This window comes from Macaca nemestrina, chromosome 2, assembly GCF_043159975.1.
Source record: "Macaca nemestrina isolate mMacNem1 chromosome 2, mMacNem.hap1, whole genome shotgun sequence".
In the NCBI taxonomy this organism is placed as follows: Eukaryota; Metazoa; Chordata; class Mammalia; order Primates; family Cercopithecidae; genus Macaca; species Macaca nemestrina.
Genome location: NC_092126.1, coordinates 51,939,685 through 52,011,773, shown reverse-complemented (window position 1 = coordinate 52,011,773; position 72,089 = coordinate 51,939,685). Strand labels below are relative to the sequence as shown.

Sequence of the window (72,089 nt, the reverse complement as noted above, 5' to 3'; positions counted from 1 at the left end):
CCCTCACCCCACTCCATGCACACTTTAAAATAAACAATACTCAAGCAACCCTGTAGGACTAAGCCTTTGAGAATCTGCACACTCTTCTTTCTCTATTTTCAGCTGAAGATTGTATTTAAGTCTGAATTTAGAGCTTCTTCCTTGTGTTACTTATTCTCTGAGTTTCTCATATATATATATATATATATATATGATATGAATGTACAAAAACATCCATATTTCTCTTTTGTTAGTATGTTTTTTACAAGGGACTCAGTTGAGAACCCAGAAGGGTAGAAGGGTACAAGAGTTTTCCTTCCCTACAAACCAGATGGTGGCTTTTTAGTCTTTTATATTCTGACCAGGCCAGACACTCAAAGGTTTTGTTTATTTCTGAATAAACAAAAATCTGGGCTCATCATTGAGTTGGCTTTTTCAATTAACTTCCATAAACTTTGGATTTAGACCTTGGACATGCTCACCATAAAGACCCCAAGGTACTTTCAAAGACCTTCCTAAACAGAGAGAGTATCATTTGTTATGAAGAATTGCCCAAGTGTTGCACATAGGGAAACATGATGCAAGGAAAGAAAAATACATAAACAAATAGACATTCTCAATACTGAGCAGCTTTCTTGTTTAGCAGAGTGATGTTATTGCTTTCATTCATTCATTCATTCATTCATTCATTCATTCATTCAAACAAGTGGTTATTGAGCCAAGCACTGTACCTGTGAACTAAACTAACAAACCATCATTTTCTTCCTACTATAACAAAAAGATTTGTCTCTTTTTTAAAAAGTAAATATTTGTGGCAGATTAAAAGATGTTTCCTCCTGAAAATGCATCCTTGCTATTTCTGTACTTATGGAGATAAGTACTTAGAAAATTACTCTTGAGAGGCTAAGACAGGAAGTTGATGCTGGTTATCTGTTTTCCATGGGAAGCCAGTGCTTTCAATGTTTCTACTTGTGTGACTGGCATTTTTCTCCGTTTTCCATGTGTTACCATGTTTTTATGTAACCATAAACTTCTATTCATTTTGCTACCTGAGAAATGAATATCCTGGCTCTTAAGAGCTCTGCTGTCGGTGAGGTTTCCAACCGCTCAGGTGCACCCATCCTGAGTGCTGTGGAGGAAAGGAAAGCTCCGGCATTCACGGGGGCAGCAGAACAAGAGTCGGCTTGTTTTTTTATTTTTATTTTTATTTAAAATATCTTTAGCTTTATCTCTATTGAACAACTGAAGGCTTGAAGATACCCTACTTTAGTTACAAATTTACTTATTTTCTGAGCAAATTCTAGAAGCCGTAAGGAGAGAGAGTGTAACTATGTTACTCCCTGGAGTTCCATTTAGCCTCCCTGGGACCCCATGGGAAAGAGTCAATAGAGACAAAAGGAGAAGTAATAAGGGGCTGAGCTGAGCATGTCTGGAGAAATTTCAAGTATGCGTCCCCATCGGATACAAAGGGGTGTCAGCATGAAAAGAGAAGAGTCAGTCTGGAGATCATTTATTTACACTGTTATCTGATCTTTGAAGATATCTCATTCAACAAGTGTGCACAGAGGAGCCACATCGAGCCCCTGCACTGTGCCTGCTCCGGTGTACTGTGCTGAGGCACGTGCCCTGCTCTAACCGACACTTGCATTCCAGTAAAGGAGAGCCAGCCAGGGAGCAGTTTCTTTTTGTCTGGAAATTTCAAAAGTTGAAAAGAGGGAGAATAAATATTGTTCTAACCTACAACTACTTGGGTTTTTTTTTTTTTTTTTTTTTTTTTGGCAGGATCTCACTCTGTCACCCAGAGTGGAGTGCAGTGGCACAATCAAAGCAATCCTCCCACCTCAGCCTCCAAAGTAGTTGGAACTACAGGTGCACCCACCACACCCAGCTAATGTATTTTTGTTTTTTGTAGAGATGGAGTCTCCCTGTGTCACCAGGCTGGTCTTGAAGTCCTAGGCTCATGCAATCATCCCCCCTTGGCCTCCCACAGTGCTGCGATTAAGGCGTGAGCCACTTCGCCCAGCTGAATTATTAAATAGTACCATTTTAACTCATTGAAATAATTTAAACCAAACCACTAATCAAAAGCTGGCTACTATTTTTTTTTTTAATTTTTATTTTTTTGCATTTTAGGCAACTACAACTTGCCATGAGACTTCTAATGTTGGGTTCCTACATAAGAACAAATGCTTCCCCATCCATCAGCCATGAGAATCTCAGACTTATTTCTTCTCTTTTATGGACAGATGAAAGCAGCTCTCCTGTTTTATTTTTACTTTCCCATGCTCACCAACACCCAAGTTCCCTGGATATCTTTGAATATTTGGAAGTTTCTCATGCATGTGCTAACTTATTTGATCACATAGTATTTTTTTTTTTTCATGTTGTTAAGTGGGTAACTAATCAATATATCCAGATCCCTTATCAGAAAAACTACCACTGAGCTGATGACCAGGAAATAAATAGTTAGGTTCTACTTGTATTACTATATCATAACACTATAAAAGAATCAAAGTTAGACCTATACGTAGAATGGAACTTAAGAGGGCTGTTGGTTGTAGGGATTTTTAAAAGATGCTTGAAAAGCAGAATCACCTTAAAAACAGCACATCATAGCATGAGGGGATCCTCTCTGCAATGGTATTGCATCAAATCAAACCAAGAATGGCACCACTCACAGGGCACTTGCCATGTGTCAGGCCTAGCACTAAACACTGTCTAGGCATCCTTTCTGTGAACTCACAAAAATCCTGCTTAGCATTCCCATTTCACACAGGAAGAAACTGAAACTCAGAGAGGAAGCACGGCCCATGGATACGTTGATGTTGGTAAATGGGGAGTAAGGGCTTTCTGGCTCTAAAGCCTGTAGCCACTCCTAGTCGCTATGAAATGTTGGGGTTATTTTCATTTTCATTCATTGAAGGAATTAGACCTTTTACAGAAAAGCAGTACAGCTCATCCTTGCCCACTTCTCAACCCTGGGTATGAAGAAACTTACTTTTTATTGGCATTAGTGAAATGCCACACAGCAATAATAGTTGAAAATCTTTATTTCAAGTAAAAATTAAATAAAAGAATACCTGAAGTAAATAAGCATGATAATGATGAGGATGATAATAATGCCTACTGGTACTTAAAACATATAGTCAACAAAGGAAAACATACACAGGTATTTGTAAATAGTGTATTCATCACATTATAATAGCTACAATAAGATATTTAGATTTTGGCTATGCCTGGAAAATTTTTCTGTTAAAAACATGTGATCAAGATGGCAAGTTTTAATGTTTTTGCTGTTAAAAAGTTATTTCACATTAATAAAAAGCATAATTATCTCAATAGAAGGGCAAAGGACATGAACATTGTAAAGCAGAAATAATACATAGCTAATATACCCATGAAAGTGGCTAACCTTGAAGATAATCAAATAAATGCAAATTAAAATCTACAATTCTACACCCTATTTTCCCTGTCAAATTGGCAATGATGGAAAAAAATGGTAACAGCTTGTGAGAGTGTGGTGAAGTGAGACTGATATATTTCTGGTGGGAAAGAAATGGTTATGCTTTTTCTAGAGAGTAATCTGAAAACATGTTTTGCTAGCCCTAAAAAAGTAGCATCTACGTAAGGGATCATTAGACGCTGAGATATGATTTTAAAATAATATTTAACAACGTGATAAAACATAATACTAAGTAAAAAATTTACGTTGCAAAATGATGATCAGTTGTGTAATGAAAACACTTTACATAAATACGTGGAAAACAGATTAGAAGTAGAGACCGAAAATGTTAGAGGGATTGTCCACAGGTGATGGGATGATAATTCCTAAGGTCTGGCTTTCTCTCTCTCCCAGGCTCCAGTTTTCCCAGCCTGACTGCACCTTTAACATCCTGATCTAAGGAACCGTTGCTTTTCCACCCTCTTTTTCCTCCATCTGTCAGTAGGCATAAGTAGTCCCAACTTGAAAAACTTCACTACAAAGCCCCTCTGGTCATGGTTTTATGTCCTTTTTGCCCTTGAGTCTCAAATTTGTTCTTAAATAAGTTTCCTATTAAAAAACTTTATAATCAATACATGGTTACTTTTTAAAGTTGAAATTACATGTTTTAAAAAAGATATTGCATGTTCTTTTTAGTTTCCTTAGCTTGTCGGCCTCCAGGTGAAGTTAGGACCACAGTTTATCTCCTCACATCCACCACAGGCTACATAAGGGAAACCTTGCTTTCCACAAATTGCCCCTTCTCCAGCCCTGCCTCTTCTCTATCAAAACAATGGTTCCCAAGGCGAAAGGCATCCTTTCAGCCTCAGGGAGAATAAAAGAAGTCAGGAAGTTAAGTAATAATCATATTACTTAGAGATGAGTGCAGTTAACAAATATATAACTTACATTATAAGATTATTCTGTTACAGCTGAGCCCCTTGGAAAACTGGTGTTCAGTCACTGTCCTGAAGATTCTCTGCTTAACCCAACCTTAATCAAACTCCTGAAGCTTCTAGGCCCATCTATGTACTTCCAAGTAAAACCCAGTTTTAGCAAAGAGCCCTGCTAAGTCAGTTTAGCAAGGCCCGCCCCCCCACCAACTCCCCTGCACCACCCAATATCTGATCACCCTTGATATCTGATGGGTTCCTCATCCTCCACCATCCCCCAGGTGATGTTTGGTCACTCTGGCTTGACTTCTGCAAAAATCCTTTTAAGTTGGTTTAGTCAGAATCCCCCTGATGTTTCTTCTTAGTAATTTCCCATCCACTGACCCCCACCCTGTTCTTTGGCTATAAATTCCCACTTGCCCATGCTGTACTTGGAGTTGAGACCAATGTCTCTCCCTCCCTGCGAGACTCCATGTAGAGGTGCTTGAATAAAGTCTATCAAAATGGTCCTGAGTAAAGTCTTCCCTACCATCTTTAATAAGTATCATTGAGTTACTTTTTATTTAACAATCCCTTTCCTCATCTCTTCACTCCTTAATCTTCAGAGACTGGGCTTCTCCCCACACCTTCCTGGGGAAGATAAAAAATTACACCCTGGGCCTGGTACGGTGGCTCATGCCTACAATCCCAGCACTTTGGGAGGCTAAAGTGGATGAATCACATGAGGTCAGTAGTTCAAGGCCGGCCTGACCAACATAGCCAGCCCCATCTCTCTACTAAAAATACAAAAATTAGCCAGACATGGTGGCACACGCCTGTAATCCCAGCTATTCGGGAGGCTAAGGCATGAGGATCACTTGAGCCCAGAAAGTGAAGGTTGCAGTGAGCCAAGATCGTGCCACAGAACTTACACCCTGTCACCAAAGTCAGTGGATAATTCATTTTACTGGAATTCTCTGATGAGTTTAAATTCACTCTTTCTGGCAAATCAGCTTGGTTAGTTTATAAGACACTTCTCTCCTGGTTCTCCTTGAATCTCTATGAACCTTAAGGCCTTTCATCCTCTGCCTGTTCCTTTTCCAACAGAAACAAAGCTCCACCATTGGCTCAATACTCCCCTCTCTCTGCAGGCTCCCTTGGGCAATCTGAAACAAATTTTTGCTTTCAACATTATCTTCAGCCCTAACCTGTAATTTGACTCAGGTAATACTACCTAAGGGTATACCGAGTAAAGCATAGTTAAAAAAGCTAAAGCCTTCGGGATAAGATGTGCCTAGGTTTAAAACCCAAATCTGCCCTTTAATAGCTATCTAAATAATGAAAAACTGTTTAATGTCTCTAGAGTTCAGTTTCGTTGTTTGCAAAGTGAGTACAATAATAGTACTGTAATTTCCTCAGAAGAATGGTACATGAATTAAATTCAATAGTGCATTTAAGGTAAATGCTCAACAGATTTAGTCACCATTATTCTGATGCTCCAAAGGCATTTTAAACTTAATATCTCTAAAAATGAAGTCAGTTAATTATGTTGCTGCTTTCCAGTTACCTAAGCCAGAGATCCGGAAGTCATTCTTCCCACAATAAGAATGACATACAGATTCCTGGGCCCTGCCTCAGACTTATTAAATTAGAATATCCAGGGAAGGCATTGGGAATTCTGTAGGTCTACAAGCCTTCCAGATGATTCTTGGCAGAGAAGGTTGGGAAACTTCTTTGTACTCCTGCCTTTGCTTCCCCACCAATTGTTAGACCAATTTTATCTACAGATTATTTCTGGAATCCACCCCATCCTCTCCATCCCTACCACTACTTTCCTAATCCATCCTAGACTAAGTCTAGGCTTAACCTTAATCAGGATGTTGATGGGTGCGACTGGAGGTGGTATCCAGGAGTTTCTTTGTTTCTGTCTGTCTGTCTCTGCCGCTTTATCTTTCATCTCTCCCTTTTGCTCCTTCTTTCTCCTTATTTCTTTTCTCACAGCCACCTTACCCATAAATAAGCATTCTTAGGGCCTGGGATAGGTACCCCTACCTAGCTGTTGCCACTCTTCCTTCCTGAATTTGGACCCAGCCCCTGAACTCTACAGTTTACCAACAAGGATCTTGCAAAGTGAGGATGGATGTGCTGGTATCAGACCAACTCCCCGCTGAATTCCAAGTGTGTAACTGTCCCTAGATTCGGAACAGCTTGCTCAGAGCTGCCTGCCTATTTTGGACAACTACAGATCCAGCCCAGACCCTGGGTCACCTTCAAGATCCGTCTCCAAAGCTTTGTGACCTCCTCTCCTCCCTACCAACTGGTGGATCCAATTCCTCCCCATCATGGGGAAAATGCTTTAGATACACTTTAGTGAAAAAAATAAGGATACAAAATTATATAAAGTAAGATCACTGTTGAGAAAATAAAATATTGTATCTATGCATATAAAAATATTAAATACAATTTAAAAATGTCCCATTCCCTTCAGTGATATATCAATGCATTAAGTAGTTATCTATGAGTGGTGAGGTTTCACAAGTTTGATATATTATAAATTTATATGTTTTATAGTTTCAAGTAGTAAATGAGTAATACATGAGCTGGGATGACCAACTGAAATGTCATCTGGGTTTTCTCCCTTCATTTGTCCCTTGTCTCCCATGCCTCATAATCATTTCTAGTTCAGAACCAGGCTTTGTAATTCCTGCCTTGGGAATTTTGGACAAAGATGTCCACCTTTCACAACTGATAACACCCAAAAAGATACAACTATGTTAGGTCAGGGTATTAGTCTGCGTGCGCTGTCATAACAGAACACTGCAGATTGGGTGGCTTAAATAATTGGAACTTATTTCCTCACAGTTCTGGAGGCTGGAAATTCAAGATCAAGGTACCAGGGGACGGTTGGTCTCTCCTGAGGCCTTTCCTCCTGGCTTGTAGACATCACCTTCTCACTGTGGTCTCACATGGCCTTCCCTCATGTGGAAAGAGAGAAATCTCTGGTATCGCTTCCTCTTCCTACTTTTTTTTTTTTTTGACAGAGTTTTGCTTTTGTTCCCCAGGCTGGAGCGCAGTGGTGCGATCTTGGCTCACTGCAACCTCGGCTCCCCAGGTTCAAGCGATTCTCCTGCCTCAGCCTCCTGAACTCAGCTGGGATTACAGGCATGCGCCACCACGCGCGGCTAATTTTGTATTTAGTAGAGACAGGGTTTCTCCATGTTGGTCGGGCTGGTCTCGAACTCCGGACCTCAGGTGATCCACCTGCCTCAGCCTCCCAAAGTGCTGGGATTACAGGCGTGAGCCACTGCGCCCTGCCTCTCTTCTTGTTTTATTTTAGTTTTTATCTTTTGTAGAAAGAGTCTCCCTATGTTGCCCAGGCTGGTCTCAAACTCCTGGCCTCAAGCCATTCTCCCACCTCAGCCTCCCAAGTGCTGGGATTACAGACATGAGCCACCTCGCCTGGCCTCTTCTTTCTTCTTAAGGACACTAGTCCTATGGGGTTAGGGCCCCACCTTATGACCTCATTTAACCTTAATGCCTCTGTAATAATCCCTATCTCCAATTACAGTCACATTGGGGGTTAGGGCTTCGACAAGGAATTTGGTGGGGGACATAATTCAGTCTATAAATGTCAGTGGTTCTCAAACTTCAGTGTGCATCAGGATTACACGGAAGGCTTGTTAAAACACAGATTGCTGTTTTTTTTTTTTTTTTTTAAATGGGGAAGGAGAGGAATATACAAATGCATAATTCCATGTATATCTAGAAAGGTAGTAAAAACCTCTTAACGTTGCTCACCTTTAGGAAATGGCCAGAAATGGCAGGGGTGTGTGACTCAGGTTTTTCCCACATACTGTTTTATATGTAAATATGTAGCATGTTTATATATCCCTGAAAAAATATAAAATTATCTCATCTATCTATCTACCTATCTCTATTGAACCTTTAATAGAAACACTGACTACAGCCAATTTTGTCATTTAAGCTAGTCGTATTTGTTTTTAACCTTTTCCCAGAAACTGGGTCTGTATTTTGGCAAGTAACAGTTTGCAAAACTGCTAAACTTGTGTAAAGGTGGACACCTCTGTGAAAAGAGAAGAGCTCATAGTATGTAGTCACGAACTGAAGCAATGAACACACGCTACACTTTCGTGTAAGTCTTCGAGTGTCTGAAACATGATAGCTTATGATCCTTTGCCTGTGAATCGGTCTCACGGGACATGATAAGACCACAAACCATTTGAAAACTTTGCATTCCCTTCACAGTGAGAAAGCATTGCTAAGAAAAACAGATTCATAACTCTTAATGGCTTCTTAAATGACAAGATTCACTATGAACTCAAAATCACGGAGTAAAAAACTGCTTTTTGGTTTCTCCTACCTTTTATAGCTTACTGAAGTATAACTGACATACAATAACCTGCAGTATTTAAAAAATACACCTTGATAAATTTTGACACATGGAACCAACAACACAATCAAAATAACAAACATTTCATTACCTCCCAAAGTCTCCTTGTATTCCTTTGTCATCCTTCTTTCCCATTCCTCCCTGTAGGCAACTATGTATTTGCTTTCTGTTGCCATACATTTGTTTGCATTTTCTAGAATTTTATAGAAATGATTCACACAGTATGTACAGTTTTTTGGATCTGGCTTCTTCTTCTTCTTTTTCTTTTTTTTTTTTTCTTTTTGAGATGGAGTCTTGCTCTGTCACTGAGGCTGGAGTGCAGTAGCGTGATCTCAGCTCACTGCAACCTCCACCTCCGGGGTTCAAGCATTCTCCTGCCTCAGCCTCCCAAGTAGCTGGGATTACAGGCACACGCCACAACGCCCGGCTAATTTTTGTATTTTTAGTAGAGACAGGGTTTCACCATGTTGGTAAGGCTAGTCTTAAACTCCTGACATCGTGATCCGCCCACCTTGGCCTCCCAAAGTGCTGGGATTACAGGTGTGAACCACCACGCCCGGCCTGAGTCTGGCTTCTTTAACTCACTCAAGTTAAAGGAGTGTGCTATTCATCCATGTGGTGTGTATCCAGAGTCCATTCATCTTTGTTGCTGGATAAAAGTCCCTCATATGGTAAATCACAATTTGTTTATTCATTCAACTGCTAATGGGCATTGGTTTGTTTCTGATGAACCACCAGTATCATGTTTTTCCCTCGCAATCATCTCATTTCTCCCCATTTTACAGATGAAGAAATAAAAAGACTCTCAGAGGACAAGTAACTTGTCTAAGGTACAAAGACAGTACTTGGAATAGAGCCTTAAATTATTACAATGTTTGAGCTGAAAGGAACACTAAGGCATCTCTCTCTTCTCTTTCTCTTTTTCTTTCTGGCCTTCTTTTTCAACTGCTTGGTGTTGAGATTTGATTTGTGATCAACAAGAATTATTAAGTATTTATCTTTATTCAGGGTAAAGTCAGCAGGTTCTTCTTTGTCAGCTAAATGCTGATACCCTTTTATTTAAATTCATTCCTAATATGCTCCTACCATAGGAAAATATTCTGGAATGTTCTATCAGCCAAGGTGACCTTCTCTCCCACAGGAGCAGGAGTGTGTTGGAGCTTGCTTGTGCAGGCTTTTAAGAGCTGCTTGTTAGATTTTTAAAAGCTAAACACAGTTATTATGCAATTTAAATAATATACACTTTCTTTTTTTTTTTTTTTTTTTTTTTTTTTTTGAGACGGAGTCACGCTCTGTCGCCCAGGCTGGAGTGCAGTGGCCGGATCTCAGCTCACTGTAAGCTCCGCCTCCCGGGTTCACGCCATTCTCCTGCCTCAGCCTCCCAAGTAGCTGGGACTACAGGCGCCCGCCACTTCGCCCGGCTAGTTTTTTGTATTTTTTAGTAGAGACGGGGTTTCACCGTGTTAGCCAGGATGGTCTCGATCTCCTGACCTCGTGATCCGCCCGTCTCGGCCTCCCAAAGTGCTGGGATTACAGGCTTGAGCCACCGCGCCCGGCCTAATATACACTTTCAATTAAATATATGATATTAAAAACAAAGTTGAAAACATTCTAAAAACTCATTGTTTTTGAATTATTTTATTACATTTTACTAACACCTAGGCTTTTAAAGTTATTTTGTTTCTTCTTAATCCTACTTTCAGTGATGTAACATTGGTAGCTCAAAATCAGCCTTGGTGGGACTATTTACGTGATGGAAATTGGCAAAAGACAAAACTCAAAGTGAAATTTATTTTTTTTTGATTGACTAGACTTAAGAACATGATAGTGAAAATGGTAATAATTTAAAATCTGTAATCTCCAACTATTACATTGTGACTAGCATAAAAACCAAGAATTTTTTTTTTTTTTTTTTTGGGTATTTGGGAACCATTAAACAATTTAGCAAATAAACTGCTCACATCACTGATGAATGAAGTTCTGATATATATCTTCCTCGTTTTACTTTCATCTTATTCATTAACATAAACAAAAATACCAACCAATATTCAAAGCGAAACTACTTAGGGAGCCAGCTGTTAAACATTTACCAGCAAACCACCGCCTCTGAAATTAAACCCTATGCAAAAACCAAAACCAAACCAAACCTAGCCTACAAGACTAGTTTCTGTTTAGATCTCATAGGAAGTCAAAGCCTCTAAGAGAAAAACCAAGAGCACAGTGAAATCAGAGCTTCCAATAGAAAATATTTAAAGTTTGTTATAATTTAAAAACTGGATAATATAATAAAATGACTCACAAAGGTATACAATAAAATTCTCTCTTACCAGTATCCCTCCGCCATGTAGTTCTCCTCCTCAGGGGCAATGTCTATTACCAGTTTTGAGTTTTCTTTAAGAGACGGTCTATATATAAACAAGTAATATAATCTATTCTTCTTCTGTCACACCATTTGGTATACATATATACAATATTAAAATACACTATTTTGTACTTTTCTCTCCCCCCATTTAATATATCATAAAGCTCTATTCACATCAGTGTCATGGCTGCATAATATAATAGCATATGGATGTAGCATCATTTATTTATCTATTACTTAGCTACAATGCAGAGACATTGTAATGGTTTCCAACAGTACTTAATTTTAACCCATGTATGTTAGTATCCATATATCTGCTTTTACCTGGTTATGATTTGTTGTGTCTCTCCTCATTAAGTTATAGAAAGTGAGTCAATTCATGCAAACATCAGCACACATTTACCGAACACCTACTAGGTGACTTGCACTGTGAGGGATGCAAAAATAAAATTTTAAAACATGATTGGTCTTAACACGCTTGTCACAGCTTGAAATTTAAAAAATAAGAGTATAATAATGATCCAGATAGCAGCCTAGCAACTGTCAACTGTCACAAGACTTCACCTTTAATTCACTTTTGAGCTTGGATTAGTCATTTAATTCTTGTAAACTTTTGTTTGCACATCTTTAAAATGAAGATGGCTATTCCTGCCTTGACCACCTCTTTGGGTTGTTTTGAGGATCAGAGTGGACCATGTTTGCAAACACTAAAAGACCACACATATCTATGAGTACATGACCTCTCCTGCCTCATCTTGTCCACATTGTGTCCAGCTATGTTGAACTTACATATGTCCGCACCCTCCACATGTAGGCCTCTGCATGTGCAGTGTGCCTCTCCTAGAATGCACAATCACAATAGCCCCCCTTTCCAGTCACACCAATTCCTACCCTTCTTCAGCTTCCAGATTCCCTGACCTCCCAAGTTTAGATCAGGTGCCCTTCCTATACACTTCCTGAGAGTCCCCATCAGGACACTGCCATTGCTATGTCATGGAAGGGGAAACTGTTTATGTCTTGTTTACAGCTGTATCCTAAGCTCTCAATAAATGTTCAGTAAATGAGTAAATGAATCAATTGCCTTTAATGAAATGGAGCAGGGGACAACATTGAGTGTACTAGGGCCAGGAAGACCTTTATCTACATTCTCTTCTTTGATCTTCACCATACTCTGTGTGATAAAAATTATTATTTGCATTTTGTAAACTCAGGGGGTTAAGTGATGATGGAACCCAATGCTGGCAGACCCAAAGGACTTTCTCCATAATTTCACTCTGTCCCTGCAGATTATAATATCACTCTATCCCCAAATGCAATGGCAAACAGTGATTGATAATTACTATGGCCAACCACAGGGTTATTTGTGTCACTCATTCAGTCCTCCCAAACCACATGAAGTGGATGACGTCACCATTTGCAGATAAGGAAATGAGAATGCCCAAAGGTGAAGTGACTTGTCAAAAAGTGCTGTAAATTCTCCAAAATGAAAAATCATTGTGAACTGGAGTGGACTGAGAAGATTCCATAGCAGAAGAAAGATTGGAGTTGATACTTGAAGAAAGGGTAGTGTTTAGATTCTAGAAGCAAAGTTGTTGGAGGGGTTTCTAGTTGGGGACAGAGAAAAGGGCACGAGTATTTGAGAAACAGAGGACCAGGTGACAAGAGAGAAAGATCATGTCTAAGAGTTAAGGAAACATAAGATGCAGAGGTTGATTGGTTTATATTATGAAAAGCCTAGAAAAATTGTATCTCAGAAGTTGTATTTTAAGGGAAATGGGAATAATTTTATGGAAATGATGAAGGGTGTATTTGAGTTTCCTTTCCTTTAAAATGGGAATTATATGTGATTTATCTAATTTTCTTGTGGATTTAGCTTTAGCTAAAATGTTTGATTTTTTTCCTTAATAGGAATTATAACTGATCTTATCCCAGAGTTTCCAATTCTGAGAGACAGAAACCATGAGAAATGGAAAGTGCTAAGAACCCTTGAACTCCGCTATTTCAGGGTGGAGCAGGACATGCCATTCCATTCAGTGAAAGACCTTCTGACTTTTTGTAGTTGAGAAAACATTGGAGTCATATGTGATTTGCGTAGCAAGACCTTTGAAGTCAAATGGCTTCTGAGCAAAATTGTGAATTTCCCCTTCCCCTCCTCAATCGCTTTCAAACTAAACTCAAAAACCATCCGCAAAGATCAACTTCCCATGGTTTTTTTTTTCCCCTGTATTTGGCCCTCATGCTCTTTCTTTTTGGTCCAAGTTTTCAAAGCAGGGTTTTTGAGGGACTCTTGCCTGTTTTTCATTGGCCTACTTCCTCCCATTCTCCTTGCCTTCCACTGAAGCACCCACACAGGAAGGGCAAACCTGTCTAATACCTGCTCTTCAGTTGATGAGGTGCTCAGTGTTGTGTGACCTACATAAATTGTAGATTGAGAATCAAGTCTGGGGGAGCATGAGATGAGTATTTATGCACCTCTTCTCATGACAGAGCTGTGCACCAACAAAAACTTTCGTCAGCAAATGTTTTAAATGCAGATGACCTCAGCACGGGTAGGAGCTGAGCATTTGTGCTCCTGAGGCTTAATTTCTTTAGAGGGGCTCCGAGCTGGCTTGGGCACCCAGAAATTTCAGGCCCTGTGCCTTAGCTTTGTTTCTTCAATTTCAGGCCCTGTGCCTTAGCTTTGTTTCTTTGACACTGCCCTAACTAAGGTGACTATATAGTTTATCATACAGACCAGGACATGTCTAAAAATAAAAGGGATTGTGAAAAATAATTAAAACTATATAGTTTTAAAAATACTTGTTGAATGAAAAATTATTTTCATTATTATTGAACTTATAAGATATAATAGTTCTATTCGAAAACTATTTTTAAAAATAAAATTGCTTCCAAAAATAAAAATAACATGTTCATATTTACTAAGGAAAAATTTAAAAAGACTTATTCATATTGATCCTTTGAAACTTAATAACATAAGAATAATTATTCTTGGTATACAGTAACATACTTCACTATATTTCCTAGATATACCCTGTCTCTAACACCATATCACAGTGTATGTTTTTTCTGAAGACTGTATGTATTCTTTTTCAATAAGGTCTTTTTATTTTTAATTTTTCATAAAATTATGTGAAATAGCCTTCAAATTTATATCTTCTGATTAATTAATTTGAAACCATTAGCACCTTTTTTTTCCTGTAGTTATATATCAAATTTTTAAAATTTACAGCTGGGAGCGGTGGTTCATGCCTGTAATCCCAGCACTTTGGAAGGTCAAGGCAGGAGGACCGTTGAGGTCAGGAGTTCAAGACCAGCCTGGCCGACATGATGAACCCCCGTCTCTACTAAAAATACAAAAAATTAGCTGGGTATGGTAGGGAGTGCCTGTAATCTCAGTTACTCAGGAGGTTGAGGTAGAACTGCTTGAACTTGGGAGACAGAGGCTGCAGTAAGCCAAGATGGTGCCATTGCACTCCAGCCTGGGTGACAGAGTGAGACTCCATCTCAATAATAGTAATAATAATAATAATAATAAAAAAATGTAAGGTCTGCATAATACTTGGTAAGTGCAGAGAAAATTATAAGCAGAAGAGTTTTTTTTTTTTTTTTTTTTTTTTTTTTGAGACGGAGTCTCGCTCTGTGGCCCAGGCTGGAGTGCAGTGGCGCGATCTCGGCTCACTGCAAGCTCCGCCTCCCGGGTTCACGCCATTCTCCTGCCTCAGCCTCCCGAGTAGCTGGGACTACAGGCGCCCACAACCGCGCCCGGCTAATTTTTTGTATTTTTAGTAGAGACGGGGTTTCACCGTGGTCTCGATCTCCTGACCTTGTGATCCGCCCGCCTCGGCCTCCCAAAGTGCTGGGATTACAGGCGTGAGCCACCGCGCCCGGCAAGCAGAAGAGTTTTAACCCTAATTTTATTTTTTGTATTGAAATATATATAAATATTTAAGTCTAAATGTTTTTATAAATACCTTCATTTTTGCATCTTTTGACTATCAGTTTGGTACCTTTGACAAACATTTTTAAAAAGGCAAAAATTATTTAAAAGTTGTCTATAATATGATTCTTTGAGTGTTTGAACAAATATAGATACTGCAGAAATACAGGTCCTTTCCATTTCATTTTATTCTAATATAGAATACAAACTTATGCAACTAAAAATGAGATGTCTAGCAAACATTTTTTATATAAGTTAAAATAACCCAGAGCACAATCATGAAGCTTTAAAACTAAATCTTATAAACCATTTAAACTCTCATTTCTTGTTTTGTTCAGTTCCTGCCATGCTTTTGTATGGCTTAATTTTAATATCTTCTTGTTTATAAGCTTTGCCTTCAATAATTTCAGTTTGCCAAAATTTAAAAGCTGAAGTTTTGGGGTGCTCTACTCATTTTATACCTTGATTAAAGATTTCCAGCTGATTTTGAATGAAATGCAACCAAATTTTACAGGACACATTTAAAATGTCAGTGGCAATATAGGATACTTATGTTGTGTTACAAATTTGTTCTTCAAAGACTCAAATGTTTCTGAAATCTAATTAATGATGAACAGCAAAGAGTGGATTCACATGTTGCTATACCCAAGTATTTTCTTTCTTCAATATCAGTATCACCATGAAAATTATGTAGTTCAGTTATTTTATCTGTGTATATGTAAAAATATTTGTGAGTTTTGGCAATACAGCTTCTATGTCAATTGGCAAAATATCATAGCTTGTTTAACCCAATTATGAGTCATGTGCATGGCAATCAATTCCAAGTACATTTTTGCTCTGCAAGTTTAATTTAGTAGAAGCATTATTTTTTCCACAATGCTGTACATTGCCAGAATTTGTAAGCATATTATGGATGCAAAAACAAATCATTTAATCCTCAATGCTGTACTCTGTAATCGAATTTACAATAGCATTCGCAATAATTTCAGATGTTTCACTTTCAACAAAAGAAAATCCTGCAAGTTTTACTTTGATTCCGTGAATTGGATGAGAGCCTTCAACTGTCATCAGAGTTAACTAGATTTTTACTTGAATCACCAGATGACATTGATATAAAATTGAGGACATGCAGTTGTTTGGCAAGTTCTTCTTATGCTAATTATCCACTATCATTATACACTATCACTTTACAAGTGTATGTACATGAGGAAACGGGATTTAAAAAGAAGAAAATTAAAATAGATAAAGGATCATTTATTTAACCTAAATGAAAAGTTATGATTTAAAAGAGGTTGTATAAATGCACCTTCTGAAGCTGCACCTGCTCAACTGATGTCATATTCAATATGAATCTTCTTAAATTTACTATCAACTTTCGAAGTAGACCCTGATGATTTTTCAGCAGATTTGTGTTTCCTTGTTTTCAAGTGGTCCATGATATCACAATGGGTCCCACAGTGGATGGCAAATGTCTACATTTTATGCAAGTTTCACTATAATCATTTATTTTCTTGAGAAATGGCAATTTTGTACTTGATTTTGTACTAAACTCATGTTTTCATTTCCTTGAGGTCATTGCTATTGAAAGAGTTTATTGTAAAATAAAAAAAACATTGCCCAAAAACAAAATAGTCATGGATTTATTTGGATTTATGCCATTCAGTTCAATAACTGGCAAAACAATTGCAGCATTCAGACTACACAGTAAGTTCTGTGGCAGGACTGCTTGTCTTCTGCCTTCTGTACATATTTTATATGTACGTAACCAATAATTTCCCACTAACTTAGTGACTTGCTGACTTTGTGCATTTATAGAGAGTGGCACAAGCTAATAGACTGTCTGGCAGGACAAGCAGCATAGAATATTTCTTTTACCACCACCTGAGACCAGGAGTTATCTGTCCCTAACTGCTCATGACTGAGTACAGGCGTACCTTGTTTCATTGTGCTTTACTTTACTGAGCTGTGTATTATGATTTTTACAAATTAAAGGTTTGTGGCAACCCTGCATTGGTCTATTGCTGCCATTTTTCCAACAGCATGTGTTCACATCATGTCTTTGCGCCATGTTTCAGTAATTCTAACTTTTTCCTTATTATTAGTATTTCAAACTTTTTCCTTATTATTGTATCTGTCATGGTGATCTGTGATCAGTGATCTTTGAGGTTCCTATTGTAATTGTTTTGAGGTGCCATAAACCATGCCCATATAAGACATTGAACTTAATAAATGCTATGTGTTTTCTGATAGCTCCACCAACCAGCCTTTCCCCATCTCTCTCCTTTTCCTTGGGCCACCCTATTTTCTGGGACACAACAATATTGAAATTGGACCAGTTAATAACCCTACAATGACTTCTAAATATTCAAGTGAAAGGAAGAGTCGCACATCTCACTTTAAATCAAAAGCTAGAAATTAAGCTTAGTGAGGAAGGCATGTGGAAAGCCAAGACAGGCCAGAAGCTAGGGCTCTTGAGCCAAAAACTTAGCCACATTGTGAATGCAAAGGAGAAGTTCTTGAAGAAAATTACTTCCAGTGAACACACGAATGATAAGAAAGTGAAACAGCCTTCTTGCTGATATGGAGAAAGTTGGAGTGGTATGGATAGAAGATCAAACCAGCCACAACATTCCCTTAAGCCGAAGCTTAATCAAGAGAAAGGCCCCAACTCTCTTCAATTCTATGAAGGCTGAAAGAGGTGATGAAGCTCCACGAGATAAGTTTGAAGCTAGCAGAGGTTGGTTCATCAGGTTTAAGGAAAGAAGTTGTCTCTCCATAACTTAAAAGTACAGGGTGAAGCAGAAAGTGCTGATGTAGAAGCTGCAGTTAGTTAGCCAGAAGATCTAGCTATGATCATTGATGATGGTGGCTACACTGAACAGATTTTCAATGTAAGTAAAACATATCTTCTTCCATTGGAAGAAGATATCTCCTAAGGCTTTTGTAGCTAGAGAGGAAGAAAAGTCTATGCCTGACTTCAAAGCTTCAAAGGACAGGCTGACTCCCTTGCTAAGGGCTAATACAACTGGTGACTTTAAGTTGAAACCAATTCTCATTCACCGCCTGAAAATCTAACATTTATTCTGCAGCATATGGATCAAGTAATAATTTTTTGACTTTCAAGTCTTACTATACAAAAACAAATTTCATAAACTGTCATATATAGTGATTCCCCTGATGGATCTGGGCAAAGTAAATTGAAAACCTTCTGGAAAAGATTCATTATTCTACATGTCATCAAGAAAATTTGTAATCCATGGGAGGGTGTCAAAATATCAACATTAACAGGAGTTTGGAAGAAGTTAATTCCTGTCTTCGTGGATGACGTTCAGGGGTTCATGATTTCAGGCAGGAAGTAACTGCAGAGGTGGTGGAAATAGCAAGAAAACTAGAACTAGAAGTAGAGCCTGAAGATGGAACTAAGTTGTTGCAATCTCATGATCAAACTTGAACAGATGAGGAGTTGCTTCTTGTGGGTAGGAAGACCCTCCTCCAGCAAAAGGATTATGACTCAATGAAGGTTCAGATGATTGTTAGCATTTTTTTTTTTTTTTTTTTTTTTAGCAATAAAGTATTTTATTTTTGGAGACAGGGTCTCATGATGTCATCCAGGCTGGAGTTCAGTAGCATGATCATGGCTCACTGTAGCCTTGACCTCCTGGGCCCAGAAATCCTCCCGTCTCAGCCTATAGCTGAGACTACTGGAATGCATCACCGTGCCTGGAAAATAATTTTTAAAATATTTGTAGAGACAGGGTCTCACTATGTTTCCAAGGCTGGTCTCAAACTCCTGGGCTCAAGTGGTACCCCCAATTTAGCCTCCCAAGTAGCTGGTGCATGCCACTATGCCTGGCATGTAACATAACTTTTATATACACTAGAAAGCCAGAAAACTTATGTGACTTGCTTGTCACAATATTCGCTTTATTGTGGTGGTCTGGAACTGAACCTGCAGTATCTCCAAGGAATGACTGCCAACTTCATTTTATCAGCAGCAGTCCTCTATGGTTCTTCTGAAAAGAAAATACTAGCTACATTGCTTCTTGAAAGAGTTGAAAAAAGAGAAATGGGTTATTGTTAGTGTCTGCCAGATTTTACCATATGTCAAAGTGAAAAGTCAACATTATACATACATCTCACACACTATTCCATTACACCATGAAAGGAGAGAAGCTGGAAGTATAAAGTAGCTGTCTGCCTAATCCATTCTGGCTTGTTTTAATGCAACTACTAACAAGTACACTCCATTAAAAAGTGAAGTATTGGGGACAAATGGTACACACTAAGAGGATGCTGGAAATTCAGGTGTAAACTGGGACTCTTTTGAGCAAACTGGGATATATGATCACCCTAGCCCCAACCCACTTTGACTGGTTGAATTTAGCTACATGATGCTGTCAGTCTCCTGAGTTGGCATTAAAATAACTCTTGTCTTTATTCTTCAAATAGAGCAATTCATTGACTTTGAGTTTGTTTAACTTCTTGAGTAGGACCTTTAGGAAAGCATCATTACAAACGTGATGATTGACTTCGCATTCTGAAAAACAGCCAGGTTCCTACTCAGCCTCCAAGGCCTTGTTTAACAGGGTCCCAACCATCTCTTCTGCCTCATCTTGTCCCACTCCTACATCAGCACACTTTGCCATGCTTGTCTTCTTTCAGTTCTTCAGATATGCCAGGTATGATCTATCGTCAGAGGCCTGGGAGGCTGTTCCCTCTACTTGGAATGTCCCTCCTCCCACACTCCCAAGCTTAGATCTCTCTCTTCTTGGAGACGGATCTCAGGTTAAACTTCATCTCCTTTAAGAGTTCCTCCCTGGGTGCCTACCTAAAGGACATCTCGCTTCATTTTTCTCAATCTCAGCCCATGTTTATTCTCTTCATAGCACTTATTGATAGTCATTGCAATTATTTTGTTAATTTGTTGGCTTGTTTATTTTATTGACAGCCCCTAACATGAGAATGTAAGATCCATGGCAGAACGGCTTTTTCTCCTCTTTTTACCCTCATATCCCCAGAGTTGGGAAGGGTGTCTGGCAACAAGCACCAAATAAATATTTATTGAATGAATGAATAGCATATATTAACATTATGTTTAAGGTACAAGACATATATCAAAAGATTTTCTAACAGTTGGGTCAAATTTAATATATATGACAATGTTGATTGTAACATCAAGTTATCTAAAACTGTTATTTTCATAATGATTTTTATCATACATTTAGCCAGTTAGCTCCCAAGGGTACTACTCTGCTATAGAAGCACTTCTCAGAGCCTTCAAGTCTTCAAACAACAGGGCAGGGTCCGAGCTGCTCAAGTCCCACTTTCTGAGACGGTGCAGTAGACAGCAGCATCCCTCCAAGCCCCTAGGGTGCAGACACTGTGGGAAACTGATAATTCAAGCCTATAAAGTTCCTTTCAGCTTTGTACCTTTAGAAGCCTGACCTTATATGGAATCGTGGTTTTTGAACAGATGGTTGAAATGACTTTGTTAAATACAAGAGTCTGTTGTTTTCAGAAGCTATCATACCACCGATAACTTTATTTACATTATTTGATAAACATGCTCCATTTTCTCTCTGCATTTCTGCTCTGCAAATGTTCTGGTTCCTGGGCAAGTTTGCTCAAACCCTGTGATACTTTCTGTAAAATAAAATGAGCACCTCCTTGTATCTTGACATTTAAAAGATAATTCCACAGTTACCAATTAGTGTCATAATCATGAGTGAATGATTTGTGAAATATTTTTTAATGTACTGTGTTTTTTTTTTTTTTCAGTTTCCCAATATTAACAAAAGGCTTCTTTATAAATAAAACACTTTATATATGATTTTGGCTAAGGGGTGGGGGGTGCCTCAGTTGTGAGAAAGTAGAGGGAGCTGTGCTGACTTTACATGAATGAGGTGACACTATCAAGGAAAAAGCTGGTACCTCAAGTCACACACAAGAACCAGTCTCATAACTATAGTCTTTATGTTTTCATCTCTCAACAATAACTCTGCATGCCTAAACATCTAACATTAAGGGATTAGTCAGATAGATTATAGTACATTATGCTCTAGAGTACAATACAACATTAAACATCATGTGGAAGACTAACAATGTGAAAACCTGTGCTATATTAAGTGAACAAAGCAGGAGATGTAGGCATATGTACAATATAATATCATTTTAAAATTTTCTTTAAAAAAGCATATTTGTGTAGAGAAAAAAAGGACTGGAAGGTTATGTAATACCAAACATTGTATGTCTGGAATATAGTTGACTATTATTATCAGACTGCAAGGTAATACCAATATACCAAAATATTAACTCAAAATGTTAATGATGAATTTCCCTGAGTGATGGAAATAGGAGTGGTTCTTTCTGCTTTTCTTTGTATCTCCCTCCCTTCTTCCCTTTCTTCCTTCTTTCCTGTCTCTTTTCTTTCTTTTTAAACCTCTGTTCTTTAAACCTAAAGTGGGCATTGATTTATTGCTTTTGTGATTATAAAACATTTTTTCATTGATATGAAATTAACATAACATAAAATTAATCATTTAAAGTGAACAATTTACTGGCATTTAGTACATTCACAGTATTTTGCAACCACCACCTCTAAGTCTAAAACATTTTCATCATCCCCAAATGAAACTTCTTATCTATTAAGCAGTAATTCCCCATTCTCCCCTAATCCCAGTCCCTAGCAACTACAAATCTGCTTTTGATCTCTGTGGATTACCTCTTCTGGATATTTTCTACAAATGGAATCATAAGATAAGTGAATTTTGTGTCTGATATCTTCTACTTAGCAAATTTTTGAGGTTCATCCACATTGTACTGTGTGTCAGTACTCCATTTCTTTTTATGGCCAAATAACATTCCCTCATGTAAGTCCCTCATATCATGACTTATTCATACATCCCTTGATGGACATTTGAGTTGTTTCCCATATGGAACTTTTCCTTCTTTCCTTCCTTCCTTCCTTCCTTCCTTCCTTCCTTCCTTCCTTCCTTCCTTCCTTCCTTCCTTCCTTCTTTCCTTCCTTCCTTCCTTCCTTCTTTCCTTCCTTCCTTCTTTCCTTCATTCCTTCCTTCTTTCCTTCCTTCCTTCCTTCTTTCCTTCCTTCCTTCCTTCTTTCCTTCTTGCCTTCCTTCCTTTTTTTTTTTTTTTTTTTTTTTTTTTTGAGACGGAGTTTCACGCTGTTGCCCAGGCTGGAGTGCAGTGGCGCGATCTCGGCTCACTGCAAGCTCCGCCTCCCGGGTTCCCGCCATTCTCCTGCCTCAGCCTCCTGAGTAGCTGGGACTACAGGCGCCCGCCACCGCGCCCGGCTAATTTTTTGTATTTTTAGTAGAGACGGGTTTCACTGTGGTCTCGATCTCCTGACCTTGTGATCCGCCCACCTCGGCCTCCCAAAGTGCTGGGATTACAGGCTTGAGCCACCGCGCCTGGCCCCTTCCTTCTTTCCTTCTTTCCTTCCTTCTTGCCTTCCTTCCTTCTTTCCTCCATTCCTTCCTTCCTTCTTTCCTTCCTTCTTTCCTTCCTTCCTTCCTTCTTTCCTTCCTTCCTTCCTTCTTTCCTTCATTCCTTCCTTCCTTCTTTCCTTCCTTCCTTCTTTCCTTCCTTCCTTCCTTCCTTCTTTCCTTCATTCCTTCCTTCTTTCCTTCCTTCCTTCCTTCTTTCCTTCCTTCTTTCCTTCTTTCCTTCCTTCTTTCCTTCCTTCCTTCCTTCTTTCCTTCCTTCTTGCCTTCCTTCTTTCTTGCCTTCTTTCCTTCCTTCCTTCTTTCCTTCCTTCCTTCCTTCTTTCCTTCCTTCTTTCTTTCCTTCCTTCCTTCCTTCCTTCCTTCTTTCCTTCCTTCCTTCTTTCCTTCCTTCCTTCCTTCTTTCCTTCCTTCCTTCTTTCCTTCCTTCCTTCTTTCCTTCATTCCTTCCTTCTTTCCTTCCTTCCTTCTTTCCTTCATTCCTTCCTTCTTTCCTTCCTTCCTTCTTTCCTTCCTTCCTTCTTTCCTTCATTCCTTCCTTCTTTCCTTCCTTCCTTCTTTCCTTCCTTCCTTCTTTCCTTCCTTCCTTCTTTCCTTCCTTCCTTCTTTCCTTCATTCCTTCCTTCTTTCCTTCCTTCCTTCCTTCCTTCCTCCCTCTCTCTTCTCTCTCTCTTTCTTTCTCTTTCTTTGTTTCTCTCTTTCTTCTTTCTTTCTTCCTTCCTTTCTTCCTTTCTTTCTTCTTCTCTCTCTTTCTTTCTTTCTTTTTTTTAAAATAGAGATGGGCTCTTACATGTTGCCCAGGTTGGCCTCAAACTCCTAGCTTCAAGCAGTTTTGCCTCAGCCTCCCGAGTGGCTGGGATTACAGGATGCAAGCCACTAGGCCCAGCTGCGCATTTAAAACTTTTAAAAATTATTCTGTAACATTGAGTTTGTCAGGTAATGAGCCTCAGGATTAAAAAAGAAAAGGGAGTGGGCTAGGGAATAATCAGTATTAGCAAACTTTCTCAATTTTCTTCATTCAAAAGTATACACAAGCATGGAAAATTTGAGGTATGGGAGGTGATATGAGCAAATTTAAGTATGCCTCTTACTCATGTTTCCTTGTCCTCCAATTTTCTTCCCCAGAGGCAACCTCTCTAACACCTTTTTTTGTGTTGAAGTATATTTTTTGCATGAACAAATATACATGTGTATTTGTATGTATGCATATATATTTTCTGACTTTTTTCCTTCTTTCAAAGAATTGTTAGTGATATTCTAAGCTCCAGTAACACACAAGGAAAGGTGGCTTGCTAATAGTGTTTTTGTGTAATTTTTTGAGACGGAGCTTGCTCTGTTGCCCAGGCTGGAGTGCAGTGGCATGATCATAGCTCACTGCAGCCTCTAGCTTCCACGCTACAGTCTGCCTCCCACCTTAGTCTACCTAGTAGCTGGGACTACAGGCATGCACCACAACACCTGGCTAATTGTTTGATTTTTTGTTTTTTTGTTAAGACGAGGTTTCACTATGTTGCCCAGGCTCGGCTAATGCTCCTTTGAAGAGTTCCTTCCTTTCCTTTATCTTAGCTCCCACTCCTCTTTGAGAGTTCCCTTCACCTTCCAAATAAACTACTTGCACTCAGGTCCTAGTTTCAGGTCTCTTCTGGGAACCCAAGCCGAGACGCAAACTTTATCTTATTAAACTTTTATAATGCTCCGGGAGGTAGGTGTTTAAAAAACTCCATCCTACAGGTGAGGAAACGGAGACTCAGCCAAGTAACTGAGTCAAGTTAGAGAACGGCAGCCAAGATTCTAACTCAGGTGGATGTGTGCTTTTCTTTTCTTCCTTTTTCTTTTCTTTTTTCTTTTTTGTTTATATCCCTTGTTTTGCTTGGGGAAATAATACCAGCGTCTAACTTGAGAGAGTGCAAACCTGTGGTAGTGGTAGCACTGGCGGAAAGCAAGGCCTGGTGCTGGCTGTTGGGGGAGCAAACACACAAAGGTGTCTTTCTTCGTAATGTCAGGCTCCTACTTTCACACTGTTTTCTGTTTTGTCTTTTCATCATGGCCTTCACAATTGTCATATCAAAGTTGTTCCCTAAAAACCTTATAAGATGTGCCACATTTGTTTATAAAATATACAACTTTTGGAAACTCCATGCAGGGGGTAGACACCAGACCTCCCCCTGGCCCCTGTGCACGTGTTTAATCTCTCTTCAAATCAAATGCCCACAACATTTCCTGCTAAAATTGATTGGCTATGGCTCATCAGCTCCTCGGGGTGATCTGCTATCTTCCTTCTCTTATGACTAAGGCTATCGACAGCTGGGAAAAGGCACACACCTCTGACTGATGGCGACCCAAAAAGAAATCATAGAGAAGCAACTTTGGCTCCACTGGTTTGATTTTTCCTTCCTTCCTCCTTACACATCCAAGGAAGTTTTGGTCTGGACATCTCTTGCTATGGGTAAGTGCATGGGTTTATGAGGCAGGTTCTCATGGAGATGCCTCACCAGGGCCTCTCCCACCATTTCCTCAGAAGCCCACCTAACAGCCACATTACCCTTAGCATTAACTCTTTCAGACACAGACAATAGATGTTATAAAAGTATTTTATTAATTCTCTTCACAGTGGTAAGTTTTACGACTTTTATAATCTTCCTAAGAACAATCAGAACATTGGATGCCTCTGAATATGGAGATAACAAGACTTGTTTCACAGCCTTGCTTCACAATCAAAGTACACTGGAATCAATACTCATGGAAAAAGTTCCCAAGACACTGGGAAATTAAAAAATTTCCGAAGTGCTAAATGATTCAAATAGTTCAGGATGATAAATTAATTTGAGGATAATTATTTACTAATATTAAATATTAAATTATTTTAAAGAATCTAAACATACATTGTATTTCCATTTAGGCCTTTGTTATCCAATATTATTTCACTATGTCTCAAAATACTATATATATATAGGCAATCCTATATATGCATATATATATTTGTGTGTGTGTATACATATACATACATACATATATATACACACACACACATATATATAAAAAATCATTTCTCAGCCTTTTGGCTAAAATCAAGTGCAGTATATGTTACCAGTTTTATAAACATACATCTATAGTCCTAGAGGAACTCCTGTACCTGTGACAGATCAAAGAATTACAGACATGACTGTTGTGTACTATACTAGAGATAGATCTTCAACAGGTTCTTAAATTTTAACTTTCATGGAAAAATGAAAGGAAAAAGGCAAAATTATTATCATATTGAAAAACATCAAAGGGAGAACAGCCATCAGGTAAGCCATTCAGTCTCCAGAGGACTTGAACTTGTCAGTGGGGCCTCAGCATCAGCCCACTTAGGAACAAAGTATTTCTCAACAGTTTGTTTGCATCTTCAAAATATCCAGTAATTTTTTTCATGTTACCTGGGAGAAAGACTCTGATGGAAGTGGCTTATGCTAATTAAATTCACAAGAGCCTTATTGACAAATCAAATCGCCAATTAACCAATTTGGAATGGAAAAGAAAAGAGTGCTATTAAGGAGTCTGAAATATCCATACTGTCAGGTCAGAATTTTCTCTCACTTGTGGAAAAGTCTGCCTAGGAAGTCAATTTACTTTTGAAAAGTTCCTTGTCAAAAACCGAGTGAGCCTAAAGGGAACTGGATCAGAATAATGGGATAAATGGCATTATAAAGAATTAACTGAAGTTGAAATGATTTAGAAAACATATCTATGTCTTTTTCAGAAGGTCGGACTGTGTATTTTCAGTGGAATTTTAAATTTTTTTTTTTTTTAATTTGTTCTGGTAATAATGCTCAAGTCCCCATAGAAAAACTCACCTCTAACCAAACACTGCATGTTCTCACTCATAAGTGGGAGTTGAACAATGAGAACACATGGACACAGAGAGAGGAACATCACACACCAGGGCCTGTTGGGGGGGCGGGGGTGGGGGTGGGGGGTGAGGGGAGGGAACTTACAGGACAGGTCAATAGGTGTAGCAAACCACCATGGCACACGTATACCTAGGTAACAAACTTGCACGTTCTGCACATGTATCCCATTTTGTTGTTGTTGTTGTTGTTTGTTTGCTTGTTTTTAAGAAAAAAAAGAAAAACTCACCTCTAAATTGTATTCTAAAGGCATTTGTAACTCATGCATTTGCTAGAGTCAGCTGTTTTGGTCTGAATTTTGGTGTGGCTTAATTCTAATTTCTTTTATAGCAAAGTCCTACCAGTACAATTAAGAAAGGTTTCCTTGATAATATTTTTTTTCTATCAGCTTTCACTTTTTTCTTATCTACTTCCCCTGCCGTGACCTTTGCCTTTATGTCATCTTGATCATTACGCCACAGACTGAACACTTTGAAAAGTGCTGAGATATTGCACTCTAAAGTAATTGTAATGCGTTAGTTCCATTTTGCCAACACGTAGCACTTTTAACACTTCACTGGCAAACAAGCTGGTGATGAAAAGCCAGGCTTTCTGCCTTGTGAATCCTTCACCAATTTTCTTGATTAGAAGAATTTAAAGAGGGTTACTAAACTAACTGAACTTCCCACATTTTCTATGGACAGAACTTGAGAGTTTAATGTCATAGTTGAATTTATTAGCACTATTATATTTATCAAGAATTAGGTAGCATGTTCTTTTTATCTTCGTATGTTTAGCATCTATTAAAATGTCTGGTAGAGAGTAAGTGTCTGGAGACAATTCTCCTTGGATTTCTCACATTTCTACATGTCTTATGAGTAAAGGGATTGACTGACTTTGTTCTGCACTATTTTTCAAGGGTGTTTGTGTAGCAAACCACCTTGGAAGAGTGAAAAAGTGTCTCAAGAGTAATGAGTAACCATGCTTCCTGTTCAGTGTAAAAGGCCTGGTTTCCCTAAGCTCAGAGTTCCTCTAAAATGCTAACACTGGCTACTTCTACTGCTGTAAGCAACAAAATCACTTGTCTCTGACCCAAGAATCTCATGACTTCTACCAGCTTCTTTGAAACTGGCAAGCTAACAAATAGCTTCAAAATAGGATAAAATAGGATAAAATCTCAGATCGTTAAAGTTCTTAAGAGTAAGTGCTCAAAAAATGGGGGATGTTGTTGAACTAATTAACAAATGTATAGGTGGCTTAACGTTCTTCCGAATAGTCCACAGTTATCCAAAGAAAGAGCCCAAGAAGGAGAATGGCGGGAATCCGGGAGGCGGAGCTTGCAGTGAGCCGAGATCGCGCCACTGCACTCCAGCCTGGGCAACAGCGTGAGACTCCGTCTCAAAAAAAAAAAAAAAAAAAAAAAGAAAGAGCCCAAGAACTTCTATTGGTAAGGAGCTATTTCACAATATATTTTCATTAAAGTACCAGTGTGTGTTAGTCAGCCTACGTTTATTTTAGATATCGTTGTTGACTTTAAAATGTTGGCAGCAGTATGTTTGAACTCAGCTAAACATTGAGTTGCATGATGGGAACCGATTATTTATTTAAGCATTACCTAGTTAGGTAGGAACTGCAGACTTTGAATAGTGTCTACTTGCTTCTACATCAGTGTCCCTAATGGATGAGGTTATACTTTTGGTATACAGAGCTGAAATTTTATTCTTTCTTTCTAAAAATAACAGCTGATTCTCTTTAAAGTGACATTTTCACTTGGAACACAGAAGCATTGACTTTGGTGTTTATTTTTCCATGTGCTTTAGAGATGCTTTTGCTTTTCTCTCAATTTTAGAATGCCTGACAAACCTGAACCAGGAAACCCTTTACCAACAGGAAATGACCCAGTCTTTCTGCATGGCAGGTGGCCACGCTGCCACCTGCTCCCCTCCTGTTAGTCATGACTCCAAGAGTCTTGACAGAGGGCTGGTCTTGACAGGCAACTGGAGATCTGGAAAGAAAATCTCTCTTCAAAGGTAAACAAGTGATTCAGGTTAATTACCTTTCATAATTATCTTAGAAACTGTATGGTATATTAGAAGAGAAAAGGTACTAGGATTGGAGACATAGGTTTACATCTAGTCTTGCTACTTTTTCTGGATTCTGGGCAAGTCATCTGAACTCTCTGAGTCTTAGATTTTCCAGTTGTAAAATAATAATAATAATAACGATGAAGTAATAAAACACCTTCTCTACCTATATCATAACATTGTTTGGAGCATCAAACAAAATAGCTCAATTCTGGTCAGTAAATGTAACAATCATATAGCCTTTTCTCAACATTTTGGTTGTACATTTAGAAGGGCTTTGAAGACAATAAAAGTTTATATAAATGGAAGTATTATTAGTATTATTAGTAAGGAGTATACCCTGCACATTCCTTTTAACTTCTTGCATCACTCTTTTGCACTGAACAAAATGTCACTCTAAGGATTAAGCAAATGTGCCCTTGAGTGCTATGTATACACTGAATTTTTATTTTTTACTTTTCTTTTTATTTTTAGTTGACATGTAATAATTGTACTTATTATGGGATACAGTGATATTTCAATACCCATGTATACAATGGATAATGATCAAATGAGGGTAATTAGCACATTCATCATCTCAAATATGTATCATTTCTTTGTATTGTGAACATTCAAAATCCTTTCTTTTAGCTTTTTAAAAATATGCAATAAATCATCATTAACCATATTCCCCTCGCAGTGCTGTAGAGCACCAGAATTCCTTTCTTCTATCTAGCTGTAATTTTGTATCTGTTAACCAACCTCTCCCTAACCTCCCCAGCCCCCTACCATTCCCAACCTGTAATAGTCAAAATTTTGCTCTCTACTTCTATTAGCACAGAATGTTTTTAGCCCCCACATATGAGTAAGAACATGCAGTACTTATCTTTCTGTGCCTGGGTTATTTTGCTTAACATAATGTCTTCCCGGCTCATCCATGTTGTCATGAATGACAGAATTTTATTCTTTTTTATGGCCAAGTAGTATTCTATTGTGTATGTCACATTTTCTTTCTGTTCTTCTGTTGATGGACATTTTGGTTGATTCCATACATTGGCTATTGGGAATAGTGCTGCTATAAACACGGGAATGCAGATATCCCTTTGATATACTGACTTCTTTCCTTTGGATAACTACCTAATAGTAGAATTGCTGGATCATATGGTAGTTCTATTTTTAGTTTTTTGAGAAACCTCCACAGTGTTTTCCACAATGGGTTTACTAATTCACACTCGCACCAACAGTGTTTAAGGGTTCCCCCTTTTCTGCATCCTTGCCAGCATTTGTTATTTTTTGTTGTTTTCATAAGAGCCATTCTAACAGGCGTGAGGTGATATTTCATTGTGGTTTTAATTTGCATTTCTCTGATGATTAATGATGCTGAGAATTTTTTAATATATATATTTGTGGTCATTTGTCTGCCTTTTGAGATATCAATATATCTATTTGGATCATTTGCCCCTGTAATTCCAATTGGTTGGCACCTGCAAAGCCATTTCTAACATCCTCTCATGACTGTGGGTGGATGGAAGGATGAACACTTGGGTGACTAAAGCAAACATGGACTTTTGTTGTTCTTGTGAGGGCTGGTGGGGGAGAATGCTTTTATATAGCCATGAAGTAGCAGGGAAAAAAGCTCTGAGATCCTCCAGTGTGTAGGGAATATTCTCTGCTTTTCTCGTGCTCTGTACCAATCGAACCTGGGCTCTTCTTCCTTAATGTGCTGTCATTAGCTTTGCCTTTCTTGTATCCCCTAGTTGTGTACTATAGTGAGAAAAAGACATAGAAAAGACTGCACAGCTCTTCGTAGCTTACAAATCATTTTCGTAATTGTCATCATGTTTAAACATCACTAGGACACTGCTAGATAGGCATAATTGCACCTGTTTTATGGTGAATAAACTGACAGTCAAAGTTAAGGGACATAGCATTGTCACATAGGAGATGAGGCTGGGGCTCAAGAGGCCTCTGTCAAGCTCATGGTTGTTTCATTCTTCTGGGCTACCTCTGGGTTAAAACTTTCTAAAAAGTAAATTCTGAAATAGAATGGATTAGGGTAGGAGAGAGTGCAGAATGAGTTTGCAGTGAAGCATCTTCGAGGGACAACACAATAGTAAACCTCCTGTTCCTTCTCATACTTTGTAATCAGAGATTAAGAAGCTCCTTGCCTTCTCGTGAAGAAATTGATCTCGTTAGGGTCATCTCTATATTAATGGAAGAAATTGAGTCAATATGTTGATCTTGGGCCCCTGAAAACAAGCGTTCTTTGGGTCCAGGGATAGAATTCAGGCAGTCCATGGGCCTGGATGAAGAAAAAATTCCTGTTTTTGATTTCCTGAACCTCTAGCATTTCTCTCAGTTATGAATTTAGACTCCAAACCATGGCAATTATTAGCTGTTCCTATAAGTATGTCACCAAGGTAAGTAAAAAATATATTTTCCTCTCACAAGATAATTTTACATATAGTAATGCCCTGCGTAAAAATTACAGTTAACTACAGACTGCATATGCAACAGTGGTCCCTTAAGATTATATATGTTTACTGTACATTTTCTATGTTTGGACACACAAATACCTTCTGTTGTATGTCAATTTCTTACAGTGTTCAGTACAGTAACTTGCTGCAGCCTAGAAACAATAGTCTGTACTGTACATCCAGGTGTGTAGTAGGCAATATCATCATAGGTTTGTGTAAGTACACTTTGTGGGTATTTGCACAGTGACAAAATCGCCTACTGACCCATTTCTCAGGATGTACCCTCATCCTTCACCCTTCACCATCAAGCAATGCATGACTGTATCTTGAAACTATCCTTTGCACTAATCACAACTTCAAAATATGGTAGCTACTAGACTTGCAGCTGGATCTTATTATTTAATATGTTAAGAAACACATATGTTATTTTATAATGAAGTTTTAAGAGTAATTTTGATAACTGTATTTCCATATAATTATTTTTCTAATTCAATTGTCATCTTATGTATTCTATTTTATGCCTTTAAAAACATTACTCTGAGAGGGGTACAGGTATTACTCTGTTACCACATGGGTCCACAGTGCAAATAAAAGTTTTAAAAACTTGCTCTAAAAAGACATTCACTGAAAATCTTAAATTATTCCCTAGGAACAAAATTTTCAAAACTTCTTTTTTTAAGGAAGAGAGATGTTAGGGCAGCAATTCCTTAATTTCATCATCTCTTCCATTTATTTACTTGATTGAATGAATTCTTGACAAATAACACATGTGCAATAAACATGCATAGAAATGATGTCCCTTTTTATTCTTGGCAAAATTAACAGTGTGCTGAAAACAAACTGAGTTTGGTTCATGGGACATTTCCTGAAAGGAATGACAATTTAAGACAGAATAAAGTGGAAGGGGAAGGAATATCTATGTGGAGGAATTAGCCAACGATAAAATCTTACCTTGAAGAAGACCTTCTACATTGAGTCTGAAAACAACATTTGTCTTTATGTGAAAATCCATGCCCTGAACTAACTCTCTGTGTCCTGTCAGCTTAGGTAATCAAATTATGTATGAAATAATTTCATAATTCTATTTTCAACTAACAAGCACTACATAATGTATGCTTGTTCTCAGAAAATGATTATATTACAAATCTTAATCTAGGTACAGAAATGAAAGGGTCTAGGCATTTGACTAATATATACTGATTAATCCTATATAGCAGGAGGAGCTCCGAAATTGTCTGATAAAACTCTCCCAACAGTCTAGTTTAGTCTTTCATTTTGCTGCTAGAAATCATTTTGCTTGATTTGCTGCTGCTTCTTACATGAATCCACACTGGGCAGACTCTTGAGAGGTGGAGAAATGAGTTAGATGACTGTTAAGGGCAGTTTGTAGAGCATGTGTAGAAACTGCACAAGAATGGGGAGAAAGAGTGTTTGGTTGCTCCCCCTGGGGCTTACATTTTTACAATGCTAAACTCTGAGGTTCAGGGAGCAGACAGTATTTTTCATGTCCCCAAGCATTTTCCTGACTAATCTATCTCCCTAGAATGCTTTTCTTGTCCCTATTTACTCTCCGCAACTTAAGATCTGCTGATACTAAGTCATCAGTTTCTTGTAAAATCTTCACCTGACCCCTCCTCTTGTTCCAGATTGGGTTACCTACCCACTGTACCACTAAAATTCCCTGTCCTCGTTCCATGGACTGGTACTGCTCTCATGTCCTCCCACCATATCCTTCTACCTTCTACTCAACATCAAACTCTAGACCATGACCATTTTGAGACTGAAATTATGCCCTTGAGTTACAGGCAAATATTGGGTTCTTTAGATTTTCTGCAGAATTAATTCCATGAAAAATGAATGAGGCCAACAAGTAAAGAAGACAAATGAGACAGACAACATGAAGACTGAGGGATATGTCAAGAAGGGTAGGGAGGTTAGCCAGCCCCAGCCGATCTTACTTCCAAGATGTTGATAGAAGAATGTGCTTGCATGTATGTTTGCATGGGAGCAGTAGTAGCCCAGGGGAGGTGAACTTTAAATGTGACTGCATAGAAATACTTCCAATATAGCAGGTGCGAATGTCACTGTGCCACTTTCTGGTGTGTAAATGTGACAGAAAAATTAGTTCTGTATTTTCACTCACATGATGGTAGAAAATTCAATATCAGTAATATTTGGGGGCTTCGGTGTTCATCCAAAAATCTCCTAGTATTTGGAGTGACAGAAGCTTGCAAGATGCTTGTCAGAGTCATTGGTGGCTCACCAGTGTTTGAAAGCGTTGAACAGGCCGTATGTTCCAGCCAGACCAGAGATATGCCTCATAATGGTCCACTCCTTGACCACACACGGGCCCACAGAGACCTTCAGGATCTCAATGTCTCCTGTGAGCCTGGCGTTAAGTGTTGAGCCTCTAAAGCACATCCCGAAATAATTCCTGGCCAGCACATGTGTATGAGGGAGCCAGCGCCATTCCAGGAACCTGCCTGATTCCTGTGCACACTCCCCACTCCTAGCCTGAGGAAAATCAAATATTTCCTTATATTAGGTAGCTTCTGTGTCTTCAACTCCAAAGACAACATCCATGCCTCTCCTTTGTGAACACAATCTGGGAAAACTTTTGTACTAGGTGTCATGAATGAGAAAAGAAGCTGGAAATACAAGTTATTCCTTTCTTAATAACTCACCTTGTTATACAGCTCTTTAGAAGCCACAGGAAATTTTATCCCTCTCCTCTCTAAATCCCACCCCCACCACATCCACCGGCTGCCCTGTTCTGTTCGGCAGCATGGAGATGCCCGAAGCCCAGTCTTGGCAGTTGTCCCAGTTTTCTTCGTCCTGTTCGTGACTCCAAAGAAAACACGTTTCCCACTCAAAAACAAACTGGCAGTTTCTGTTGAGAACTCAGATATTTTCCCAGAGTCCACCATGAAAATAATAAGGTTATATTTTAATTTTGAATTATTTGGTCATGCAGATTCTTATGGAAAGACCTTGCTATAGTTTTGTTGATCGTACAAAGAACCTTTTAAACAAAATATTTGCCAAAAATATAGCAGGCTTCCTTCTGCTGACCCAAATCTCAAGAAGAGTCAGCGTTTGTTATAAGGCTCTAAACAAATATTTATAAACCCTGCTTAAATTTGTTTTGCAACTTGCATAATTTTGGCAATCATTACTCATGCTAGTATCATCACTCAGGGCTTGGCATTAATGTTTTCTTCAAAATATGTTACTTTTATAATATAAATGTACCCTATATTGTAGCCAAAGATGTATTGGACAAGGGTGGTCATCACTATACTGTGCTGAAACTTGGCTTCATTTTTGAAATAGTAGAAAATTTATCAGGGGAGTTTTGGGAAGATGAAATATTTTAGCGATCTAATCCCATAATATTTATGCCCTCTTACAAATAGTAGTGATTAGGCCCCACTTGTGACCAGCAAACTAAAAATTTGCCCTCATTCTATGAATAGGATTTCATTTTAAAATAATTATACTACGAAAACATAAAAAATACTTGAAACAAAAAACTTGTGAATATTCACATACTTCACTGCCCATTAAGAACAGTTCCACCAAAGCCTAGTTGACTTGTAACAATTTGTGTGCAGCAAAAATAGAGAGACAGGGCCGGAGTGTGCTTGTTTTGCATTAGAATAGGCTAATGAGAAAACGCTAAAGGTGTTGGGAAAGGCAAGAGCCAAAGAAGGCTTAGAGAGAAAGTTATGACTGAGGGTTCAGAATAGGAGATTGAGGGCATAGAAACTACAGGGCTTGCTGCAGAGCAGGCTGGGGAGAAAGGACTTGACCAGGTGCTGCCTTGGGGCTGTGTATGAATCTCCTGTACAGAGTCCAGTAAGGAGTTCTTAAGTGTTCACTTTTTTAAATTTAATTTTTGAATAGATTATACATTTGCAAGGTTCAAAAGTTTTAAAGGTCCTGTAGGGTTTATCAGGAAAAAGTCTCCGTAACACTCCAGCCCCAAACCACCCAGTTCTCATCCCCAGAAGCCACCAATACTATCAGTTGCCTGTGTGTCCTCCAGAGCTATTTTATGCACATACAAGCAAACAGACATTTGTACATATTCACTCTCTCTTTCATTTTTTTAAAACAAGTAGCAGCCTGCTACATAAATTATTTTGTACCCTGCTTTACTCTCTGTAAAATATCTTAGATATAGTTTCATTTTATTAGACAGATTCTTCATTCTTTATTTTTTTTTCAGCTTCAGAGTATTCTCTACAGCAAGGTACAAATGGTTTTTCGTCAGTTTCCACTCTTGGTTGCTTCTGATAATTTGCTATTACATACACGATGCTGTAAATTTGTAATTATTTTGTGTCATGAACCCCTTTGGCAGTCTGGTGAAGCCTATTAATTTCTTCTTAATATAATGTTTTTCAGTGCATGCAAAATCCTCAGGATTAAAAGGAAACAAATTATGCTGATATATAGGCATCAAAATATTCTTTATATAAACATTTATTTAGAAATATATGTACTTATTTACTAACACATAATAAGATCAAATTCCTCTAATTTCAAAATCTGAATGAGCATAAATGCTGTTTCAAAATATCTGCAACAATTGTAATGTGACGTAAAACATCTGTGATTTTATTGGTAACAAAGGCATAGGCTGATACTATCATAGTTTCCTGCATGCTTTCATAATTAAAGGAAATGACAAATTTTAGTTAAAGAAACCCTGCCTCATACATACATCAGTTCCCGAACACTCAAGTATATGTGTAGGGTATATTTTTTAGAAGTGTTTTAAATTAGCAACTGCAAATACATTTATAATTGAATGCATATTGCCAAACTGCTGAAAATGCAGTCATTCCAGCAGCACTGAATAAGGGTATGTTAACAAGCATTTTAATCCTTGCCAATCTGAGAGATGAAAAACAATATTTTGGTTTTATTTTGCACTTTCTTGTCAAAAGGAAATTTGAACATCTTTTCATATATTTATGAACCATCTTCTTTTCTGTGCGTTCATACCCCTTGCTCAGTGTCCTATTGGTTTGTTAGCAGGTTTGCTGTGTTGCAAACGCCAGGGGACATTAGTTACAGAGACCTGAATGTACACAGCACCCCCTGGAGTTGGCAACGCGGAGGCCCGGGCTGTTGATCCCAAAGAAGATTGAAATAGCTGTCCATTATATTTTTATCTCAGACTTCCATTTATTTGAATAGTCCAAATAGATTAAAATGTAATCTGGAATCCTAAGTGCCTTAGTCTTATTTAGGTAACAATACTATCTAAGAAAAACTCTAGAAGAATTCACAACACATTGCTAACTATAGTTATCTCTGGCAGAGGAAGTAGTATGGGAAAGGCATGGGGAAAATTTTTACTTTGACTTTTTTTCAACTGTGTACTTATGTATAATTTGTGTGTAGAAAATAAAATAATAAATATACGTGATAAAAGTTCGAATATTACAGAAGGACATAAAAAGGATAGGAACAGAATCTCTTTTTCCTACCTACTCTCAAGGTAGGAGTTTAAAAAAATTACAGGGCACTCCTCCTTCAGCCTATATGATGGTTTTGAAATACCATTCAAAAAGAACCAGGACTTCTTAGAGAAATGACTGATTGCAGGTCTTGGGCAGGAAATGTACAGGATGAGCCCGGCACCTCTTATTAATACCACATAGCAAGAAAGTTATGAAGATGACTAGGGCCATGGTAAAAGGACTCATGAACTAACTGGAAGAGGCTTCTACTGACCAAAGACAGAGCAACTTAAGCATCAATATAAAGATAATAACTGTAATGGCTATGATGAAATACATTATGAATGCATAAAGTTCATACTAATATTAAACAAAATGAAAATTAATTGGTCATACTGGGTAGATGATGGCGAACCAACAAATTATTTTAAAAATTGGTAAATCCAGGCAAAGGATCTAGCATTTATTTTAACTTTTTTTTTTTTTTTTTTTTGAGACAGAGTTTTGTTCTTGTTGCCCAGGCTGGAGTGCAATGGTGCGATCTCAGCTCACCACAACCTCCTCCTACAGGGTTAAAGCGATTCTCTGCCTCAGCCTCCCGAGGAGCTGGGATTACAGGCATGCACCACCATGCCCAGCTAATTTTATATTTTTAGTAGAGACAAGGTTTCTCCATGTTGGTCAGGCTGGTCTCAAACTCCCGACCTCAGGTGATCTGCCCGCCTTGGCCTCCCAAAGTGCTGGGATTATAGGCGTGAGTCACTGTGCCCGGCCCTATTCTAACTTTTTAATACAAACTGAGTCTCCAGATCATCAAATAATTGACAAGGAGAAGTTTCTTTTCATAAAAAGTAATCCGGTTAATAAATTAAAACAGAATGATAAAATTCATAATTCCTAATGAATGATCGTACCTAGACATTGGCCACCCACAGTGAGCTTTATCAAAAGGAAAACAACTTGGCCTTAGGTGTGTCCTAATGAAAAAGCACAATCCCACATAAAAAGTTGTTTTGCCAAATACAGGAAAAAGCAAAAACAACAACAACAACAAAAAACTTTGAATCTGATGAAGCCTCCAGGTCCAAAGTCCAATTGGCATGTTAAGCAGTACAAGAGGTTTCCAGTCTATGGACTGCAGGAAATTCTACAGCTTTCTTCACCAAGAAACTGAAAGGGAGAGAAAAAGAGGTAGGTGGAGGGGAACCTTCAGAGACTATCAACCAATCATTATCCGCAGACCTTATTTGGATTTTGATTCAAATATACAAACTGTATAAACAAAACAACTTTTATAACATTTATGAAACAACTGGAAATTTCAACACTGAAAGGATATTTGATGATATTAAAGAACTTGTTTTACTAATTTATAATATTTTACATAACGCTATGAGGATTATGTTTTTTCAAATAGTTCATTCTCTTTTAAAGATATTGAAAAACAGATGAAATAATATTATATCTGGAATATGCTTCAAATAATGTGGGAATAGTTGAGGTATCAAAGCAGATAAATTGGTCACGGATAATTGTTGGAGCCATGTGAGAGAAAATCTATGGGGCTTTATATTATATTATTCTAATTTTGTATATATTAAAATTTTTTTAAGTAAACAAAATCATTAAAGATCATTTTGTCCTGAAAAGGGACATTGTATCACAAGAGGGTCTGTGATACTGACAAACTTGGTAAGGTCATCCTAGCTCCACAGCTGTCCGTGGGGTTGGCGGAGGCCTCTGTTGAACTGCATCAGAGTTCATCTGCTGCCCAGCCCTGCTTGCCTCACTCCTCTCCCCTCATAGGGATGATCCTGAGGGTACTCCCTAAGAGACCACCTATAAGCTCATCTCCACACAGAATCTGTTTCCCAGGGAAGCCCGTCTTCAGCACATGCGTTCTCCAAACCCATCAATTCACCTCCTGAACCCTAGGCTGCCTGACAACATTGCTGCTGCTTCCTATGGAATGCAGACAGGAACATTTCTGAGCCACAAGGAATGTGAATTTTTAAATTCTGATTTAAAAAAACAACAACAACACGTGTATAAGACCTAAAAGTAATGAGTTAATTCAACTCCCTACTGCTACCAAGTTTGTCAGTTGAGGCAAAGAAGCCAGGTATAGTCTGCCTCCTCAGTGGTTAGAGATGGCTTCTCCTCAGGGAGGGGCCATAGCTTGGGTGACGCAGCTTCCTTAGGTAGAGGGCAGTCCCTGAGAGAACCTGGGCTGTGGATGGCTAACACTCACAGCACGCTCTCAGCAGGAGGAGGAACAAGGGCCTCAGGCCAGAAAGAGAGCTGGACTGTGTCCCATCAGGGTCTACCAAAGACAACATTGTTGTCACACCAAATTTACTGCACACCTATCCAAGGATTATTGCTTCTAGGTGAATGACACATAAGAATTAGTCATAAAGGGCAAGTCTTGACATCAAATTCCTGACAATACACCAAACCTATATAATGTGATAAAAGGTTATGTATCATTCATGCTCTTTATACCTATGTGACACTGATAGGTGAGTATCTTATATCTCAGTGCTCCTCAAGTCCCTAAAGTTCCCACAGAGGCAAAAGAGCTCTTTGAATGGTTTCTAATACTATTCTAAAAGTAAAATCACACACTAGGATTTTTATTTTTTATTTTCTCATTCTCTCACCCAGGCTTAAGTGGTACAATCACAGCTCACCACAGCCCTGACCTCCTGGGCTTAAGCAATCCTCCCACTTAGTAGCTAGTAGTCCCAGCTACTAAGCCTCCTGAGTAGCTGGGACTACAGGTGTGTGCCACAATGCCTGACTAATTTTTTGATTTTTTTTTGTAGACACGAGGTCTCACTGTGTTGCCCAGACTGTGCTCGAACTCCTGAGCTGAAGAGAACCTCCTGCCTTGACATCCCAAAGTGCTGGGATTACAGGTATGAACAAACATGGCTGGACTATTCCATCTTTTTATGTTGAAATAGCTTCAAACTGACTGCCAAGTTGCAAGAATAGTACCAATACCTCCTATATACCCTTTACTAGGTTCACAAATTAACATCTTGTCATATTCACTTTATAATTTTCTACATAACTACTATACAATAATCAAAATGAGGAAATTAAACATTTACAAAATGCTGTTATCTAGCCCACAGTCCATATTTAAATTTTACCAATTTTAAATTTTACCAGTTGTCAGAGTAATGTCCTTAATATCAGTAGTTTTCCCTCCGGTCCAGGATCCAGTTCAAGATAGTATCTTGCATTGTGTGGTTATATGTCCTCAGTCTCCTTCAACCCAGCATGTTTCCTCCGTCTTTCCTTACTTTTGTTATCTTGATGCAACTGAAGATTGCAGGCATCTTTGGCGAAAATAAAATAGAAACAACTATATTAGCTTTCTATATTGCAGTCAATCAATTTTCACATAGCAGCTTAAAACAACACATAATTATTATCTCACAGTTCCTGTAGGTAGAGACTTTGGGCAGTTTAGCTGGATATTCTATGAGGCTATAATCAAGGTTTTTAAGAAATCAAAACATTATAATATACAGAAAATAAAAAATATAAACAATACATCCAGAAAGTAAGGAAGTGGCCAAAGAATAATGTCCTGTGAAAAGGACACAGGAGCCAGCTTTAAAGGGCTTTCACAGGCCAAATCTGGGACAATTTGAGCATTAGTAATGGATTATAATTCATTGAACAAAATAGGACTTCATGAGCTCATAGAGATATTAACTAAAAGTTTGATGAAAAGGCAATATTGACATTGTCCGAATGTATCTCTCCACAAAATACTATTTACAAAGGGGGAAAAGAGTAAGTGCACTGGAGAAGCCTGGTGGACACCATTTTCATTAAGTGATTCAAGTTAACATCGCTTGTAGTAGACTAAGGGGTATGGTAAACCACCTCATAGGATGCAATGAGAACACAGCATCACCGTGGCTGACTTTATCGTGTCCCCCTGAAATCCCTGACTCCTAGTATTCACATCCTCATATAATCCCCTCCTCTTGAGTGTGGGTAGGACCTGTGACTTGATTCTAACCAATAAAATAAGGCAAAGGTGATGGGATTCAATAAAATAAGGCAAAGGTGATGGGATGTCACTCCTGTGATTGTGTTACATTATGTAAGGATCTGTCTTGCTGGCAGACTCACTCTAGAGGCTTGTTTTCCTGCTGACTTCGAAAAAGCGAGAGTCCTACAAATACTAGGCAATAAATTCTGCCAATGACCGGAGTAAGCTTCAAAGTGAATCCTTTCCCAGTAGAGCTGGGGAGAGAGACCAACACTCCCCTCCGCCAGGAGCATGTCTCTGATATGTAAACTAACCGGACCAGATCGTTACCTCTTCTATTTGGCTATACACACAAGAGGTAACCCTTCTCTGCTTTAGTCATTCCAAGACCAGATACCAAGCAACTAGAGGACACCTCCATGACTTAGAGCCTATGGAAAATATTCAAACCAGCGAGTCCTAAACAGTTCACCCTGCCTTGCTTTTCCCACGGCCACGTGGCCTGGCTCTCTTCTCACTCCTGCCCCTCTGCCTCCTGGCAACCCCGGAGCTTTCCCCTGAGGCTCTTTGTGGTGTACTGTGCCTCCTGTCTTTAGGATCTGTGGGTACAGTAAACTGCGTTTTCCTGAGCCTCCTCACATGTCCTTTTGTGACCTCACCTGAATGACCATCTCATAAAAGAACACAGAACACCGGCACAAAATATTCCAGAATTATCTCCCATTCTTCTTGTTTCAGCCCTGCAGTCAGTCACTTCTCCAAAGTCCAAAGTGCCTTGGTTTCTTTCACTGGAGAATCGTATTTAGAAAGCAATATCTGGGCACTGTGTGTATTTTACCTATAATGGTATTAACACTGGTGGTAATACTTGTTCTCTTCAGACCAGTTCCCCCAGGTTGGAGGCAACACGGTATAGTGGTTAAGAGGCTCTGGATCTAGACTGCCTGAATTAAAATCCTGGCCACCCTGGAAAATCTGTGAGACCTTGGGAAAGGCAGTTAAGCTCTTACAGTTTTATACCCTGTGTGATAGTGTTTACAATAGCACCTACCTAGAAGGTTGCTGTGGAGCGTAGTAAGATACATGTGTGAAGCTCTTAGACTTATGCCTGGCACTAAGTGATTGCTCAGTAAATATTTGTTGGGTGAATGATTCTTATGTTGATCAGAAGCTCTAACTGAAGAATGAAAATGAGGGGAAAATTCTGCTCCATATCCTTTTAAGACAATAATTAAAATATTGATTTGTCAGGTATCTCATCCTCCTGTGAGACTATCTTCCTTTAAGACTTTAAGAATTCCCTGTAATAATCTTTTTAGCTGTTTTTGACGTATGGACAACCTAGAAGAAATCCCTGTAAAGTATCACATATGTGATCCTAGAAGAAAAAAAAAGTGCTTTCCACTTACACTTGTTTATGTTCTTCCTTCTCCTTCATTAAAAAAAAAAAAGTCAGGAAAGAATTCACACAAGCTTGGTGCCAAACCTGGATGTGTCTCTGTGTCCAGGACTCTGATTCCTAAAAACATCAACTCATTATAGAAGACATCAGGACCATTGAGAAGACAGCCAGGAAATCAGAGGGGGAGAAAGTCAAGAAGGACGAGGCCCCGCAATCCTTATTCCCCTGGTGTCCTCAGGATGGTGAATGAGAACTCTACGAACCTACACCTGCAAAAGAAGATCCAGGGCAATGTAGGGATTCCACATCCTGAGCTTGCTTTGATAAATCTTCTTGCCAGCTATCCCCAGTTCCTGATTTAGTTCCTCTTAGGGACAGCTATTCTGAAGGGTCTCAGCAGAGAAGCTTATTTGGTTTCTATTGGGCAAGGAATAAATGCATTATAAACATTCCAGATAGTGTTTGTGTTTCAAATTGGTTTTTCAGTTGCTTTGCAATTCTTGCTCAGGTTTTTCCTCACCTTCTAAGTCTGAAAAAGTAACTTCCAAATCACGGCGAAGGCATTATTGAAATATCAGGACCTTGTAGAATCTTACAGTCATGTGAAACAGGCCAGGCTAACCGTTTAACCTGAAAGTGGAATGGATTTCCCATCAGGGTTCCCATAGTGAACAACTATGTTTTTGTAACTTAACACAATGAAGGGAGTTGTCACTAGATGATTCAGCTGGTTAGAATCTCAACTCCCTTTCTGGGGAGGAAATCTGAAGCATGGTGTTTGTATTAGAGTCTAGGGTCATGCTTATTTGGACTTCGGTTCTACCGCATCAAAGCCAGTCAGAGACTATGAACAGGGAGGGGGAAAGAAGGTCAACTGTCCACCTGGGCCAGAAGAGCAAGCAGTGTAGCCAAACCAAATCTGTCACATTTTTGGGGGTGTCTTTCTAATACATATGCTGCTCACTTGTTCTCTCTCTTTCTGTCTCTCTGTCTCTCTCTCTCTCTCTCACACACACACGCGTGCGCGCGCACACACACACACACACACGTTTCAACTCTCCACTGCTGTAAAGCTGTTCCTGGTAAAATTCCCTAGGGCAAAATCAACTGTAATTTGAGTTTTCAGCTCACTTAGTATCAGTGGGAAATTTGCCATGTTGGACTTTGACAGCCACAAAAACCAGTCTGACTTGAGAGTGGCGAGGCCATGAGGTCTAGGTGTAGTATGAACTCACCAACTTGGAATGATTACTTGGAGAATACTCACACTGCCTCTTATTTAGGCTTTGGTCCAAGTCTCTGAGAGTACTGAAGTCACAGAAATGACCAAACAAATGTATAGTAGGAAACTTTTTAATTCAGAACTCAACCACAAAAAAATGCTCCTCTGTCACCAGGGATCCCTGGAAAATGGTGTCTAAAAATCAGCTCTGAGCAAACCATCCTCAGTTCTTGTCCTTGTAGCATCTTCAACTCCCAACTGATGGAAGTCTCACTGGTCTGAACTTCAAATGGTATGAAAGCAGGAGTGGAGAGTTCCACCCCAACCTTTCTGCAAAAAAGCAAGCATATTTTATATAAGGTCAAAAGGCCATGTGAGGCAGGAGAATAGAGTCTGGAAACAGGGAACCTAAGGCTTTTCACATCGACTTCCTAGAACTAAATTGCAAGGAAAACCCTAACTTTCCATTACTCAGTAACAAAAGGACCAGAGGCTACTCCCTTTGACCTTTCCTGCGTGGCAGATGGGAAATTGGCTGTAAGCGACAAATCAGACTGATTGCTGGTACAGTCTTTGTTTGCAACTTAGTAACTTCTTTCCAGACTCTGGATGGTCTGATTGTGGCTCTGATCAGACTGATCATGGGCGGAGTCTTCAGTTTGTATAGAAGTATAACTATGTAACTTCACCCTACCCTCTGGTTGCTTTTTGAAATCAATTAGATGTTTGCAGGGGAGTGTGACCTTTGTAACTTCACTTCATCCTCTGGTTGGCTGCTGTCTGCAGCCAATCAGACTGATTTCAGGCTACCACATCATTTATATGAAGTGAGCATGAAGTAGCCGATGAGAAACTTTCAGGGGGTATTTGGACCCAAGAAGGTTCTATATTCGGGCCCTTGAGCTGCAGCTTGGGCCCACTTCCACACTGTGGAGTGTACTTTCATTTTCAATAAATCCCTGCTTTTCTTCTTTTGTTGCTTCATTCTTTGCTTTGCTGGGCGTTTTGTCCAATTCTTTGCTCAAAATGCCGAGAACCTGGACAACTTGCAATCGTGACCAGTGACACAGGTAGGGAAATACTTTTATAAGTTAGACCAGGGTAAAGGAAATGAAAATAGGCTTTATTATTTCTCTCCTCTACTGAATCTAGACAATTCTTTTAAAAATTTTTAATTTCACACATCTCTTGTTTGTTGATAGTTCTATTTTGCTACAATAAAACCAAGTTTGTAGAACAGGAGCTGTAGCTTTAATTTTGAGACATCAGGTTAACCTTGAAATCATTCGTCAAATTAAAGTAGAATCCAAGTGATTAATGTCTCAAAGTTATGTTATTTAGAAATGCCAAAGAAACAGTCCCCAAATCTGATCAACATTGTAGTAAAATCCGCCCAGTGTGTGAAGGAAAGAGCGTGGGTATGTGAGTCAGGGAGCCCTGCGTAGGAGGAATCCAGGCCTAATTACTCACCAGCCTTGTGACTTTGGCCTGCATGCTTAACCCAGAGGAGCTTCAGTTTCCTCACCTGTAAACAGCTTTGCACAAGGGAGCTGTAAAGTTAAATTACAGCATCAGAGTGACTTGCATGTGCCTACTCTCCTTCCACTCCACACTCCCCTTCCCCTAAATGCACAGAAAGTGGGTACGTATTACCCAGGAACCCTGAACAGGTTTGTCATTCTCCCCAAAGGCAGCTGTGATCTGGGGAAGGAGGCCAGCATGAGAGAACTTGCCACTTTTCCCAGGGAGGACCTGGTGTCTCATCAGACAGAGAGAGGAACTGGAAGTGGCCTGCTACTTCTCCTATCTCACAAAGAACCACTTGGTGAACCAGGTTCAAAAGGTGCAAACACATTAATTCATCAGTTTAAATTTTTTAGGGTTTTTTATTTTAATCAATGATTTTTCTTCTCAACTGAAATGAACCTTGCTGGACTTGTGTAGCCTCATGTATAAAACTAGAAAGTTGGGCCACCTACATCAGTGAACTTCAACTCTGCTTGTGCACTGGAGTCATTTGAGGGACTTACTTAAAATGCAGATTCTTGGCCTCACCCATAGACATTGTTTCCCTTGGGCTGAATCAGGGTGTGTCACTTTAGACCATAGACCATTTTCTGTTGAAAGTCAAATGGTCTTTGAAGCCCTCCACATCTCACATGCCAGGCTCTAATTATTCAACCCAAGGAAATGATACTCAAATCAGAACATGAGAGTCCTTCCCCCTTCAAGTATTTGTGCACTAGATGTCCTAGGTGCCCTGGATGCCATCAGCTCACTCATTCAACAGGAAGTCAGACCAGCCCTTCTGGGTAGCTAGCCATCAGGAAGGGAGACCCAGAGCCACATCTTGAGCTTCAGACCATAGGGCAGGCACCCCAGGAGGTGTCTTGTCTGAAAATGGCAACTGAGACCTGGGAGAGTTCTTGGCTTAATGAGCCATCAGCTGAGCAATGTTGAACTAAAATTACCAGATAGAGATCGGGAATTGGTGATTAATTCTGGTTTAATTGGGCCAACAGAGCTTATTTTTTAGCCCAATAATAATTTGAGCTATAACCTAAAGTGAGGGGAAAGCCAGGAAGCTGTGTGTAAGGTGGTTTTACACTGCTCCCTGCCTCTGCATCTCTTTACTGTGGTTGTCTACCCTGATTATAGTTCCAAATAAAGGACAGCAACTGGCTTCCCTGCCTGGTCCCACACTCACCTTTTCCTGAGAACGACTTCTCCTCCATGTACCTGGTTGCAGGGATGGCTCCCAGCAGCCAAGTTTATGCAGGCCCCACAGGCATGGGCGCCTGGTCCCACAGGCATGGGCACCTGACCCCACAGGCATGGGCACCTGGCCTGGTCTTGTCCAATGCATGTCCCCTCTCTCACAATCTGGACTTGGGATGAATCTTTTGAACTGAGAAAACCATAAACTTCAGAATTGTCAGTAGCCATATTTTTTGTGTGTGAACTGAGAACCAGAGACAATGAGACTGCACTAAGAATAATAAAGTATATGGATAGAAAGAGTCAAAAATGCAAAATGTGGAGTAGGACATTCAGAATTTTCAGACCTTTGTTGCCCTATCCATGAGTTCCATCATCCTATCTGCATCTCCACCTTTGAAGTTTGTAATTAATGCCCCTTTGTTTTAGGTAACTCAACTGGCTTCTGTTACTATAATCAGAAGGTGCTAATGAGCATGGTTACTATATAGGAATCATTACATTTGTCATGTTCAAATGACTAAGAACCTACAAGGAAGGAGAAACACATGTGGAAAAACACAACTAGGGTGCAGGAGATCTGAGTTCAAATCTTCCTCCTAGAATCCCACAACCACATAGAATCATAGACTGTTTATGTTAATTCTTAAAGGTAACCCAGTTCCACTGCAAACTAGCTAGATGACCTTGGGAAGAGTTTTTAACCCCTGTGGGATTAACTATAAAATGGCCACAATGATTCCATTCACTCTATTGAGGCTTCTTTCAGCATGAAAATCTATGCTTATATAGCACTTGATATAAGCAAAAGGAGTTTCCCCTGGAATTATTCTTCAAGCCACATTCTATGCATGAAAACGTTGAAAGAGCTAACCCTAAGAAGCATATACCAGTTGCTTATGTTAATGATAGGTAAAATTGAACATTTTCTAATTTAAATATAGTAAATGTCAATTTTCCCTAACTTTTCATAAGATGTTTTGACTTTGCTTAAATGCAGATAATCTTAGAACTGAACATATTCAACTTCCCTCTTCATCTGAACAAAATTTGGCAAATATTAATTGAGAGCCAACTAAATGCCTGACACCATGCTAGCTGCTGTGCCCTCAAAGAAGAAAATAGAAGGTCCCTGCTCTCTGAGACTTCAGTGAAGGTGGGGAAGCTAAGGAGGATACACACTTGTGCATCGTGGTCAGATCAGGGCTGCCATGGAGGTGTGGTGTGTGTAAGAACAAAGCAGGAGTCATGAGCACGCGGAGGGTGGGGTGGTCGGGGGAAGCAGGCAGGGGTGTGATGAAAGGCATCATGGATGAAGTAACAAGTTCAGTCAGGGTAACAAGGCAGGGGTAGGGTAGGCTGGGCAGGAATAGCAGGGCCTTTCTGGCAGTTTTGGCATATCCAAAACATGGGGCTGAGAACCAGCAGCTCATGCTCTGGAACCTGCAGTTCTGTGATGCAGTAAAAACCACTGCTTCCAAGGGTGTCATGGATTAAGGGTGATTCCAGAAGGGATGAAGGAGCTAGAAATGAGTTTTACTGTAACTGGGGGAAGTCCAGTATTTTAAAATTTATCGGGAAAGATAACAAAGGAATCCAACATATATTGGAGTGATAGAATCCCAGAAAAGTAAATATAATGAATCACAGATAAAGTAGAGACATCTCCTCTGAGAGAGAGGGCTGATACAAATAGTAAATAATCATAAGTAACATTTTTTGAGTGACTGCTAAATGCCAGAATCTTCAAGCTTTACACACATTGACTCAGTTCTGCATACCACAACCCTGTGAGGCAGATTCTATTATTGTCTCAGAGAGGTCTTCTAGTAAGGCCTTCTCCTCCCACCTATTTCCCTTTTCTGCTCTTATCACCATCTAATACCCTCTGTATTTTACTTATTATTTTTTATTTGCCTCCCTCTTTCTGATAGAGTGGATACTCCTTAAAGGCAGGAATTTTGTTGTTTGCTTTGCTTACTGCTATATCCCCAGAACTTACAACACATAGTAGGAATCAATAGATGTTGGTGAATGAATGAATTATAGAAATAGAGGTACACGGTACACAGTGGTTAATAGCTTGCCCCAAATCAAACAACCAGACAGTGGTAGGGCCTGGGAGCAATGGTGTGAGAGGCTGGGAGATCTTGAGCTCACAGAGAGGCATAATGAAATTGAGGGTGGGGAGGCTGGAGCATCAGCCTGGTTAACAAGAGGCTTAAAAACTCATAGATTCACTTATTTTATTCACCCAACTCTTCAATAGTATTTACTGAGCACCTATGATGCACCAGACATGCTCCAGGCACTGGGGAAACAATGGTGGACAAGGCAGAAGGTGTCTGCACTCTGTTGGGAGGGGAGACACCAACAGAAAAGGAAACAAGCAAATACACAGAGTAACTTCAGAGGCTGATAAATTCTGTGATGATAATACAGCAGGGTAACGTGATGGAGCGTAACTGGAGATAGAGGAATATCTTCACTAGATAGGTCTTCAGAGAGGACTTCTTTGACGAAGTCACATATAAGCAGCATCCTGCAGCATGTATGTTTCTTTTTTCTGGGGAGAGGGTTTTATTCCAAGATTTTCAAAAAATCTTTTATTTTTTATTTTAAGATTCTCAAAAACCTTCTAAGAACTACTGATCTAGCCCTGCCCGTTGTCTTATAGATTAGGAAACAGTCCTGGAATGTAAGTGACTGGACTGAGTCCACACAGCTGGAATATAGCAGAGCTGGGGGTCTCACTCCAGGCTTTCTCTTTCCAAGCCCCTCACTCTTCTCCATTCCCTACTGACTTGGAGATGGGGGAAAGAAGACAGAAAGAAATTTAAGCGCTTGAGGGCAAAGCCGTCGTTTTAGTCCATTTTCACACTGCTACAAAGAACTGCCTGAGACTGGGTAATTTATAAAGGAAAGAAGTTTAATTGACTCACAGTTCTGCATGGTTGGGGAAGTCTCAGGAAACTTTCAATTATAGTGGAAGGTGAAGGAGAAGCAAGACACTTCTTTACAAGGCAGCAGGAAAGAGAAGTGTCGAGAAAAGGGGGAAGAGCTCCTTATAAAACTGTCAGATCTCATGAGACCTCATTATCACAAGAATAGCGTGGGGGAAACTGCCCCCATGATTCAGTTCCCTCCCCCAGTCTCTCACTTGACATGTGGGGATTACGGGGATTACAATTCAAGATGAGATTTGGGTGGGGACACAAAGCCTAACCGTATCAGTCGTTTAAGAATCAGTTTTCCCCGTTTTGGCCCCAGGTGGGATAGATAAGCAGAGAGTGGGGTTGCAATGATTACGCTTCAACAAAGGATGCTGTCATTCACCCACAGGGCCCAGGCTCTGTCACCAGTGGAATTCTGTCTCCAAGCCATCAGGCTGAACACAGGTTCCCTATTGTTGGACACATGGTGGTGACCCAGTGGCGCTCTTGTGAGGATTTGCCTGCCTCTGCCTGAGCACCTGGGTGGTTCCAGGCTTCCCGACTCCACTGATTTATTTCCTCAGGCCATCCTGGATCCTGGCTTCACCCCTGTTAGTGTGCTGAGGCCACACTTCTTGGGCCCTCCTCTGGTCCCATGCCATGTCATTAACCACAGCTGGTCTCCTCAAATTTGGTATGTGTCCCACGCTCTAGTTTCGGGCCAAATCCTTCAGACTCTAGATTCACGAACCTCATTCACCTTCTCTAAGCTAAAGCCTCCCTACCTTGGGCCTTTTCTATTTTCTGTACTCTCTATCCTGTCCTGGTGACCAGGCCCTCCAGTCTTGGCCCCACCCAACCACCCTGTCCACCTCCCACCGCCATCCATTGGCTGGTGCAATCTGCTGTTCAAGGCTTAAATTTATTCAGTGCCCAGCCCCTCCTTCTGCAAGGTAACCACATAGAAAGTTAGTCTAACACCCCTTATCTGCCCTGTGTGGGGAGCCTGTGGAAGCTGGTCTCAGGATCTGGCTGGGTAAACCATCTGTTTACCTCTGTGTGGGTTTTGACAGTCCTAGTCAGTTCTGTTTCTCTGAACCTTGTTTCTCCACTCTGCTTGCCAAGTCCCTTTCTCTTACTTTTTTCTCCCCCTCCCTCCTTCCCTCCCTCCCTCCCTCCCTCCTTCCTTCCTTCTTTCCTCCCTCCCTCCCTCCCTTTCTTCCTTCCTCCCTTCCTCCCTCCCTCCTTCCTTCCCTCCCTCCCTCCCTCTCTTCTTTCCTTCCTCCTTTCCTCTTTCCCTCTCATTCTCTTCCTCCCCCTCTCTTCTTCCTCTTTTTACTTTTGTCCCATGCTTTAAGCCTTCCTTGGCCCTTCCTGGCATAGCTTTTCCTGACAGCAACACTCAATAATTTTTAAAAAGCATCTGAGCCCTTTGTGCTGACTGATGCCACCTTTGTTGTGCAGATTTGTTTTAAGGGCAGATATCCAGGGAGGCTGAGCACTGAAATCCGTCCTGCAGAGCTTGCTGTAGGCAGAGTAAAGAAGTTTGCTTTGTAGTTTCCCCAACAGCCTCCTCAAATCCATGGGTGATGTCTCAGACACCTTGTATTTAATAGGCAAGGAAATGAGCTCAGGATATTTGCCCCAGGTTGTAAATTAAATCAGCGCAAAGGTAGAAATGAACACAGAGCTCTCAGACTGGAAGCTGTCCAAACAGCTGCATGGAGCAGGGGCACGGCCCACTGTCTTTCAAAGCCTCAACCAGGGCTGTCGCATCTCAGACACTTGGCAGTTACTGGAAAGTCATGTTAGGCTTTCCTGTTGATTCTTTATCTTGTGGAGGAGTTGCACAGTCAATGCCTTGTTCAAGATTAATCATTTTCCCTGTTGCCTATAACTGAGGCTGTTTCTCACGTCCTGCCCCTGGTTTTGCCTGTCCCAAGGATTTCGTCTGAAGGGCGGGACATTCCCCCTGCCTCTTCGCACCACAGCCAGAGCCTGCCATTAGGACCAATGAAAGCAAAGTACCTCATCCACTCAGTGACTAAGAATCGCAGTATTTAAGAGGTAGCAGGAATGGGCTGAGAGTGGTGTTTGGTTTCTCCACCAGAAGGGCACACTTTCATCTAATTTGGGGTATCACTGAGCTGAAGACAAAGAGAAAGGGGAGAAAACCTAGCAGACCACCATGTGCTACGGGAAGTGTGCACGATGCATCGGACATTCTCTGGTGGGGCTCGCCCTCCTGTGCATTATAGCTAATATTTTGCTTTACTTTCCCAATGGGGAAACAAAGTATGCCTCCGAAAACCACCTCAGCCGCTTCGTGTGGTTCTTTTCTGGCATCGTAGGAGGGGGCCTGCTGGTAAGTCATTCAGGATTATTACTGAATTCTCTCCTGTTTCCTAGATGTTTTCATTATGTATTTTCATGGAAAGTTTTTTGTAATGTATATTTCCGAATCAAGGGACTTTTTTGTTGTTCATTCCTTTGAAAGCAGATTATACAAAAGCGAGGTAAGTACAGTATAGCCTAGTAATTTTATTAGATGTTGTTTTACAAAACCCTCTTTCAACTAAAAGTGAACTGCCTTTTTGCTAAACTCTATGGGTAGGAAACAGATATTCGCTCTTAAATCAGATTTGAGAGACTATAGAGTTTCTGCTAGAGCGGGTAGTCATTTAACATTTGCTCTGGGGAGCTGGGAGGGGTTGGCTGGTTCTCTGCCTAAATCAACACTTTTGAATCCAAATTCTCTGCTGTTTCTTTTCAGCCATCTGTGATAGGGAAAAATAATGCATTGTGAGTGCACTGCTATTTTAAAAGAACTCTAAGTTTCTCCTTTATGTAAGGCTGGGGTGTGGTATCTTGGAAAAACCCTACAGTTAGCAGCAGGTCGGTGTCTGAAGCTAACAGTGGAATGTGTTGTTTTTTCCAAGATTTGTTTTTGATTGAAGTGAAAGGAAATTCCCTGCCAACCTGGGAGCTGAAAGCATTAGCTTCAACCACAGCATGGAAAGAATGTGAACAAACTTAAGTTTGCTACTTTAAAGTACTGGGATTAAAAATTTTAAAGAGAAATTTTATGGAATGGTACCATACATGATACATTTTCTTAATCAAGTAAAAGATACTAAAACGTTTAAACCTAATACACTGATTATAGCATGGCAAATCTGCCTTAAATTATCTATTTAATGAGATGTTATTTAATTTTATTTTATTTAATGAGATGGGGTTTCACCATGTTGCCCAGGCTGGTCTTGAACTCATGGGCCCAAGTGATCCTCCTACCTTGGCCTCCCAAAGTGCTGGGATTACAGGCATGAGCCACCGTGCCCGTCTGCCTCAGATTTAAGCATTATTATCTTGTTAACATGACTATTTGTCTTAAACATAACATCACACTTAAGTTTCTTTCGATCTTGAACCTGAAGTATTTCATGCTTACTTTATCTTAAGAGCTTAATAATGTTAAGTTAGAACTATGCATTTGTATAATAAAGGAAGCAGTTCATATTTATTATATATAGCTTTCATGTCTCCCATTTACAAAAAAGTTTCAGTTATTCTATTAAAGATTTGTTGGTATCTTCTGCATTTTACAAGGGGAAAAAATCAGATTTAAAAAAAGGGTTTACTATTTCCAAAACGGAATTTGTATCTGGGACTGTATGACAAACTCTTGTGGAATAAACACATTTATAGTTTATTATTTTACTCCTCCCACGTTACACCCTCACCCTAAAAAATGCTTTGACAGATTACTTGAAAACAAGCAGATATGACATTTAGATGTTTTTTTTTTTTCTCCTCAGAGGCTTACATTCTTTGAGATACTTGGTCAACTTAATCAAAGCCAGTTAACATCATTAGAAATAAATATATTTTACCAAGAGATGCCTAACCCAACCCATATGAGCCTGGGCAAGTCAATGACTTGACTTTGTTTGTTTCCTAACCAGATGCTCCTGCCAGCATTTGTCTTCATTGGGCTGGAACAGGATGACTGCTGTGGCTGCTGTGGCCATGAAAACTGTGGCAAACGATGTGCGGTAGGTCCTCCTGCCTTGGTGGTGAAAATGGCTCCTGAGATGTAGCTGTGGCACTCTGTGGCTCACTTCCTGTGTTTCTCCTTTTCCCTAGATGCTTTCTTCTGTACTGGCTGCTCTCATTGGAATTGCAGGATCTGGCTACTGTGTCATTGTGGCAGCCCTTGGCTTGGCAGAAGGACCACTATGTCTTGATTCCTTCGGCCAGTGGAACTACACCTTTGCCAGCACCGAGGGCCAGTACGTAATTATTCTCTACATGGCTACACATTTTTATCCACCACATATATATAGTGGCAGCTCCATCAAACCAGATAGGCATCCACTTATCCATCCATCCACCCACCTAGCCACTGTTTATTCTCACTGACTCAGGCATGGTTTAGGCAATAGGTATCCAAGGATGGATGCCCAGTCCCTGACCTAAACAAGTTCTAAATGCTTCTTCTCTTTTCTTTCTTTTTTTTTTTTTTTTTTTTCCCAGAGACAGGGTCTCGGTCTGTCACCCAGGTCAGAATGCAGTGGCACAATCATAGCTTACTGCAGCCTCTAACTCCTGAGCTCAAGCAATATTCCTTCCTCAGCTTCCCAATACAAAGTGCTTTTGAATAGAATCAGTAATTCCGTCCTCATAATAACCCTATGAAGTGACTTCCTATTTTAAAGATGAGGAAACGAAATCCCAGAGAGATGAAGTAACTCATCCAAGGTCACGTTGCCAGAAAGTGGCGGTTAGCATTTGAACCCAGGCAGTCTAGATGTAGAGTTTGTGTTCGCACAGTGCATCTCAATTACTTCATACATTATACCAGAGCAATTGGCTGATTACGTGTAATACATTTTACTATTTTATAAGAAAGTATTATAGAATCCATATATAATAAGAATGGCAACTATATGAATTTAACCCAAACCCAGGGCAAATCATGCCCTTACCCCTATACACACATAGACTCATATAAAACATATGAACTATGTACAATGCTCCCATTTTTAGTTACTAAGCTATATAAGTAAGGCCTATTCACAATTGTAATATCAGGATAATTCGTGCTGTTCCGCCATTCTATGTTGATACTAATTTTTTCTATCAGTTATCAAGAACAGAAACAGCACAGCTGATAGAAACGGATGTATGTGGTGATGAATGAATGACATGTTTCTTTGAGCAGGAGTTGATTCTGAGTTTACCTTTTCCCTACTCAACTTTCTGAAGTGAATTTTGAAAGGTTTAGTTTTGAGATTCATGATTAAAAATAATATTAATAACGAATTATATTATCAAGAGTGTTTGTCCCCATGAATTTAAAGGATGTAGTGAGGATATACGAATCTCATAAATTTAGCATAGTTATGAGATCATGAATTTGAATTACCTGGGTTCAATTCCAGCTCTGCACTTACCTACAGGAAAAGGTGAACTGAGCTCTCTGCATCTCAGTTGAGTAACTCAATTGCGATTGTCATGAGAATTAATGAAATAATATGTAAAATGTTCCCCACAGAGGCTGCCACATCGTGAGCAACTGCCACTGTTAACTGTTAGTATTATCCACTACCTTACAATAAACATAACCCAATGGTAGCCTTTGAAGAAAAATTGATACTTACAGAAGTTTGAAATTTTGGTGTTCAAAACTGTGATCAATCATGACTCAGCTTTTATCAGAATATACTGGATGTACTAGTAGAAAATGACTATTCACATATGTACAAACATACAAAACTATTGCACAAACATACTTCTAAGAAAAGTCATGACTTATGCAGCCATAAAGCAGGAAGCGGTGGTAGTATTGCTAAATGGTTTTTATAGCTATTTGACTGTTTGCCCCTCCCATTATCCACCGTGGATTCTACAAGAAACCTTCCTTCTGTTCTACGTCATTCTTCATTTAAAACTGTCCAAGGATTTCAATATGGGAAATAACTAACAGTCACAAGCCACAGGTTAGTTGCCCGGGAGCCAGGTAGAGCCAAAGAATTTTTTTTACATTGCGACCTGAAAGTACAGATTTTTGTTCTGCTGACATGCAGCAAGTCAGAGCCACAAAGACAGAACTGTTTTTGAAATGAACAACTATAATCTCTGATTGGCTCAATGAACTATTCTAAAGTTAGGTCTCAAATTCCAAGCCCCTTTGTTCTGTTGTGGCAGGAAGTCGTGATAAGAAAAGAATTATACCGGGCCTCTTTGTGGAATCAAGTCAAACCTTGATTTTCCCACATGATTATATTATATTTCGTTAAGAATCCAAATACTCTGTAGCAAAGGCTGAAATTCTAGGAGAGCTATCAGAAGTAGAATTCATCCTGGAAGAATATCCAGGTATTTATAAAATTGACTAAATCCTATAATCTATAGTCAGGTATCACCTCAGTATGGTTTGCTGATATTTCACCAAGTAACTTCATGTTGTTATTTATCATTCAACTGCTTTTAAAATGTGTTGAGGGGCTATTGTGTGTCAGATACTATGCTAGCGGCTGGATATACAATGATGAATAGATCTGGCTCCTACCTTCATGGAGCTCAGCCTTATTGAATAGATGTATAATCAGGTGTTCTCCCTGGACTAGGTTAGGTGCCCTTCCTCTGTGGCTCTTCCATATTTTGTTTACTGATCAGCATATCTGTTGCATTGAGATTACTTGTGACTTGTCTCTTCCTTTAGAAGCCATGCTCTTTCAGGACAGAACCCGTGCCCTGTGCTCCATTATATCCCCAGCTCTGGCTCAGTGTCAGACTCACACTGTGTGCTCAATAATCTTTGTTGAATGAGCGAATGCAGTGTGCTACCTGCTATTATGGACCCTTGGGCACAGCATCATGAAAGTGAAGAGGCATCAGCCAGGCGTGGTGGTTCACGCCTATAATCCCAGCACTTTGGGAGGCTGAGGCAGGAGAATGGCTTGAACCTGGGGGGTAGAGGTTGCAATGAGCCAAGATCGCGCGATTGCACTCCAGCCTGGGCAACAGAGTGAGACTCTGTCTCAAAAAAAAGTAAAGAGCTATCAAATTAGTTAGGTTTAATCCCCCTGTGCTTCATGTTGCAAATTAATTTATTCCTTAAAAGCAAAAAATAGCTTTGTTCCAAAGGTCTCAATTGAAAAATTCTAGCATATTAAGCATATTAAATCTCCAAACTTGCCAGAATTTGGATAATTTTCAAAAGTAACAAATTGAGATGTAATAAAATGATCTAAATTAATATTTTAAAGTTAAAAACAAACTAGCCTAAAGAGATTGTATTTTCTAAGTATTCACTCAATATTGAATACAAATACCCATCTTTATACCAATAACAACAATAAAATTAGAAAACAGTTTTAAAAAACACCTATAATTACGTTAGCACATGAATTATTTTCATTTTTCCACATTTGCTCATAGGTTACTTCCATACACATACATGAATTTTACCTAGCTTTAAACACAGCATAAATACAGTTCTGCGTTTTTATTTTTGTTTATAAGAATTCAGATGTCTGTTAGGGAATATAAACATCATTATAAGGTGAGAATTTCTGACCATGTAATCCTAGATTAGAGTCAAAAATTATAAATTGGCCGGGCGCGGTGGCTCACGCCTGTAATCCCAGCACTTTGGGAGGCCGAGGCGGGTGGATCACAAGGTCAGGGAATCGAGACCATCCTGGCTAACACGGTGAAACCCCGTCTCTACTAAAAATACAAAAAATTAGCCGGGCGTGGTGGCGGCGCCTGTGGTCCCAGCTACTCGGGAGGCTGAGGCAGGAGAATGGCGTGAACCCGCGGGGCGGAGCTTGCAGTGAGCCGAGATCGCGCCACTGCACTCCAGCCTGGGCGACAGAGCGAGACTCCATCTCAAAAAAAAAAAAAAAAAAAAAAAAAAAAATTATAAATTATAATTTTATGTTTATCATTAGAGTAGGATCTGGGCTAGATTCCTCCATTTTATGGAATGACATGCATTGGAAGAAACTTACACAGGATATTGAAAAATTCATTCTTTTTTTTCTGAATGAAAAACCACCAAACAAAAGTAGTTTACGAAGTATCCCCTAAGTATGGCCATGTGTCAGAAGTTTCTCTTTTTACCCACAGGTACCTTCTGGATACCTCCACATGGTCCCAGTGCACTGAACCCAAGCACATTGTGGAATGGAATGTATCTCTGTTTTCTATCCTCTTGGCTCTTGGTGGAATTGAATTCATCTTGTGTCTTATTCAAGTAATAAATGGAGTGCTTGGAGGCATATGTGGCTTTTGCTGCTCTCGCCAACAGGTAAGAACCTGCATAAAAATGTCGTAGTCTGGCCCTGGTGTTAATATACCGTTGTTTTCATCATAAAGAAAAAGGCAAAACCAAACATGCTCGACCTACCAGCATTTATTCTGGTATCATCTTTGTAGCAACACAATTATAGCATTCGCTTCAGCTGTCAGGAACAAGCTTCCTCGAGCCTCACAGTCACAGGATTGTCTTAGTTCTTTGCAGTTGGTTCTATGCACACAGGAACACGCTGCCCATAGACACAGCGCTCCCTTCAGGATCTAATTCACTGCTTCTGCTTTCGCTGCAGAGACAGAAAAAAAGCGATGTCTACTCTTTGTTTGCTGTCATATTCCCAACTAGTATACATAAGTAATAGCCAACCATTCTATGCAACAGGCACTATAGTAAACCCATTTTTCAGATAAGACTATGACTCAAATATTAAGCAATAGGCTTAAGATCACCTACTCAGGAAATGACAGGCTTCAAACCTTGAGTCATTTTATGCAAAAGCTCCTACATTTAACCTTTATTCCACACTTGCTGTTCTCCTGGATTTTCTGCAATTCCTTCCTAATAAGGAGTCATAAAAATGCCTAAGCAGTAAGTATGGAGAATCACTAGCAGCCTTTGAACAGCAGCTCATGAAAACCCTTTCGTTGTGAAAGAAAACCAGGAAGCACTTGTTTCCTGATATGATTTAGGAGAAAAAAAATGCATTTGTTTGTAGCAGTGAAAGTTCTTGTTTCTATATCCTCCTAAAATATATATATTATTGAATTGATGTCAGTCCAGCTTTGATCCTATCTCTGAGAGGGTTATTTTATGTCTTATATTTTTCAAACCAATTACTCCTCTGGTGCCAGATCTGTTAATTTTCTTTTAAAAATAAGACGAAAACATAATGAAAATTAAAAGTCCATTGCCACCATGAAAAACTTTGCTGAAAATAAAAGGAAACTTTCTGTAATTTTGGGGGAAAGTTAAAATGAAATCTAGTCTTCCTCATCAGGCACGTATAGCAAGATTAATAATTTCTTTGGCAAATTTCCAAGAAAATAAGGGAGTGGGAAACCTTCAATATGGAGCTTTTTTCAAGCAATATGGTTGGGGAACGGCAGAGAAGTATCCTCTGGGGATTGCTGTAATGCAGCTTACCTTTAGCCTTGAATTTCATACAAGGCAGAGTTCAAACTAAGTGATTACTTGTACTAAATGCACTCACTTAGTACATTTTGGGGACAAGCATAAAGAGCCGATGACCAAAATGGCTGAAGTGATTTGGCAGGGAGTGATACTCTCCTCTGATCTGGGGTAGTAAATACACTGGGTTTCCCAGCTGAGTTGCTGTAGGGATGGCTTCTTCCCAGATACTACAGGGAAGATCTGTTACCTTTGTTTATAGGACAAAAGACACTTTCAAAGGGCAGAGCTTTGCATGTAGAAGAGTCAGGTCTATAACTCGGTAGCATTTAACTTGAAAGGTTACCCACATTGAGCTCATATCGGTGTGAAACTTCCATGGCATTATCTTTTAAATCCCTAAGATTAAAACCCTACACAAATGGACTCAAAGCAATGCAGCATCAGTATCCTGCAGTTTCCATGGGCCCTTTCTGTGGCTTTTACTCATGGAGGACGAGGGATCCGGTTTTGTTTAGGAAACATTTCGTGAGCATTGTCTAAGCCCTAAGTATGGTTGGCCTAAGCTTTGCTGAAGCTGAGGTCAGTCTGTTTATGTTTGCTTAAAATAGGAATTTAAAGGACTAAAATGTCATCATTATTTATCCTGATTATAACCTAATGGTATTTTATTTTCTTTACAGCAATATGACTGCTAAAAGAACCACCCCAGGACAGAGCCACAATCTTCCTCTATTTCATTGTAATTTATATATTTTACTTGTATTCATTTGTAAAACTTTGTACTGGTGTAACATACTCCTCATATTCTACTTTTACAAAGGCCTGTAAAGACTGGCATCTTCACAGGATGTCAGTGTTTACATTTAGTAAACTTATGTTTTTTTTTTTTAAGGAATGAGGAAACAAACCACCCTCTGGGGGTAATTTACAGACTGAGTGAGAGTCCTCAGTATATCTGAGATAAACTCTATAATGTTTTGGATAAAAATAACATTCCAATCACTATTGTATATATGTGCATGTATTTTTTAAATTAAAGATGTCTAGTTGCTTTTTATGAGACCAAGAGGGAGAAAATCCGACAACCTGGAAAGATTTTTGTTTTCACTGCTTGTATGATGTTTCCCATTCATACACCTATAAATCTCTAACAAGAGGCCCTTTGAATTGCCTTGTGTTCTGTGAGAAACAAATATTTACTTAGAGCGGAAGGACTGATTGAGAATGTTCCAATCCAAATGAATGCATCAAAACTTACAATGCTGCTAGTTGTTGTGAATACTATGAGATTCAAATTTTTCCAACATATGGAAAGCCTTTTGTCCTCCAAGGACGAGTACTAGGGATCACGTGTTTAAAAAAAGAAAGGCTGAGATGACTGGGCCAGAAGAAAGATGGGAAACTGAATAAAGCAGTTGATCAGCGTCATAGGAACGGGGGAGGAGTGAGGGCAGGAGGACTACGAGGAAATACCTTTAAAACTAACTTGTTTACAACAAAATAAAGTATTCACTACCATTTTGTTGTTTAGTTTCATTGTCCTTAAAGTTCTCTTTTGTTTTTCCCCCTTTTTTGTTCCCAGTTTGCAGGTTATGTGGCCCCTGTTGCTAACGGCTTCCTGTCTTTTGGTTTCTTTATCCTATTCTCTCTCCCTCATCCTCTTTCTCCTCTTCTTTCTCCTGTCTGTAAATTGCCATTGCTGTACCTGTGGGATCATCACCTCAGTTAGGCAGTTGTCCTTTCTACCAGGTGCTGCAGGTATCAGCCTCCCAGGAAGGGTAACAGGCATTTTTCTCCTTACTTACAGGGTTAGGCTCTTTCAAGTGACAGGATTCCCGGACTTATTGGGAATTTTCTATAGAAATGTTCTGTTTTTGGTGTTCATTGGTCTGGACAACAGACAAGCAAATTTACAAAGAAGCATAACCAGTTGTTAGAAAGCAGAGCTCCTCCTGTGGGCAAGCTGCCCTGCAGTGGGCGGCCCCTGATTGAAGATTTCAGCCTATTGTGTACCACGGTCCCTCTGGCAGGCTGGTGAAGCCTACAGACATCTTCGAAGAATAATGTTCATAAATACATAAAATGCATAGAATTATGAAGAAAACCAATACACTGGGATATTTTATGAAAAATTTTTAAAAATGTATAGTGTAGTTGTCTTGACAGCCAGCTCTGTCACTTCAACACCTGGGGACAGACAGCGATAACGTGTGTTCTAACAGCCTTCTAATGAGTGGGTCTAAGAACTATCGTACTTTTTTTTTTTTTCTGAGCAGATTTAGCCAATATGCTAAGCACTTTTATTATTTATTTATTTTTATTTTATTTTATTTAAGATCTGGGATACTGTGCAGAACGTGCAGGTTTGTTATGTAGGTATACATGTGCCATGGTGGTTTGGTCCACCCATCAACCCATCATCAACCACATGCATTAAGTATTTGCCCTCTCTCCCCTTGTCCCCCAACCTCCCTGAGTATCGTACTTTTGAAATACAATTTCAATTAAAATGATATTTCGAGATACCTGCAGCAAATTTAATGTGATATAAAAACATATGCAAATTTTTTATTGTAGATCAAAGTATGATCAGTATTACTGATGCTACTTTGGTTTGTTGCATAGTCATAATTAAAGGAAATATTAAATTTTTGTTATAAGTTAGTAAAAAATGACACTTCTTTCCCATCTAACACCCCACTCCCCCAGATATTTATCCATGGGGTATTTTGGGAGTTCTTGGACACCAGATTAAAAACTCCTGCAACACAGGATCCAAGAACAAAGGCATGACAATCAGTCATAAGCATCATTTTTTCCTAAATCTATCCTCAAAGGAAATGGCAATAATAATTATCAACCATTATCATATTAACAGCAAACATTTCTTGAGTCCCTTCAGTATGTCACTTATTATAATGAGTTTTACACATAATAGTCCACTGAAATCTCTCAACAGCCCTAGAAGGTATTACTTGTCTCTATTTTGTAGACTTAAAGCTCAGTGAGGTTAAGTAATCTGTCCAAGGCCATATCTTTAGCAAATGAAAAAACTGTAGCAAAAAAACCCAAAAAACCAAAAAACCGAAAAAACCGATTTGAGTCTAAGTAGGTGTAACCTGAACTCTGTGTTTTCCCTGCTCCTTTCTTCTGCCTCATCTACCTTCTCTGCCACCAGGGCCCGGGGGCTAGAGTCTTCCTCTTATCCTACACTGGCACTCAGATACTCCACCCGCCTAATGGGGACTTTGGCCCCTGAGAGCCTCAGTCATCCCTATCCTAGAGCCCAAGTTTGAGTGACTCAACATTTCCCCTTGTTTGTGAATCCTTTAATAGTAGACATTGTCATCAAGTTACCTTACACCCTCGTTAAGTTCTGTTTATAGCCTACGCTCCTGGTTTGTAATATTCTAGGCCTTTCAATTTGGCTGGAAACTCCCTCAGGGGCTGTACCAAAACAGCTCATTCTTACCTGGCAACATTAAAACAATAAAAATTACTGTAGAATCTGAATCACTTGAGTAGTACACATGGCCTCTGAGTGTCAATTTACCATAGTTACCAAATTTATAAATATATTCCTACATAAAGGAAATCTCATGTATTGAAATCTCAGACAATTGATAGAATGTTACCTTCACCACAGGTTGAGTTTCTTGTATGTGTGTGAGTTCTTTTTTATTGTTTTCTCTGACACTTACCCATGGTGAGAACAGGTATGGGATTTGATGCAACTTTTCAGAAAAGCCATTTGGTGATACGTGTCCACAATATATAAAGGCAGCACGTCCTTTAGCCAAGTATTTTTACTTGTAGAAATTTATTTTAAGAGAATCATCAAGGATGTTCACAGTAGTTCAGCTTCCAGGAATAATCATGGAGTATTGTTTGTAACACCAGGAAAAAAACGACAAGAGTCTAAATCTCTGATAACAAGGAATTGGTTTGATAAATGTAGTTGGTGACTGTTAAATCAGGTAAATGTATGAACCACACAACATTACATGAAAAAGAAATTTTCAAAAATATAGAAAAGAAGGGTTCTATATCTCTCTCTACTAGGTATATGTATATTATAAATACCATTTAAATATATTACTGAAAAGGAATTTCAATCAGATTCGATGTGATTTTTGTCTTGATTCATTTCGCTTATCTATACTTTCTGAAATTTCTACCATAAGCACATATTACTTTTAGAAATAAAACAAAAATGAGATGAGAAAAAAGATGCAGTCCTAAAATAATTCAGGGAACAGTGCACAGTCTTTAAGGGAAACTCCCCAGGTATGTGAGAAAACCATTGTTCTTGTGCTTGGAAAGAGGAGTCATCCTGCCGTAAATGCGGGGGAATAATTATGCCTGCAATTAGGTGAAGGGATGGGCCAGGTGAGGCTGGCAGTAACCACAGGCTAAAAATATAATGGGGAGCCCATAATTTCTGTTGTGTGTTTGGGAAATGTTAAGTGCACAGTTTCTACTTAGTCTAGCCACTAAGTAAGATTTTTACAAATATCAACCATGTATCTGTTTTCTGTATTTTAAAAATGAAAGTAATGACATACCTTTACTTTGAGCATTTTTATCAGGGCTTTGTGTACCACAGCTTGGATTTTCCTTATTTTAATTTTCTCGGCTCTCCGCAACCTCCGCCCCCTGGGTTCAAGCGATTCTCCTATCTCAGTCTCCAGAGTAGCTGGCATTACAGGCGCACGCCACCATGCCCAGCTAATTTTTGTATTTTTACTAGAGACAGGGTTTAATCATGTTGGCCAGGTTAGGGGTCTCGAACTCCTGACATCATGATCCTCCCGCCTTGGCCTCCCAAAGTGCCGGGATTACAGGCATGAGCCACCCTCCCTGGCCGTCCTTCTCTTAACATTAAATATTTTCTGTATGCAAGTCCTGACCAATTTAGACACATACTTTAATTATCGTAGTTAAAGAAGTCTATTATGTTTTTCTGGAGCTAGATTTCATGTTACTTCCTAGAATCAATTACTTGCTCTCATCTCTCTCTCTCTCTCTCTCTCTCTCTCTCTCTCTCTCTCTCTCTCACACACACACACACACACACACATACTTTCCTAATATACAGCAATTAAAAAGAACAAACTATTTCTGCATGAGACAACTTGGATGATTCTTGTAAATAATGAGAATCAAGGCCAGGCGCTGTGGCTCAGGCCTGTAATCCCAGCACTTTGGGAGGCCGAGGCGGGTGGATCTCCTGAGGTCAGGAGTTCGAGACCAGCCTGGCCAACACGGCAAAATCCCATCTCTACTAAAAATACAAAAATTAGCCAGGCGTGGTGGTGCATGCCTATAATCTCAGCTACTGGGAAGGCTGAGACAGGAGAATCGCTTGTACCCAGGAGGCCGAGGTTGCAGTGAGCTAAGATGGCACCACTGCACTCCAGCCTGGGTAACAGAGTCAGAATCCATCTTAAATAAATAAATAGAATCAAAACAATCTCTCCTCCTTCCCTGCCCCCCAATTTTGAGGACACAATAATTCTGCATGTAATCTCAGCTAATGTAGCTAACTCCTTGAGACAGAGACAGTAGATATCTCATGAACATGTCACACACAGATTTTCGTATAGGAGCAATAATACAGTTCCCCAAGAGGTGCCATTTCGAGTACCTGTGTTCAGTAGTTGCAGCCTGCAACTAGAAAGCTCTGTGTCAAGCATTCCACCAGCGACTAATTCTCACCACACTCCTCTTTGTTACATGTGTACAGATATCCTTGATTCGTGTGCAAGACTAAGGGACAATTGAAATGGCCACTCCTGTCTCAGATGATAGATGATATCCATATAATAAACTGTCATATATTCAATACATGAAACAGCATGAATGAATCCCACAAATATTAAGAACCCAAATCACCTACTCCCTCCTCCCCCAAGACTCACACAACTTGGGCATGGAGAACTGAAACCATAAACTGCTCCACAGCTTACTGTTGACATCCTCATGGTTTTATTATTCCATACTCTTGTTGAGCACAGTTTTACTATTCCAGGAGACTCTTTCTTAAGCAAATAACTTTATTATTTATTATTGGAACTCTCTGAAAGATCCATCATCTCCTCAATAGAAAACATCAGCAGTTTATATCTCAAGAGCCTTTGAACCCCCTACCTCAAAGTCCTTGCCTTGCTGTTTCCACCAGTCTTAAGAAATTATATCACAATCTTTACTGAAGGGTTCCTGTTTTTGGTTTATTTTCTTTTCTTTTTTTTTTTTTTTTTTAAACACCATGACCAAATGGTATTTATTTCAGGTATGAAAGTCTGGTTCAACATTTGAAAATTGATTAATGTAATCCATCACACCAACAGGCTATAGAGGAAAAATCACATGATTATATCACTAGTTGTAGAAAAAGTATTTGAAAAAATTTAACACTCATTAATGATAAAAACTTCCAGCAAGCTGGAAATAGAGGAGAACTTCCTCAACTTGATGAAGAACATCCACAAAAAGCAGCTAACATAATACTTCAAGATGAGGAACTAGAAACTTTCCCACCAAGATTGTGTACAAAGCCAAGTTATCTCCTCTCACCATTCCTCTTCTTTTTCTTTTAGTTTTTCATTTTTTTATTTTTAATTTTTTTGTTATACTTTAAGTTCTGGGATACATGTGGGGTACACGTTCTGGGAACAAAGGGGGTGTGGTAAGAATTAGTAGCAAGTGGAATGTTTGACACACAGAGCCTTCTAGTTGTAGGCTACAACTAGTGAACATAGATATCTTGAAAAGTCACCTCTTAGGAAACTAGTGTTGTTTCTATACAAAATCCTACGTGTGATTCCTTTGAATTCATTGACATGAAAAATAAATACATAAAAATAAAATACAAAACTTCTGTGTGAAATGTTGCAGTGGAGTAGAATAATATCCGTTATTCTACTGATGGACATTGAGTTGTTTTCAGTTTTGGGATCTTAGGAAATATGTTGCTGTGATCATTTTTGTACGTCTTTTGGTGCATTTGGTGCATATGAGAACTCACTGATTTGTGTTTGTTTGTTTGTTTTTTGTCAAGGAATCAAACTGCTAGTGGAGCTTCTTTTGTTTTGCATTACTTAGCATCCCAGGGTTCCCAGAATTTTCCTCTAGCCTAGCACTCTCAAGGTTTGGCTCATCTCTTCCTGTCTGGGGGACTTCCAGTCACACACTGATTCAGTATTTATGGATTGCTCATTGTATGTCATGCACTGCACAAGGTGCTGAGGACACAGCTGTGAACAAGATTTTCCGGCTCTGTGAGAGCAGAAACCTTGACTATGTTGCTCACTCTTACATTGCCAACTTCTAGAATAGTGCCTGGCATATAGTAGGTGCTCAGTAATCCAGGGTCAGCAAACTATGGCTCAAAGGACAAATCTGGTCTGTTGCCTGCTTTGTCAATAGAATTTTATGGGAACACAGAAACACTGATTTATTTACATGTTGTGTATGGTTGCTTTTCCCCTATAATGGCAGAGTTGAGCAGTTGACAGAGATTATAAGTCACACAAAGCCTAAAATATTTATTCTGTGGTCATTTGTGGAAAAAGTTTGTTTCCAATGTAGCTGGCTATTTGCCTAGATAAAAATGGATACTTCTATTACAATGGAAAAGGAGATAAATGGGTATTTTTTGTTAATTTTATACTTATGATAGAAGTTTTCAAATATATAGTTTTTAAAACAAAGAAGTAAAGAGAGGAGAAACTGAGCCTGATTTACCCACCACCCAGCTAGAACATATGGGTTTCCTAGGGCTGCCAAAACAAAGTCTGACTAACTGGTAGGTAGCTTAGAAAAACAGAAATATATTGTCTCATGTTTCTGGAGGCCAGAAGTCTGAAATCGAGGTGTCAGCAGGCTCATGCTCCCTCTGAAGGCACTGGGAAAGGATCTGTTACAGATCTCTCTCCTAGCTTTGGGAAATGTCAGACATTCCTTGGCTTGTAGATGGTCATCTTCTCCCTGTCTCCTCACATTGCCCTCCCTCTCCCCATGTCTGCCTCTCTGTCCAAATTTCCTCCTTTTTATAAGGACACCAGTCATGTTGGAATAAGGCTCACTCTAATGCCTTCATTTTAACTTGATTACCTCTGTAAAGCCTGTATTTCCAAAAAAGGTCACATTCTAAAGTGTTAGGACTTCAACATGTCTTTTTTAAGAAGACACAACTCAACTCATAACAGAAAAAGGGATAGCAGTCTCTGAGACCTCAGCAGCATCTTCTGAACTAAACACGTCTTATGAGATGCCTTGAAAAAGTCTGGGAAATAATATATACCAAATAAATCTTCCAAAAGATTCACTACACACATGGACATTCCACTAGCTCTGAAAAATCTTGTTGTAAAAACCTATTTAACTCAAAACTTCTGAATTATTTAACTGTGAGACCGTAGGGCTACAGCTTTGGAAAGAGAATGAATAGCAGATGTAACAAAAAGCGCAGAGCTGGAAACATAGTAAACTCTCATTAAATGACAATAGATACGTGGAATTTGGAAGAGTACTTCAATGACAACCAAAAGCTTAGGGTGAGAGAAGAAAATTTATCACATTATAAGCTGCGGCCTGTTCAATGGATGGGAACATGGATATGCTTTGTCCGTGTCTTCTGCACTCAAACAGGTCTGCAGGGCTTCTACCTTGTTGTTCTTGCTTCAATTCTCTAGGAAAATACTATATGTCCTTTAAACAATTCAGCTCCCTGGGTTTGTAAGGCGAGTCCTGATTTCCGATGTCACAACTTTGGAGGAAAAAAGTCCTATTGTAGTTGACTTGTAAGAGTCTTCTCTAAATAGGAGAGACAACAGAATTTCAGAGATAGAAGTACCACTCAATATTTCTTAATCCCAATAATGCTTATCATAGGGTACGCTTGTATGTAAGTGTGGGCAATAGTATATGTCACCTACAATCCCCTGCAGAGGTTGAAAAGAGACTTCCATGTACATTTGCCTATGCATCCTTTTATGCATGGGAGTAGAGGTATGGGGGGCAAGGACATGCTGTGGATGAGGGGCACACAAAGCTTAAGGTTGGAAAAAGACAGAAATGAAATGACATATTAGTAAACAGTTTCTGCAAAGGCAAGCTAGGTGATTCAGTCTTCAGTGTCCCTGGCCAGAGCATCGAGGTGCCCTGTGAGTCAGGCAACCTGAAAGCAATCAGGTGTTTTTTTTTTTTTTTTTGGTTTGTTTTTGTTTTGTTTTGTTTTGGCCCAAAGAAGCATCACACTGGAGGCCATTGTGAGTCTCATTTTACAGAATGAGAGACATATCCACGTCCACATTGTCAGGGCTCCTTATGCATGTGAGGGCATCAGGGTTTCATGGTTGTAGAGCCATGCCAGGTGGGAGGACTGGGCTCAGGCACAGAGAAAAAGAATGAGGAGGGCTGCAGAGGCTCCCTGGGCCCTCCTTAAGCACCACCCTTTCCATGGCTCCCCATCTTCCACTCTCCCATTGGCAACACTCAGAAACAGGTTTGAAGGTAAAGCAAACTAAACAGTTCCCATAGACCAGAAGTAGGTGTTGTTTTTTCCCCATTTGGCTTTGTGAATATTAATTTTTTTCTTTGGAAATTATTCTCTCTTTAATGTCACAGAGAATTAACTGACAACTGTGTTCTTAATGTCACAGGGAATTAAATGACAACTGTGAAGTACATAGAAAGTAGCTTTAAGTAGCTGAGCAACCATATGATTTGAACAACTGAAGAAACAGGCTGCTGGGCTTCACTCAAGAACCTTTTGTTTGGGTCATGGTTGCTGATCTTAGACAAGTCACTTTTTCTCTCTGAGCCTCAGTTTCCTAATCTGTAAAATAGAGATGATAATACTACGTCTACCTGCCTACCAACATTGGGATGGTTCAATTAGATCTCATATGAAAATTCATCATAAACTATAAAGTTATGCATCAGATATGATTATTATTTTGGCCATAAAAGACTTAGAACTGTAGTTTCTATTATACAATTGTCTCCTCAGTTCTTGCCCCATTTTCCCCTTCCTCACACAAATCATGAACTTTGGGATTCTTCTTCCCAGCTTTATTGAAGTATAACGGAATAAATAAGAATGTTATACATTCAAGACGTAGGTGATGATTTGATATACATATACATTGTGAATTGATTACCACAGTTAATTAACACATCCATCACCCCACATAGTTACCATTTCTCTGTGTGTGTGTGTGTGTAGTGAGAATACTTACAATCTACCCTCTTAGCAAATTTCAAGTATACAGTACAGTATTATAAACTATACGCACCATGCTGTACATTAGATCCTCAGAACTTATTTATCTTATATCAGAAAGTCTGTATCTTTTACCAATATCTCCTCATTTTCCCCACCATCAGGTCCCTGACAACCACCATTCTATCCTCTGCTTCTATAAGTTCAACTTTTTAAGATTTAAACGTATGAGTGAGATCCTGCAGCATTTTTTTCTTTCTATGTCTGGCTTATTTCACTTAGCACAATGTCCTCCAAGTTCACTCATGTTGAAAGTTGAATTTACTCATTTTTTATGACTTAAAATATTTCATATATATTTTCTTCATCTATTCATCTGTCAATGGACACTTAATACTGAAATTAACATGGAAGTATAGATATCTCATCAAGGTACTGATTTCATTTCCTTTGAATGTATTAAACTCAGAATTGAGATAGCTAGATTATATATTAGTTCTAGTTTTAATTTTTTGAGGAAGCCTCATACTGTTCTCCATAATGGCTGCATTAACTTGCAGTCCCACCGACAGTGTGCAAGGGTTCCCTTTTCACCACACCCTTGACAATGTTTGTTATCTCTTCTCTTTTTGATAATAGTCATCCTAACAGGTGTGAGGTGACATGGCATTGTGGTTTTGATTTGCATTTTCCTGATGATTAGTGGTGCTGAGCACCTTTTCATAAACCTGTTGGCCACTTGTACGTCTTCTTTGGAAAAATGTCTATTTAGGTTTGTTCATTTGTTTGTTGCTATTAAGTTCCCTACATATTGTGGACATTAACCACTTATTAGATACAAATATTTTCTCCCATTTCATAGATTGCCTTCTCATTTTGTCAATTGTTTCCTTTACTGTGCAGAAGCGTTTTAGTTTGATGCAATCCCAGCAAGTCATTTTATGGGTGTCAAAACTGATTTTAAAGTTTATATGGAGAGGCAAAGATACACAGTAGCCAACACGATGTTGCGGGAGAAGAGCAGCATTCAGCACTGACACTGTCTGACTTCAAGACTTACTATAAAAGCTACAGTCATCAAGACAATATGGTATTGGTGAAAGAATAGAACAATAGATCAATGAAACAGAATAGAGCCCAGAAATTGACCCACATAAATACAGTCAACTAATCTTTGACAAAGGAGCAAAGTCAATACAATAGAGAAAAGACAGTTGTTTTTCAATAAATGATGTTGAAACAACTGAACATCACATGCCAGAAAAAAGAATCCAGACACAGAACTTATACCTTTTACAAAAATTAACTCAAAATGGATCATTGACCTAAATGTGAAAAGTAAAATTATAAAACTCCCAGAAGATAACATTGTAGAAAGCATAGATGACCTATGGAGATGACTTTTTAAAATATAACACCCAAGGCACAATCTATAAAAGAAATAATTGACAAGTTGGACTTCACTAAAATTAAAATCTTCTGCTCTATGAAAGACACTATCAAAAGGAATCAGAAGACAAACAACAGACTGGAAGAGAACATTTGCAGAATACATATCTTTTAAAGGACTGTTATGCAAAAAACACAAAGAACTCTCAAAACTCAACATAAGAAAACAAACAACCTGATGAAAAAAGGGGTGAAAGACCTGACCAGACACATCATCAAAAAATATATACAGAAGACAAATAGGCGTATTAAAAGATGCTCAACATCAGAAATCACTAGAGATTTCAAATTAAAACAAGATACCATTATAATCCCATTAGAATGGTCAAGGTCCTTAACATTGACAACACCAAATACAGGTGAGGATGTGGAGTAAGAAGAGCTCTCATCCATTGCTGATGGGAATGCAGTTTTGGAAAACAGTTTGACAGTTTTTTACAAAACTAAATATACTCTTACCCTACAATCCAATAATTACACTCCTTGGTATTTACCCAAATAAGTAGAAATCTTATGTTCACACAAAAACCTATGCAAGACTGTTTATAGCACCTTTATTTATAGTTGCCAAAACTTGGAAGTAACCAAAATGTCCTTTGATAGGTGAATGAATAAATAAACTGTGGTACATCTGGACTTTTGGACCATGGGATATTATCTAGCTCTAAAAATAAATGATCTATAAAGTGATGAAAAGACATGGAGGGACCTTAAATGTATATTATGAAGTGAAAGAAGCCAGTTTGAAAATACTACATATGGTATGATTCCAACTATAAATGCCATGGAAAAGGCAACGCGATAGAGACAGTAACTAGATCAGTGGTTGCCAAGTGTTAGTGAGGAGGGAGGGAGGAATAGGTGGAGCATAGAGGATTTTTAAGAGAGTGAAACTACCCTGTATGACATTATAATGGTGGATATATGTCATTTTTCATTTGTCCAAGTCCATAGAATAAACAACAGCAAGTGAACTCTAATGTAATTTATGGACTTTTAGTGATAATGATGTGTCAGTGGAAGTTCATCAGTTGCAACTAATTTACTGCTCTGATGCAGGATGTTGGCAGTGGGGGAGATTTTGTGTGTATGGAGGTGGCTGTGGGCTTGAGGGTGGGGAAAGGAGGTATATGTGAACTGACCCCTCTTTACTTTCAGTTCAATGTTGCTGTGAACTTAAAAGTGATCTTAAAACTAAATAGCTTTTTGTCTGACATCTTAGCGAGGTTTAAAGTGGTTACTGCTACCCCCTGGGCATCGTGATGCTGCCCAAGGATGACAAGAAGAAGAAAGACACTGGAAAGTCAGCCAAGAAAGACAGAGACCCAGTGAACAAATCTGGTGGCAAGGCCAGAAAGAAGAAGTGGTCCAAAGGCAAAGTTTGGGACAAGCTCAATAACCTAGTCTCGCTTGACAAAGCTACATATGACAAATCCAGTAGGGAAGTCCCAGCTGTAAGCTTATAATCCCAACTGAGGTCTCTGAGAGACTGAAGAGTAAAAGTTGTCTGTCCAGGGCAACCTTTCAGGAGCTGTTTGGTAAAAGACTTATCAAACCGGTTTCAAGGCACAGAGCTCAAATAATTTACACCAGAAACACCCAGTGTGGAGGTATTCCAGCTTCTGGTGAAGATGCGGGAGCAAGTCCAACCAATTGTATATTTGGAAAAATAAAACCTTATAAAATAAAATAAAATAAGGTCTGCATTAAAAATATCACCCAATAGCTTTCAAAATTCCCAAAGCCTAGGCCAAACCTGAAATCAATTAAATCAGGATATATGAGGTGTGACCTAGACATCAGTAAGTTTTTGATAGAACCCGTGAATCACAAAGAACCGTCAAGGCTGAGAACTACTGCCCTAGAGAATGCTACTCAATTAGAGTCAGGTTAGACTCACCACTTGTAGCTCACATAGAGTTAGATTAGAATTGCCAATTAGAATTATCCAGGCACTTTAAAAAAATATATAGATGAGCAAGCCCCACTCACTGAAATTCTAATTCATTTGATCTGGGGCAATGCCTGGGTATTAGTATTTTTAAAAGCTCTTCAGATGATTCTAGTATACAGCCATGATTGAGAATCACTGACCTCAAGAATAGTAAATTCCTAGAACATATGCTTCCAGCTCTCAGTTCTACACCCATGGTAAACATCGCTACTCGTTCCCAGAACTGTTTGCCAATGAACCTAGGCTTTGAAATCCATCTCTCCTCAGCCTGTCAAGCAGGATCAATAATTGTTCTGAGTTGCCAGTGGAATCCCCTTTGGCAT

The 72,089-nt window shown here is 39.3% G+C and overlaps 1 protein-coding gene, 2 long non-coding RNA genes and 1 pseudogene across 6 annotated transcripts; 3 read left to right on the top strand and 1 right to left on the bottom strand.

The window, feature by feature from the left end:
- Positions 1–37,428: 37,428 nt before the first annotated feature.
- Positions 37,429–40,982, bottom strand: LOC105463664 (uncharacterized). Of its 2 annotated transcripts, none has more exons than XR_011619796.1 (3): positions 40,881–40,982; positions 39,563–39,735; positions 37,429–37,555 (listed from the first exon to the last, which is right to left on the bottom strand). It is a non-coding gene; the product is annotated as an uncharacterized lncRNA (long non-coding RNA). The 2 variants fall into 2 exon arrangements; XR_976461.3 differs by lacking the exon at positions 40,881–40,982 and adding an exon at positions 40,544–40,662.
- Positions 38,852–59,653, top strand: LOC105463666 (transmembrane 4 L six family member 1). Of its 3 annotated transcripts, XR_011619795.1 has the most exons (6): positions 38,852–38,907; positions 39,214–39,306; positions 52,644–52,733; positions 52,825–52,970; positions 56,818–56,998; positions 58,816–58,950. XR_011619795.1 is itself a non-coding variant. In XM_011710883.3 (5 exons), the coding sequence occupies exons 1-5, from the start codon at positions 50,867–50,869 to the stop codon at positions 58,828–58,830; spliced, it is 609 nt and encodes a 202-aa protein (XP_011709185.1). In that variant the 5' UTR covers positions 50,563–50,866; the 3' UTR covers positions 58,831–59,653. The 3 variants fall into 3 exon arrangements, 2 of the variants coding, with proteins under 2 accessions (XP_011709185.1, XP_011709186.1); XM_011710883.3 differs by lacking the exons at positions 38,852–38,907; positions 39,214–39,306 and adding an exon at positions 50,563–51,043 and having other exon boundaries at positions 58,816–59,653; XM_011710884.3 differs by lacking the exons at positions 38,852–38,907; positions 39,214–39,306 and adding an exon at positions 50,563–51,043 and having other exon boundaries at positions 56,818–57,018; positions 58,816–59,653.
- Positions 40,529–42,257, top strand: LOC105463665 (uncharacterized). Its single transcript, XR_976462.2, has 2 exons — positions 40,529–41,400; positions 41,856–42,257. It is a non-coding gene; the product is annotated as an uncharacterized lncRNA (long non-coding RNA).
- Positions 59,654–71,074: 11,421 nt separating the features above from the next.
- On the top strand, positions 71,075–71,505 carry LOC139361276 (small ribosomal subunit protein eS25-like; annotated as a pseudogene).
- Positions 71,506–72,089: the final 584 nt, after the last annotated feature.

Excerpts from the sequence above, each read along its gene's own strand:
- LOC105463666 (XM_011710884.3), top strand. The coding sequence starts at position 50,867 with ATGTGCTACGGGAAGTGTGCACGATGCATCGGACATTCTCTGGTGGGG. Across the intron at positions 52,734-52,824 it reads ACTGTGGCAAACGATGTGCG|ATGCTTTCTTCTGTACTGGC; the intron begins GTAGGTCCTCCT and ends CCTTTTCCCTAG. Across the intron at positions 57,019-58,815 it reads GTAAGAACCTGCATAAAAAT|CAATATGACTGCTAAAAGAA; the intron begins GTCGTAGTCTGG and ends TTTTCTTTACAG.